Source organism: Notamacropus eugenii, chromosome 2 (genome assembly GCF_028372415.1).
Source record: "Notamacropus eugenii isolate mMacEug1 chromosome 2, mMacEug1.pri_v2, whole genome shotgun sequence".
Taxonomy (NCBI): domain Eukaryota; kingdom Metazoa; phylum Chordata; class Mammalia; order Diprotodontia; family Macropodidae; genus Notamacropus; species Notamacropus eugenii.
In genome coordinates, this window is record NC_092873.1 from 432,249,860 (window position 1) to 432,321,617 (window position 71,758).

General features: G+C 42.1%; 2 protein-coding genes and 1 pseudogene across 5 annotated transcripts in view; all 3 read left to right on the plus strand.

The window, feature by feature from the left end:
* The first annotated feature begins 2,675 nt into the window (after positions 1-2,675).
* On the plus strand, positions 2,676-43,915 carry PIGR (polymeric immunoglobulin receptor). Of its 3 annotated transcripts, none has more exons than XM_072648006.1 (11): positions 2,676-2,742; positions 28,706-28,783; positions 29,976-30,320; positions 32,543-33,196; positions 34,202-34,528; positions 36,763-37,080; positions 39,126-39,228; positions 39,901-40,022; positions 41,502-41,630; positions 41,966-42,024; positions 43,331-43,915. In XM_072648006.1, exons 1-11 carry the CDS (start codon positions 2,691-2,693, stop codon positions 43,427-43,429), a joined length of 2,286 nt encoding a protein of 761 aa, XP_072504107.1. In that variant the 5' UTR covers positions 2,676-2,690; the 3' UTR covers positions 43,430-43,915. The 3 variants fall into 3 exon arrangements, with proteins under 3 accessions (XP_072504107.1, XP_072504108.1, XP_072504109.1); XM_072648007.1 differs by lacking the exon at positions 2,676-2,742 and adding an exon at positions 13,230-13,378; XM_072648008.1 differs by lacking the exon at positions 2,676-2,742 and adding an exon at positions 26,493-26,619.
* Positions 7,470-7,750, plus strand: LOC140524140 (HIG1 domain family member 1A, mitochondrial pseudogene; annotated as a pseudogene).
* A 12,079-nt stretch (positions 43,916-55,994) lies between the features above and the next one.
* FCMR (Fc mu receptor) overlaps positions 55,995-71,758 on the plus strand; it is a 21,738-nt gene continuing 5,974 nt past the window's right edge. The window contains exons 1-9 of one of the 2 annotated variants that reach the window (XM_072648009.1): positions 55,995-56,168; positions 61,428-61,757; positions 63,216-63,311; positions 63,663-63,995; positions 65,455-65,550; positions 66,324-66,543; positions 68,110-68,237; positions 69,872-70,057; positions 71,580-71,635. In XM_072648009.1, the coding sequence (XP_072504110.1) occupies positions 56,132-56,168; positions 61,428-61,757; positions 63,216-63,311; positions 63,663-63,995; positions 65,455-65,550; positions 66,324-66,543; positions 68,110-68,237; positions 69,872-70,057; positions 71,580-71,635 (1,482 nt within the window). In that variant the 5' untranslated portion in view covers positions 55,995-56,131. The remainder of the gene's footprint in view (positions 56,169-61,427; positions 61,758-63,215; positions 63,312-63,662; positions 63,996-65,454; positions 65,551-66,323; positions 66,544-68,109; positions 68,238-69,871; positions 70,058-71,579; positions 71,636-71,758) is intronic. The other variant, XM_072648010.1, reaches the window with a different exon arrangement.

Here is a 71,758-nt window from a genome sequence, read left to right on the forward strand (position 1 = left end):
GAGTCAGGAAGACTCACTGACCTGAGTTCAAGTGTAGCTTCAGACACTTATGAGCTATGTGACCGTAGGCAAGTCACTTCACCCAGTTTGCCTCAGTTTCTTCATCTGTACACTGAGCTGGAGAAGAAAATGGCAAACCATTTCAGTATCTTTGCCAAGAAAATCCCAAAATAGGGTCATGAAGAGTCAGACATGACAGAGCAACAGAATTAAAGATGGAAACAATAAGTGAATTTACACAGTACAGCCCTTTTCAATAGCCCCTGATGGTGCTTACCAAGCACACACACTTAACATAGTTGGTACCTGAGGTTCAACAAGGTTAAATGACTTCATGAATGTCAGTGGCAGATCTGAACCTAGGTCTTTCCTGGTGTTGGATCTAGCATTCTCATCACTATACCACAGTTCTCATAATAAATAATAATTATTATAGTAATCAGCACTTTTATATCCCTTTAAGGTTTGCAAAGCATTTCCAAGTATGATTTCATTTTATCCTCACAATAACCCTAGGAGGAGGTAGGTGCTATTAGTAACCCCATTTTACAGATGAGAAAACTGAGGCAGGCACTAGCTAAGTGACGCACACAGGTACTAAATGTCAGAGACCGGATTTGAACTCTGGTCTTACTGACTCCATACCCTGCACTCTATTCACTATACCACTTAGTTGCAAAGGGGTGTTGCTAGGGGTTGAGGACATAATAGGCAATAGTTTGAAAAAAAGCTAGCTCTCTAGGGAAAGGATTTTGAGCAGCTAGGTGATGCAGTCAACATAACTAACACCAGGCCTGGAGTCAGAAAGATCTGAGTTCAAATCTAGCCTTAGCTACTTACTAGCTGTGTGGCCCTGGGCAATTCACTGAACCTCCATTTGTCAAAGTTCCTTATCAATAAAATGGGGACACACTGGAGAAAGAAATGGCAAACCACTCTCTTGCCAAGAGAATTCCATGGACAAAGTTCATGGGCTCATGTAAGGTTGGACACAACTGAATGATTCCACAACAACAAAGGGAAAGGACTGGACCATGAAGAATATAGACAGAAGGTGTTTTGTTCTCATTTCTGCATGTGTCCCAGATCATGGGAAAAGGGGAAGGAAATTATCCAGTCCCCAGAATATCAGATCAAATTTGGAGATTCCCAGAGAGCCCTCTCTAACCTAAATCAACTAAGTTAATAAGAGCCAGGTGGGCCCTGTCTTTCTGACTAGGAAACGGTGGCAGAATGGAGAGAGCACTAGTAAGGAAGATCTGAATTCGAATTTGGCCTCAGACACTTACTAGCTGCATGACCTTGGGCAGGTCACTTTACCTCTGCCTCAGTTTCCTGATTTGTAAAATAGAGATAATAATAGCATCTCCATCTGAAGATTGTTGTAAGGATACAATGAGATAATATTTAGAAAGCGCCTTGCAAACTTTGAAGCGCTATGGAATGCTAGTTATAGCTAACATTTTTATTATTACTAGCTGAATTTCCAAATAAAGTCCACATACTTGGATATGGGAGGAGGACAAGCCCCTTGAAAGCTGTTGTTTCCTGTACCCTTGCCCTTGCCCAAATGAACCAAGGACATTTGCTAGATAAATTCTCTGTACTCATTTATGGGGAAAAAAACCAACATGATGGCCCCCACAAGCAACATCAGTCAGGGAATCCAAAGATCTAGGTTCTAATCTCAACTCTTTCACTAACTTGCTATTTCTTCAACAAGTCCCCAAGTCTCAAATTGCTGTAAAATAAGGCATTTGATTAGATACAAGGTCCCTTCTAATCCCATGACTGATGACTTTACAATAGGAGCCTTCTAGTCATTTATGGTATTTTATTTATATATACATGTGTGTGTACATATGCATATATACATATAGGTATATATACATATATATGTGCACACACATATACACACATGTGTATATATGTGCGTATTACGTATATATTGCTTGTTGTCCTTCGCCTGCAAAGAGGACCAAAATGACATCACCATGATAAAATGAAGTTTCAGTGTGTCTGACTGTGGCTGATCAGACCAATACAAGCTCAGAATGCTCTACCATAGGTTGGGTATAGATAGTCCACATGAATTTTTGGGGTGGATGCTCCAAATTTGCGCATCCTACATTTACTTTGTGCTGTCTCAATTCTGCTTTGCTCAAAGAGCACAGCACCTTTTCTTATGTGGGCATGCCATGCTGAGCAGCCCTGTGCCAGTGTCTCCTATATTGCACAATCAAATCCAAAGTTCTTGAGAGAGACTTGAGAGTGTTCTTGTATTGCTTCTTCTGGCTACCATGTGATTGCCTACCCCATATGAGTTCTCCACAAAATAGCCTTTTTGGCAAGCATACATTTTGCGTTCAAACAACCTGGCCAGCCCATTGGAGTTGTGTTCTCTGAAGCATAGTTTGAATGCTTGGCAGTTCAACTTGAGCAAGGACTTTAGTGTCTGGTACCTTATCCTGCCAGGTGATCCTCAGAATCTTCCTAAGACAGTTCAAATGGAAGTGATTCAGTTTCCTGGCATGCATTGGTAGACTGTCCATGTTTTCCAGGCATACAACAACGAGGTCAACACAACACTTCTGTAGACCTTCAGTTTGGTAATCAGTCTAATACCTCTTCTCTCCCAAACCTTTGTTCGGAGACTCCTAAACACTGAGCTAGCTCTGGCATCAACCTGCATGCATCAACCTCATTGTCAGTGTGGACATCCCTGGAAAGTATACTACCAAGGTAAGTGAACTTATCTACAGCATTCAAAACTTCTCCATTTGTTGTAATTGATAGTTCCATGTATGGATGGTGTGGTGGTAACTGATGGAGCACCTGTGTTTCCTTGGTGTTATTTATTAGGCCAAAATTAGCACAGGCAGCAGAGAATTGATCCATACTTTGTTGCATCTCAGCTTCAGAGGCTGCATTGAGTGCACAATCATCTGCAAACAGAAAATCATGCACCAACACTCCCTCCAGTTTGGTCTTGGCTTGTAGCCTTTTCAAATCAAAAAACTTACCATTAGTATGGTAGTTGACCTTGATGCTGTGTTCATCCTCATTGAAAGCATTTGAAAACATCATGCTAGAAAGCATGGGAATAAGCTGTTTCACTGCATTGGTGACTGGGAAGGCATGAGAGCATTGTCCACTATCCAAAACCCGGGCAAACACACCATCATGAAATTGATGTACAATACTGATGAACTTCTCCAGGCAGTCAAATTTTGACATAATTTTCCTAAGTTCTCACGACTTACTGTGTCAAAGGCCTTGATCAGGTCTACAAACATGTGTACAGACCTCTGTTCTGCTCCTGGCATTTCTCCTGGAGCTGTCAGGCAGAAAACACCATATTGATGTTCCTCAGCCCTTTCTGAGGTCACACTGGCTCTCAGGTATATGACCATTTTCCAGGTGAAGGATCAGCTTATTAAGGAGGACTCTAGCAAGAATTTTGCCAGCAATGACTAAAAGAGAGACCCCCTTGTTATTGTCGCAGTACAATCTATTCCCTTTACCTTTATAGAGATGGACAATGGAGGCATCCTTGAATTCCTGGAGGATAATTTCCACTTGCCATATAACCTGGAGAATTTCAGTCAGCTTTTGTATGAGCAATAGTGCCCCTAAAAAAAATGCTGATTGAAATAATTCCCAAACACTGGTAGGACTAGGAGCCTTCTAGTCATTTATGGCATTTTATTTATATATACGTGTGTGTGTACATGTATGCATGTGTATATATGTGTATTCTGTATATATGCACATAGTATATGTATATGTATGCATGTATGTATGTATGTATGTGGGCATCTAGGTAACATAATGGGTAGAGTATTGGGTCTGCAGTCCGGAAGACCTGTGTTCAAATCCAACCTCAGACACGAACTAGCTGTGTGACCCTGGACACATCACTTAACCCTTTTTGCCTTGATTTCCTCATCTATAAAATGAGCTGGAGAAGGAAATGACAAACCACTCCAGTATCTTTGCCAAAAAAAAAACCAAAATGGGGTCACAAAGACTTAGACAAGACTGAAAAATGACTGAACAAAAAAAGAACACATACACATGTATGTGTATGTATGTATGTATATGTATGTATATGTATGTATGTATATGTACATATAGTTGTTTCTACAAACACACACACACATACATACACATGTCCACTATGATTATTAACAACCCAAACCATGGGCTCCTTGCTATCTATGTCCAATCAATCAGCGTTTATTTTTTATTGTAGGTCAGGCCCTAGGCTAAGGTGAGAGCTTACATTATTTTGAAGAGGCAACATTTACACCTAAAATACAATAAAATATAAAGTCAATATGAAGTGATTTTGAGGGGTGGGGAGGAAGGAGGTGCAGGGTACCAGCAGCTGGGGAAGCCAGGAGAGGCTTCTGTTTTAAATGAAGTGATCACTTCTCAAAGGTGGAGGTGAAGCTCCTTGGGCTTCTGACTGTAAGTCCAGAAGGGAAAGAGAATTCCAGACAGGCCAAACAGCCAGTGCAAGAGTACCAGAAGGTAGCAGGGGATGTTTTGTGGCAACCAATGATTCTCTGCATATTCAGTGTGAAAATGCTAAACAGCCAGCTTTCCATAATCTGCATGATAGAAGGTTGATGATGGCAGTGAATAAAACAACCAATATTGATCTTATTGGCTTTGGAACACACTGTTAGGAACAGTTTAGACCTTGGAGGTTGTTCAGTCAACCCTCTTATGTTATAGTTCAGGAAAAGAGGCCCAGAGAGGTTAACTGACTTTTCCATAGTCACACAGGAATAACCAACAGAACTGAGCTTCTCTGATTCTAATTTCTCACTCTCTAAAAATGGCCTCCCATTCCTTTAGCATATAAGATTTACAAAGCACTCTACGTACATTCAGCTCTGTAGATTCTGCAAGTTTTTATTAATTATGCTTATCTGACAGAAAGGTAAAGAAAGGCTCAGAGAGGTTTAATGAATCCCTCATAGACATACAGCTAATTGATGTCCGAGTCATACCATGTGGTTGCTTTGCACTGGTATCATCCACCCTTGGTTTTTTTTTTTCCTCATGGTTGATTTTAAAATGAGTTGGCATGATTCAGCTGACAACAGTTCATGGGTCCTGGGAAAGTGCTGAATGGGAAAGGAAAACCAGCCTGGGCTTAAACATTGAGGAGAACTCACTGGGGAAATGTACTGCAAATAGATTATTGAGAATTAGTTACATGTAGAGGTGAAAAAGCCATTCCTCCAGTCAGTGGAGTTCCATGGTCTTAGCCGGGGTGGGGAACCTGTGGCCTCAAGGCCACATGTAGTCTTCTAGGTTCTCAGGTGAGGTCTTTTGATTGAGTCCAAGTTTTACAGAACAAATCCTTTTATTAAGGGAATTTCTTCTGTGAAGTTTGGATTCAGTCAAAGGGCTGAACTTGAGGACCTAGAGGGCCCCATGTTACCCACCCCTGGAGCGGTTTCCATGCCTATGGGTGCCCTTCCATACACATGCAGGCATGATGGATAGTAGGTGACTGTGGATTTTGAAGTCTCTGGTTTTTCTTCTTTGCTGGTAACTAGGTTATACCAGCTGCAAGAACATCATGCCCAAGTAGATGGGTTAATTTCTCATCTATGACATAGAGCTAGGAAAGATCTTTGAGTTCTATCTAGTTCAACCCCTTCCTATCTCAATCAAGCAGCCTGAAGTCCAGAGAAATTAAGAAACCTGCCAAGGTCACATAAGGCGTAAAGGCATTTATTCATTTGCCATTCAGTCATTCGTTTCATTTGTGTCTGACTCTTTGTGACCCGTTTGTGTTTTTCTTGGCCAAGATACTGGAGTAGTTTGCCATTTCCTTCTCCAACTCATTTTACAGATGAGAGAACCGAAATAAACAGGATGAAGAGACTTGCTCAGGATCACACAGCTAGATAAGTGTCTATGGCTGGATTTGAATTCAGGGAGATGAGTCTTCCTAACTCCAGATCTAGTGCTCTATGCACTATGTCACCTAGCTGTCCCTTCATTCATTTAACAAACATTTAATAAGCTCCCCCTTTATGCTAGGCATTGGGGATACAAAGGCAAAATGAAAGTCCCTGCTCTCAAGGGGTTTGTAATTCTATGCTAGACCCAAGATCTGAACAAACCCAGGTCCTCTGAATCCATATCTAGGGTTTCCTCTGACACCTCCTAGCTGTGTGACCCTGGTAAGTCACTTAATTTTTCAATGGCCCAGATAACTCTCTAAGACTGTAAGTTGCAGAGCGTGTGCTAGTTTGCATTAGTAGAGAGAGTTTCCTTATCATGAGCTCCCCCCATTAATGAAATTGCAGGTATAAGTAAACTGATGATGATAAAGATAATGGCAATTTCTACTGGCATAGTACTCTACAGTTTGCAGAGCATTTTAGCATTCACTGGAAAAGTAGCTCAGCATAAGAAAAAGATCACACAGCTAGTAAGGAGCAAAGCCTGGACTTGAATGCAGGAACGTTGATTCCTCAGTCAGTCCTCTGTCCACTACACTGTGCTATCTCAGCCCAGAGGGCATTTTAGGAGAATGAGTATAGGGGGAGCCTTACTAGACTTTAATATAACTGGTAAGAAAAAAAAGGAAAGTGAATGCTTTGTAGCTAGATAGAGCATTGTCCTTGAAGTCAGGAAGACCAAGTTTCTAGTCCCATCTCTGACACATCGTAGCTGTGTGACCACAGATAAGTCACTTCATCTCTCAGTGCTCCAAGTGTCTCTCTGAATCTAGAAGTTATTGAGTAGGAATTGATGGAGGGAGTTTTTATGTTGGAAGCTCCTTTCACTGATAAAATCATAGGCCTGGACCAGAAAAAAAAAATAACCCAGCATGAAAGGTTGTTGTGAGGATCAGTTGAGATTATACAATCAAAGTACCTTGTGAACTTGAAAGTCTTACATCATGTCAGTTAAGACAAGTATTCTCACACCACAGGGTACTTTCAGTATATTACAATTATAGATATAGAACTAGAAAAATCCTGAAAAGCCAACTAGTCCAACTCCCTTGTTCTATGAGGAAGGGAACTGAGCTCCAGGGACGATAAGTAATTTGTTCAAGGTCATGCAGTGACCAAGGTGTCCAAGGTGAGATTTGAACCCAGGTCCTCTGACTCCAGAATCAATACTGTGACACTTATGAGTTCTAGTTAGAAAACACTTGAATTTGGGAGTCAAGAGACTTGGTTTCTGAAGCGACTTCTGCCACTCACCAGTCGTGTAACCTTAGACAAATCACTTAACTTTTCCATGGATCAGTTTCCTTATCTGTCAAATGGGATACTGTCAGATAGGATCCAGAATCTTATGTTCCTTTCCTGAATTTGGATAGAACTTATTTGCAAAACTTTAAAGATCTGGGGTGTTGAGAAGAGGGTGGCTGCTTGTGGAAGGTGGCTTTGCTTCCTCTCATTCTGAAGACTCTTGAACCAACTACAATGTCAACAGACAATGACGTTTCCCTTTCCACTTATGATGAGAGTTCGGGATCAAAATTTGCCCAAAAAGCTAAAGAGGCACCATTTGTCCCAGTTGGAATAGCAGCCTTTGCAGCTATTGCTGCAATGGATTATATAAACTGAAAAGCAGAGGGAACACTAAAATGTCTGTCCACCTGATTCACATGCATGTGGGAGCCCAAGGCTTGGTAGTAGGAGCAATGAGGGTTGGTATGTTGTACTCCGTGTATCAGGAATACTGGGCAAAACCCAAACCTTAGGAGGAAAGATGTTGTCTTCCTGTTGATGTTTTAGAGATAGATACCTCAAATTGAGGTAATTTGCTTATGTTTTAAAATAAATCGTTTAGGGATATGTGATTCTAAAAAGCAGCACAGACAATCGATGTCAGACAGCCAATCATGATGTTTTAAAGATTGGCTTTTTTTTCCTGGAAGCTTTAGTTTCCTGGGTGATTCAAGGTACACCGTTTGGTTTCCAAGAGTTAGTTAGGGTAGCTAAGTTTAGTACAAAAGGAACTGGTCATTGAAGCTTACTTGGGTAATAAATTATATTCATATTCCTCAAATCTCAAAAGCGACTAAAAAAATGAGAGGGCCAAGACTCACATAGCTCCTATTGCTTTAAGATGGGGCATATTTGGGGATATAATATGGAAAGCTGCTTTAACACAATTCAGGAAGTACTTCCTTATTTTGTAGAATGGCGAAAACTTCAGCATCTAGGGCTGCCTGACTTTGACTAGGGCCAAAAGAACATCTGTAAGAAAAGCATGAAATAAAATATTACAGCATGGTTTTTGTTCCCTACCCTCACCATAGACAACTTGCTTGTATTTAAGATGAGTCTCGAACAGTTGTTAACCAGGCTACTTAACACAGTAGTATTTATTATAAAGTTAGTAAAAGATGAGAATAACATAAAGGGTATGGCTTAGTGATATTTTTTACTGCTACCATATTGAAATTTTTTAAAATGCCATCTCTTTAATATATATTTGAAGTGCTTATTCAGCAGTAAAGATAGAGAACTTTGAAAAAAAATGAAGATCTGTGGGGTATCTTTGTGAATACTAGTGAAGGGGAATTTATAATGGAAAATTGTCCTTGATACTCCTGCTACGGTATGCATATTTTTCTCTTGGGGTGGAGGGGCAGGAAAGATGGAAACGAAGGAGTGCATGGATAAGCAGTCAATGATTATTGAGGAATTTGTGGGTGGAGTACCAAGGCCCAACTGGCTACTGGTAGTCATTTCTAATTTATCCAGGGTGTTTCGTGGATTTTTGAAGAGATCAATAGGGCAAAGTCCAGGGAACTGGCCCAGCATGAAAATGGGGGGAGGAGGAGAAGACAGAGTGATTCCTAGGTAGGGGGGTGGATAGGATAGGAATATGAGTCTGAAGGTCAGGACAGAAGTATTTTGAACCAGACTTTGGGAGAAAAACCAGGGTCTTCTCAGGATAGAATAAATTTTAGAATTTTACAAGACACCCTGGTATTAGTCTAGGCATTCAATGATTTTCACTGGCATCCTAAGATTCCTTGTTCTACATTGTATTGTTTAGAGATCATTTTTTCTTACTGAATAAATTTCCAGTAGTAAGAGGGCAAGACACCCTTTGCTCAGGGCAGGTAGACATGGGGTTCAGAATTCGGTACTTCAGGGAAGTTGAGTGTTTTGGCTTGGTCCTGGGGCTCTTGTCTTCTTAATCACTAATTTAACAACTAGCATATGTTTCCTAGGACTGTTAGCTAACTGATTCTTGTCTTTTCAGATAGATTGCCACTCCCAGAAGGCAGAATTCATGTCTTAGTTTGCTTTGGGATCTCTCCCAGCATCTGGCAAAGGGCCAGGCACATAGTAGGTGCTGAATGTTGCTGCTGTTTTTGATGTTGATGTTTGCCCTTCATCCTCAAAGAGGATCATGATATCAGGAAAATAATGCTATCCAGGACTTGAAAGTGAATTGGATTTAAGTGAGGGAGAGCTGTGCAAGGTTACCAGCCTCACTTTCTCCTCCAGAGCCGTCTGGGTCCGGTGGCCTGATATTCACCAGAATGACAGGAGATGCTGTCATTATATCTACATATATATATATATATACACATACATACATACATGCTGAAGGAATCCCTCCTTGACATACCTCAAGGAGATATAGTGAGACCAGAAGCATCATTCCTCTATCCTCTCCTGTTCCAATCAACTCTAGTGAGTATTATATCGCTAGATACACATCTAGTGAGTATTCCAGGAGCCAGTATTATAGGTAAACACTGGTTTACTGTTACTTCCCATAAGCAAGTCATTACACCTCTCCACTTTTCAATATCTGCTTCTGTAAAATGTAGGGATTGGAGTAGATGATCTCTGGAAGCCTCTTCTAACTCTGAATTTATTATCTTATGATTTCTTATTGCTCTGGATTTCATGGCTGAACTTAGCCTGCATGGTTCCAGAGAGCAGAATTAGAACTGATAAATTGCAGAAGTCAGCTACTGACCCATTATATGAATAAACTTTCTAGCAAGTAGGGGTATCTAACCACAGAACTAGTTAATTCATAAGGTTTCCTATCACTGGAGGGTACAGAAGAGTCTTCTCCAAGCCTTAGGTCTTGCTGACTGGGGATCAGCTTCCCCTTGGGATCCTTGTGAATGACACAAGATTGCTTCCTTCTACCACCTTCACAAGCACCATTGGTCTTCTAACTCCAACTGGTGGTTTGGGGTCTCCAGTTGGCTTTATCTCTGAGCCTGTTGATGTCTTGGGTTGGAGAACTGACAACTAATCCTGAATCACAGTTTCTTTTCTTTCTGGCTGCTCTTGCTGTCTATAATCTCTTTCTCTTACTCCTATCATCCTACTCTCTAGATGACAAGAGTGTTCACTACGGTTACTTAAAAGGCAAAAGAAGAGTATGCAGAAAGATCAAGAAAGGGATTGAAAAGTTATCGAGAGTCTTTCCTTGAGGGCTGAAATGTGAAGAAAGCTTTTGAAGTGTGAAGTATAGAAGTATATAAATAATACAAATGTATAAACTAGATATACACACACGTATGTATATATACATATGTACACACATACACTGTATCTATATGTATTTATATATAAATACATAAATATATAAAGCATATACCTATTCATCCGTCCGTCTATCTGTCTAATCTATCTATCTACCTAATCTCCTCAGAAAAGTGGCCCTGCGATGAAAAAGTTCCATTCCTACACTATCACCAACATTTTGGCATTCACCGTGGATATCAAACCCAACAGACATTAGATCGGGCAAACTGGAACACTATCTGGGCATCCGTGTGGCCAAGGTCAGCAAGGATAGTGGAGAAATGAAGGGCTAAATCTAACTTGCTAACATTTATAGAGTGTTTACTGTGTGCCCGGCATTGTGCTAAGTACTTTATAATTATCATCTAATTTGATCCTCACAATAACCCAACAAAGTTAGAGCTATTATTTTAGCCATTTTACAGATTAGGAAACTGAGGCAAACAGAGGTTAAGTGACTTGCCCAGAATCATCTATCTATCCATCTATCTGTCTACCTATCTGTCCATCTATGTATCGACCTACATATTTATCTATCTGTGTATGTATACACACATGTCTATACATAGCACTACATACATACACACATACACACAAAGTTTACAAAGTATTATCTACCTAAATATACACATACGCTATGTATATGCAGCTTTGGCACTAGATTACATGCAAAAATATAAAATGATGCTTTAGGAGACATTTACATGGCACTTAAAAGTTATATTATAAATATAGCTATGTATTATAAGTACTGCATAAAATATAATACTTTATATATAATCTTGTACTGTGTAAACTTTAAAATACTCTATAGTATATGATATTTTATATATAACACAGTGCTTTGTAATATATAATATTGTTTGTATAATATAATATATGCTTTATAAACTTTAAAGTGCTGTATATGATATATTAAATATAGTGCTTTCAAACTTTAAAGCGCTGCATAAGGGTCATCTGTTGTAGACCCTCCTTTTACAGATGACAAAACTGAGGCCCGGAGAGGGGAGCTAACCTGTCTCAGGCAGTAAACAGCGAAATTTGGGCTCTCTGACTTTTATTGTGGTGTGGGTTCTGCTAAGCTGTTATACCTTCCCTCTACATAAAGAGACTAAGCTCCTGAGAGGGGAAGCTGCACGGTTCCAGGTACACCACTAGCTGTGGCTGGGCCCAAAATAGGATCCAGGACTCTGACGGCCTGCTTATTCCCTCCAGCTTCACTTCTCCTTTCTTTCTTCCCCATCAGGGGCTAAGTTTCTGGGTCAGTGTTGGGGTAGGGAGAGTCTTGAATCAACCTTGCATGCGTAGACTGGGTGAACTTCAGGGAGTGAAGAATGCATGTGTGTGTGTGTATGTGTGTGTGTGTGTGTGTGTGTGTGTGTGTGGTACTGGATGTACAGAAGTGTGCCTACCTGTGTGGGGTGGGGGAAAGGTGAACAGTTTGGAGTCGCTTGCATACGGACAATTTCAATGTGGAAAAATTCCTAGAAGAACATAGTTATGAGGTAAGCAGGAGAGCTGGGGGATAATACCATCTCTAGGCCTATCCGTTGGCCTTAGCTTAGCTGTGGGGAGGGTCCCAGAGCCCAGCAAAGACGCTAGAGTCAGCTGTGTATAGAGAGGAACTTGAACCCTTTATACTTCAAGGGTGTAGGGTGGGGTGCAGCTAGGAACTGACCTCCTGGAAGTCGTGCCTGGTGACCTGACAGAGACGAAGGAGTAATATAAAGCTAAAAGGAACCTCAGAGGTCATCTTTTCCATCCTTCTTCCCCCCTCCCCCCCCAATTTTACCGATGATGAAACTGGAACTCAGAGACGTCAAGTGATTTGACTAAGGTTACACAGGTAATAAATATCAGAGATGGAATTCGAACCTAGGTCCCGTGACTTGAGTCAGTATTCTTCCATTAACTGGAGGTCTGGATCCTTCAGGATCAGATCTCAGGACCCTTATTGTTGCTGATGAGGTGGGGGTGGGGACCTTGCTGGAGCTGGGTAGGTGGAGGCTAAGAAATCCAGTCCTAGCAGAACACCTGGATACAGTAGAAAGAACTTTACATAGGGAGCTGGGACTCTGTGCTCAAGTCCTTGTTCTCTTGTGATCTTGCACAAGCCATTTCCTTTTCGTGTGCTTTACATTCATTATCTGTAAAAAGAGGGTGTCACAGCAGATGCACTCAGAGGTCTCTTCCGGGTCTACTTGCAATGCCTCCTCATAGTGTGGTTGTGACTTTGCACTTTGCAAAATACAGTGGAAATGTGAGTTACCATCAAGTATTATTACTAGCTAGGTGATCTTGGGCAAGTCACGTAACAGAAGCCCCTGTAAAATAGAGATAATAACATTTCTCTTATCCACCTTTCAGGATTCTTATGGGAAAAGTGCTTTACAAGGATACTCATTATTATTAGCCTTTTCATTTTTAGCATCCAAGCGGTTAGCCTGGTCCTTTGCATTTGTGTGGACAACCCTGTTGATATAACTCACAGTCAATCTGATTCCGATCAATAGGGCTTCCCCAAAGCTAAGAGGAAGTGAACAGATGGGACCAGTTGGCGAAGCCAAAAGGAAAAAGACCCAGGGAATTGGGAGTCACGTGCTTTCAGCTGGCCAGTGTGCCCATTGGAGGGTGTCTCTTTAAGAGCCCAAGACAGGTGTGGGTCCAGACTTCATACGGTTTCAGTTTTGGCAGCATCCAGTGCCCCGCTGGCAGCCTCCAGGGGAGGCAGGGACAATACCTTCGGAGTTCAGGGAGCTGGAATGGTAACGGGGCAGTGCCCCTGAAGGTGAAAACAGAGAAAAGAAGAGACAAGAGTGAGTTCAACTTCTCTGGGATCTCCTAGAACAGGGCATTAGCTATACCAGGACTCTTAGGAATAGGGGGCTGAGAGATGAACAGGTCTGGTGGAAGGAGTGGGCAGTTTCAACCCCCAAAGAGTGGGAGTAGGCTTGGGAGGCATGTATGAGGGTAGCCCAGGTGATGAAGATCTGTGAGGGGGGTTCAGTGAGGACAATGTCCAGTCCCCTCCACCCCCTGCCCCAATCATTTGTCCCTTAATAGAGGTAGCAGAGGGAAATGGGTGCTCAGGACTTCTCTACTATGTTAGAAGATTCTATGTTCGGTTTCGGTGGTTTTCAGGGTACACTTGTGACATACTTACGTTCCCTCCCCAAGACCCCAGTATAGCGTAGACTTCCCCCCACCTTTTCTGCGTCTATGACATTCCACTCAATTAGAAATCCCCAACCTTGTTCTATCATTCCTTATAGATACCAGGAGCCAAGCATCCTGATGTAATGAAAAGGATCCGTAATAGTAGTCTTGAAATCAAAAGACTTGGGTTCGAGTCTCCATGCTGCAATTTACCAGTTGTGTAACATGGGACAAGTTATTTTATTCCTCTGAGGCTTGGTTTCTTTATGTGTAATATGGGAATAATATTTCACTACCCCTTAGTATTGTGATGATCCGACAGTATGAGGTTAGCTGAGTGCTTTGTTAACCGTAAAGCACAATGCGAACACAAACTACCATCACATGGAGATAGAGTGCAGTGGGATGAACACTCAATTTGTAGTCTAAAGATCTGAGTTCAAATCCCAGCTTGGCTTTACTGTTGTTCTTGTTCACTCATTTTTCAGTTATGTCCAACTCTTGGTGACCGTACTTGGGGTTTTCTTAGCCAAGATACTGGAGTGGTTTGCCATTTGCTTCTCCAGCTCATTTTATAGATGAGGAAAGTGAAGCCAACAGGGTTAAGTGACTTGCCCAGGGTCACATAGCTCAAACTTACTAGTTATGTGATACTGGGAAAATATCTTAACCCATCTGAGCTTCTTTCATCATTTGCAAAATGGAGAGAATGATACCCGCATTCTCAACCTCATACAAGTGGGAGGGTCGAATGAGACAATAGCGTAATATCTGTAATGTTTTGAATCACTTAGGCAAGCTCTTACAGAGTGGTCCAGCGGAATGAGCACCAACAGGTCAGAGGACATGGCTTCACACCTGGCCTCTGATGCTTGGTACCTGAATAACTTTGGCTACATTCTTTAACCTTCTTTTCTTTCTTTGTACATGAACAGCTTGTGCTAGTTGACCTCTAAGGCCCCTTCCAACTGGGATCTTTGACTGTGGCAGTATTCTCTGCCACCTCCCTATGGATGGAGAAATTCAGGTCTGGAGAGCGACTGGCCTCAGGTCCTACTGCAAGGACAAACAGTACTATTTTCTAATTGGCCGTTGGCATTTCTAGACCATTTGAGGACCTACTGGGTCTCTGGGCTTTACAACTTAGGAGTTAATTGTTTTGGTTTTTTGGGAGTTAATTGTTTTGTTTTGTAAATTTTCCTGAGGGTAGAGGAAGGCAGTATTTGATTTGCTGCGTGCTTCCCAGAGAGGGTAAGATCCTTGAGGACAGACACTGTTTTGTTTTGATCTTTGCGTCCTTACTGACCAGCACCGTGCTTGGCACATAGTAAATTCTTTTAAAAACAAAGTGTGTTGAGTTGAATTAAATGGAAATGATTGACTGCATCATGCCCTTCCCCACTAAGAGGCATAGATGGCAAATTCCATATCACATATGGTTTTCCTTGGGGTCCCAGGGAGGATGAAGGAAGAGCCACATTCAAGCCCATTGCTGCCACTACATGTGAAGGAGCAAGACACTAAGCAGGAGGGGGATGGGCAGGAGCTGGCCCACCCTGGGGCTTTGGATCTCTTGGTCTGTTTCATTGGGAGCCAGGGACAAAGAAGAGGGAAGAAAGAGGCCTCAATCTCCAGGTCAGATTGGATCTGGCCAGTCTCCTTTGCTGCCAGATGTCTTGTTTGTTTGGGGTTTATTTTTTTCAGAGCCATAACTGTTGCTAGTCTGGCTCAAGTTGCTCGGAACTCAGTTTGCACAAACCCTTTACAGGTCACTTTCTCCCTTGACAAGGGAAGTTTTGGGTTCCCCCAACCCTGTAGGGGGACTTCTCACAAGCATGCCTAGAGGCACGTATCAGGGAAGGAGGGAGGAATGGGGGAAGTCTAGGTCAAATATAACTTAAAGTTCTACCTTTCATTCTATAACTCTTCCTCTTTCTCCCTGGAAATAAAGTACAGTGAAAAGAGCAGTGGCCAAAGATCTAAGATCTAATATTTGCCCCCTGAACAGTCCCTTCCTCCTCAACCAGCTGTATGTGAACTGGGTTGCATCACTTAATATCCATCTGTAAAGTGGCAATGATAATGCCCTATCTGCTTTAATTAAAGAGCTGAACTAGCTGTTCACTTTAGCACTTTGAACTATTTAGTGGTAGAGCTGCTCTTTCCATTCTTCCATAAGTGCTTCTAAAGGGTAGAGGGAAGCTGAATCTCTGCATTACTGCCACTGAGGAAAGGTTGCTCTGGTAGGGTCTACCATCAGCAAAACCAAAACTAAGGTGGGGTAATTGGGGATTGTTTTAGGGCATCAATATTTGATGCTCCCTCTTGCTGGTCCTCTGGTCAGTTGTTCGTATGCTTTTGTGGTTGCTCCTGTTGCTGTCTCAAAACTTCCAAGGCTTGCCTTTTTCTACAACTGTAGCCTCTGCCATGTCCACTTCCTCCTACAATTTGGAGGGGTCAAGAGTTAGGAGTCAGAGGTTGTTAGCTGTGTCATGGTCATCTGAGTCCTCCTTTCTGGGGGAATGGGCTGCCCCCACTTCTGTCACAAGAACACCTGACCAGAGACAGATCATGTAGCTTCTGGACCTGGGAACCTCTACTGCGCCTTTGTAATAGTGACACAGGAATGTTTTAGCTAAGGTGGGCTCCCTCAGCCTTCTGAACTTTAAGTGACCACCTTCCAACCCACATTTAAGTGAAATTGTACCACGTGTCCAGAATTCCTAGTTATACCTCTGTCCATCGGGCAGCTTATGAATGCTTAAGTAGGTGGTAAATCAAATCAAATTATCATAGCAGCAACTCCCTAATGTTCTTCCTCTACCTGGGCTGCTGCTCTGAGGCGGCCAGATGCAGAGTCTCTCTAGCTTCTCAAATGAGATTTTCTCCAAATCAGAAGTATGAAATTTGAGAGATGGAAATGACTTCACCCTCTACCTAGTCCAATCCACATAGAAAAGGGAGCTCCATCGTGACATATCCAACAGGTGGCCCACCATCCAATGTCTGCTTGAGGATTTCCAAGTAGAGGAATCTACCCCCTCTAGACATAGCCCATAGCTCTAATTACCTGGGAGTTTTTCCAAATGTCATGCCTAAATCTGCACCTTTGCCATTTCCATGGATTGTTCCACTCTGGAACCAAATAAAATAAAGCTAATTCCTTTTCCATATGCCAACCATTTAGGTATGTTGACAACTATTATGTCTCCCATGAATATTCTCTTTTGAGCTAAGAACCACCAATTCCTTCAACTCGTTATCATAAGATATAGACTCAGGGCCCTTCAATCTGGTTAGAACCTTCTGGATTTCCTCCAGTTTATCAATACAGCACTCGAAGCTGAACTAATATTACAGATAGCATCTGATAAATAAAACATAGGCAACATGGCAGTCTACCTATTGCTGAAAGTGATGACTCTCTTAATTCAGCCCAAGAACACATTAGCTGTCACTGATTCCTATTGAGCTTGCAATCCACTAAAATCCCCAGATCTTTTTCAGAAGAACTGCTGCCTAATCAGGTCTCCCCTATCCTGGATGTGTGAAGTTAATTTTTGTTTTTAAACTCAAATATAACACTTTACATTTGTCCCTTTTGAATTTCATCTTACTCAACTCAGCCCAGTCTCTAGCCTGTCAATATCTTTTTCGAACCTGACTTGGTCATGCAGTGTGTTAACTATCCCTCCTAGCTTTGAGTCACTTGCATGTCAGATAAATGCACCATCCATACCTTTATCTAAGTCACTGGTTACACTTTATTGCCCTTAAGAAGCAACTGGGGTAGAATGGAGTGAGCTTCAGACTAACAAACAAGAAGCCTGGCTTCTAGTCCTAGCTTTGCTACTCAAATTTAAATATTAGAGCTAGAGAAGACCTTGGAGGTTGTCTAGGTTTTACAGAAACTGAGGTCCAGAGGGGTTAAATGAGTTATCAAGTCAGGTCTTCCAACTCTAAATATGGCACACTTTCTTTTTTTTTAACTGTATTAATTCATTTTTAGATTTTGACATTCATTTCCAGAAAATTTTGAGTTCCAATTTTTCTCTCCATCTCTCCCCTCTCCCCACACCATAACACCTTGCATTCTGATTATGCCTTCCCTAAATGTACCCTCTCTTCTATCACACCCCATCCTTCCCTTATTCCCATCTTCTCTCTTTTCTTGTAGGGCAAGATAAATTTCTGTACCCCATTACTTGTGTTTCTTATTTCCCAGTTATATGCAATAATAATTCCCAACATTCGTTTCTAATACTTTGAATTCCAACTTCTCTCCCTCCTCCCTCCCTACCCATCCCCACTGAGAAGGCAAGCAATTCAATACAGGCTATATATGTGTCATTTTGCAAAAGACTTCCATAGTAATCATGTTGTGTAATACTAACTCTATTGCCCTCTATCCTACCCTATCCCCCCCTTTTTTTATTCTCTCATTTGACCTTGTCCCTTTCCAAAAGTGTGTACTTCTAGTTACTCCCTTCTCCCATTTGCCCTCCCTTCTATCATCCCCCTCATCCCACTTGTCCCCTCCTCCCCTACTTTCCTGTAGTGTAAGATACATTTTCATACCAAATTTAGTGAGCATGTTATTCCCTCCTTAAGCCATATGTGAAGAAGGAAAGCTTCACTTTTCCCCTCTCACCTCCTCCCTTTTCTCCTCCATTGAAAAAGAGTTTTCTTATCTCTTTTATGAGTTATAGCCTGTCCTATTCCATTTCTCCCTTTCTCCTCCTAGTATTTTCCTCCCTCACCCCTTAATTTTTATTTTATTTTTTGTATGAATATCATCTCTTCTGATTCAACTCAACCTGTACTCTCTGTCTATATGTGTGTGTGTGTGTGTGTGTGTGTGTGTGTGTGTGTGTGTGTGTGTATAATCCCTCCACCTACCCAAATACTGAGAAAAATCTCAAGAGTTACAAATATTATCTTTCCATGTAGGAATGTAAACAGTTCAGCTTTAGAAAGTCTTTTCTGATTTCTCTTTCCTGTTTACCTTTTCATGCTTCTCTTGATTCTTGTGTTTGAAAGTCAAATTTTCTATTCAGTTCTGGTCTTTTCATCATGAATACTTGAAAGTCCTTTATTTCCTTGAATGACCATTTATTCCCTTGAACTATTATACTCAGTTCTGCTGGGTAGGTGATTCTTGGTTTTAATCCCAGTTCCTTTGACTTCTGGAATATCCTATTCCAAGCCCTTTGATGCCTTAATGTAGAAGCTGCCAGATCCTGTGTTTTCCTGATTGTATTTCCACAACACTCCAATTATTTCTTTCTAGCTGCTTGCAATATTTTCTCCTTGACCTGGAAACTCTGAAATTTGGCCACAATATTCCTAGGAGTTTCTCTTTTTGGGTGTCTTTCAGGAGATGATCAGTGAATTCTTTCAATATTTATTTTGCCCTCTGGTTCTAGAATATCAGGGCAATTTTCCTTGATAATTTCATGGAAGATAATGTCTAGGCTCTTTTTTTGATCATGGCTTTCAGGTAGTCCCACAATTTTTAAGTTGTCTCTCCTGGATCTATTTTTCAGGTCAGATGTTTTTCCAATGAGATGTTTCACATTATCTTCTATTTTTTTCAAACTTTTGGTTTTACTTTCTAACTTCCTGGTTTATCTCATAGTCATTAGCTTCCCTGAACTTGATTCTCTCTTTTAAAGAACCATTTTGTTCAGTGAACTTTTGAACCTTATTTTCCATTTGGCTAATTCTGTGTTTTAAAGCCTCCTCCTCCTCATTGGCTTTTTGGACCTCTTTTTCCAATTGAGTTAGCCTCTTTTTAAAGGTGTTATTTTCCTCAGCATTTTTTTGTTCTCCTTTAGCAGCTGACACACTTTTCAAGCTCTTCTATGGCTTGAACCCATTTCATATTCATTTTGGAGGAACTAGAGGCAGAGGCTTTGACTTCCTCTGACAGTATGCCTTGTTCTTCCTCATTTAAAAGTATGGAAAGAGATAACCTGTTCACCAAGAAAGTAACCTTCTATGGTCTTATTTTTTTTCCTTTTTTGGGCATTTTCCCAGCCAGTTACTTGACTTCTGAATCCTTTGTCAAGAGGAGGGTCCTAGTGCTCCTCCTTTCCCCAGTACCATGCTCAAGGCTGAGATTCAGATTAGCTACTCAACTCCCCCAGGGGCTTTGGGTGTGGGTGGGGCACCACTGAGGGCTGAGGTTCAAATCAGCTGCTCAATTCCACCAGAGACTTTAAGCTGAGCTTCCTGGACAATGGACCCAGGCTGCTTCAGTGTAGCCATTGCTGCCTGCCGCTGCTGCTCCCTGGGACCTGTGCTGGGGGAACCCTGTTCACCTCTCTCCCAGCTGGGAAAGCCTTCCCACACTGACCTTTGGAGCTTTCTTTGTCACTTGTGGGTTGAGGGATCTGGGACCCTCCTTGCTAGGAATTCTGCCCAGGAGGTCTGTTCAGATCCTGTTCCTCCCAGTGCTGGGTGGCCAGGGCTGGGCTCTACTCTGCTCAGCATCCCATGGGATAGACCTTTCCTGTTGGCCTTCCAGGTTACCTTTGGCTGAAAACCTCTTTCACTCTATTATTTTGTGGCTTCTGCTGCTCTGGAATTTGTTGAGAGTCATTTTTTACAGTATTTTGTGGGCTATGGGGGAAGTGCTAAATTATATGTATCATCTTGGCTCTGCCCATAGCAAACTTTCCTTTGAACCATATCGCTACTTGAAAGACCTTGAGCAAGTCATTTAACTTTTGTGGACTTCAACCTCTTCATCTGTATAAACCAAAGAGCCAATAAGTATTTATTAAGCTTCTAAATGGCACATTGGATAAAATACTGAGCTTTGAACCAGGAAGAGCTGTGTTCAAATCCAGCTGGAGACACTTAATAGGTGTGTGACCCTGGGCAAGTCATCTAACCTCTGTCTGCCTCAGCTTCCTCAACTATAAAATGGTATAATAATAGCACCTATATCCCAAGATTGTTATGAGATGATATTTGTAAAGCACTTAGTATGGTGTCTGGCAAATAGTAGGTGCAACATAATTGCTTATTTCCTTCCCTCCTCCTGTGCTAGGCACTGAGGATATAAGTACAACCAACAATAATAAACATTTTAGAAATTAAAGGTAATATCTCCATGATGCCTCACCTCCCTGAGCTCTGATTTTCCTCCTAACCTTCCCCCAAAACATATAATTCTTGCCTTCTTCATCACTTCATCCTGGTCAAAGCCAAGACTGGCAAAGTAGAGACCCTTACTCAATCTTTGTGGAGTGAGAAGTATAGGGGGAGTGGAAGAGAGAGGAAATTGCTCCCCAAAACCTTCTGTTGCCCTTTCAGTATCTAACAGGGAAGAGGCAAAGTTGGGCGTCTACTTTGGAGGCCAATATTCATGAGAAAGTCTATGAGCCTTGAAACTGCAAACATCCTCCTGACTGCTTAATATGCTGGTAAGCCAGGAGGAGGACCCACTTGGACCCTGGTTCTGCCACTAAACTACTGCACAACTCTAGGTAAACTGTTTTCCCTTCCTGAGAAAACAGTTTAACTACCTGAAAAATGAGGCCACTGGGCAACCGTCTCCAAGGTCTCTTCTGCTATTCTCTGCTGGTTTTCTAAGCACTTTCATGTAGAAAAGGACCAGGAGGGGCTGATTCTTCCCCTGGGGCTTAGACTCAAAGAGGTAAAATTCCTTAAGTCAGCATGGGACAGTGAAAAGATGACTGAGTCAGAATTTGAGCCTGATCCTCAGGTTCTCAATCTTTTTTCTCCTGTCCCCTCCTGGGAAGAATTGTGCAAATAGAATGAGTCAAAGTGTGTAAAACATTTTGTAATCATAAAATACTCTCTATATAATTGATTCATTTGATTTTCTTGGCAGAGATACTGAAATGGTTTGACATTTCCTTCTCCAGCTCATTTTACAAATGAGGAAACTGAGGCACAGTAAAGTGACTTGCCCAGTGTCACACAACTAGTTAATTGTCCAAGGCCTGATTTAAATTCAGGAAAATGAGTCTTCCTAACTCTAGGCCCAACACTCTATCCAATGTATGATCCAGCTGCTCTTATATACATACACACACATATGTATATACATACATACACATATATAAACACATATATATGCATGTAACTATATAAATATATCTGTATAATGTATATATAATAATATAGTGCAAGTAATTTTACATACTAAAGGCTGCTGCTGGCACAGTAGTAGATAGAGGTCCAGCCCTAGAGTCAGGAAGACCTGAGTTCAAGTCCAGTCTCAGATACTTACTAACTGTGTGACCTTGGGCAAGTCACTTAACCTGTTTGTCTCAGTTTCCTCAAATTCTGTAAAATGGGGCTGGTATAATGGCACCCACCTTGCAGTAACACATGAGATAATATTTGTAAAATACTTCGCACAGTGCCTGGTATATAGTTAGAGTTATATAAATGCTGATTACCTTCCCTTTCTTCCTCTTTTCCCAGGAGATATGAAAAGGAGATCAGACCTAAGGGTAGAAACTCTCACTTAGCAATGAAAATCACAAATTAAATCGTAACTTAAACTTTATAGCATTATATATATCCAAGAAGTCAAGGGAGTCTCCCAGGGTCACACCACAGGTATAGTAGAAAAGTGCTACTGGGCTATTTTTTCATCAAAAGACCTGAGTTTGAATCCAAGCTTGACCACATTCAAGGGGTATGCTCTTGGGCCTCTGTATTAAAAAAAAATGTTTATATGCATTATCCAAGGGGTTCTTTTTGCTCCCCTGAAGGAGAAGTTTCCTATGACAGTAGCGGCAGACTGCTTCTGGCTCACTGAAGAGCTGTTCTCGCCTCACTTCACTTCACCTCACCCCTCTGTTGTGGAGAACCTCCTCCCCATACTCTATTTCCCGGAATCCTGTTGAGATTCCAGAAATAGGTAAACTCTTACAGAAATTTTCTTAATCTTTCTCAAGTCATTTATAGATTCAGGGATTACTGGTCTCAGGTTACAGGTCACTCCTGATTTTAAACCATCCTCCCTATTCATAAATGAATAAGAAAGCCTTTGTTGGACCATATGTACTGGTATGGAACCTAGATAATGATTTCGTAACCTCACAGAGTCTGAGACTTCTGGTCACAGAACCTAGCCTGTTTTCCCTCCTCTAACTAAATTTCAAGTCCCTAAACTAGTTAGAGCAAGAAGGATAATCAATCTAGTGCTGGAAGAGTTTTCAGGTATAATCCTTGCCTCCTAAACTCTGAAGTCAACCCACTGCTACAACTTCTGTTCCTTCCGCCTTCCTCACCTCTAATTTCTGGACCCTCCTGGCTTTAGAGTGATTATCAGTAGTAACTGTTACTGTTTCCCTCCCAGTCTGATGACTTTCTTTTTCTTGGTCTCATTAAAGGGGTCATGCCCTGGCTACCTCTTAAACAGGCATATTCAATGAATGGGTGTTACTTTACCCTAAGTGAGTACCTGTAAAGGGCCCAAGGTCTCCCATTGCATCCTGGGCCATCTCCAGTCATCCTGATGAATATCAGGTCACTGGATTCAGATGACTCTGGAGGAGAAGTGGGGTTGGTGACCTGCACAGTCCTCCCTCACTCAAAACAAAGTCAAGTGCAAGTCATGTCATCATTTCTCTGATGGCATGGTCTGTTTTGGCATTGAAGGACAAACACAATCCAGCCCCATGATTTTACATATGAGGAACTTACCCAAGGTCACAAATGGGACTGGAACCCAGGCCCTGTAACTCCTAAGCCAGGGCTATTTCTACTGCAGCCCAATGACTCAACAATTCTAAGAAATTAGCTAGCCCAGGGGTTCTTAGCCTTTTTTTTTTTTTTTTTGCAGGAATCCCGTTAGCAGGTTAGTAAAACCTATAAACCCCTTCTCAAGATAATGTTTTAAATGCATAAAATGAGATACATGGGGTTATGAAGGAAATCAATTATACTGAAATAATTATCAACATATTTATTTGTGTGTTTTTTTCTTTGCTTATTTATTTATCTTTTGCAGAGTGGATATCCCCAACTCATCCCTGGCCTACTCATGGCCCTGATTCCACTTTTGATTGGCAGAAAAGCTTCGACCTGCTCCATTTTTAACCTGGGCCAGTTTGACCCTCTTTAGGCAGCTTGGTGCCCTCTTCTCCCCTCACGTTACTGGAGGCTCACATACTGGTGGCAGACAATTTGGGCACCTTACTCATTTTAGCCTTATCCACATGGCCAAAGTAACAAGTAACAAGAGATTGTTGTTGCTAAATAATTTCAGTTGTATCCAACTTTTTGTGATCCCATTTGGGATTTTCTTGGCAAAGATACTGGAGTGGTTTGCCATTTCCTCCTCTAGCTCATTTTACAGATGAGAAGCTAAGGCAAACAGTGTTAAGTGACTTGGTGTGGGATACACAGTTATTAAGTGTCTGAGGTAGAATCTGAACTCAGGTCTTCATGCCTTCAGGCCTGGTACTCTATCCACTGTGCCACTCAGTGACCCCAGCAAGGGATTAAAGGTATGCAACATGATAACCTGTGCAAAATATTTTTCAAAATAAATTCATATGCCCTAGCTTAATAACCTCTGATATTTGTTTATATGTGAATATACATTTATTTTTATATTTCAATATTTTTTAATATATTATTTATTTCTATACTTAATATATTATATAAAATTTATTATTATAAATATATTTATTTATATATTTGAGTTTTATATTTATATAATATATTGACATAATAATATATAAAAGAATATATTTTTATATATTTGAATTTTTCAGATTGCCATCATATTCATAATCTCTCAAAATGGGATGGATACAGATTTGGGTAAATTGGAGGGTAGGAAGTTTGATCCCCATTTGGCAGATGAAGAAACTGAGTGTCCAGTAACTTGCCCCAAGTCACATAGTTAGTGGCAAGGGTAAAGCAGGCATCCTGATTCCCCATTCTAAGTGTTTTCTTGTCAGACATTTCCCCATCCTCCCCTTACTGAAGTAAATTAGAAGCATACCTCCTCATATGACAGTACACTACCCCTAGGGGCCCTAAGCTTCGTAACATGGACAGACAGTGTGGTATAATGGAAGATGTGGTAGATTTGGAGTTAGAGGTCCTAGGTTCTTACCTGTATGACCTTGGGCAAATCATTTAACCTTCTTGGAACTCCATTTCCTTATCTATAAAATGAGGGGCTTGGTTGGACTAGATAACCACTAAGGACCCTTTCAGTTCTAAATCTACAATCTGCTAAAATGTCATAGACATTCTAGTGGCACAAAGGAAAATAGGGAGTAGTGTGTGTGTGTGTGTGTGTGTGTGTGTATGTGTGTGTGTGTGTGTGTGTGTGTGTGTGTGTGTGTGATAATTCAGAGTCCAGGACAGATTAACCACCCTCCCTCCTCCAACTCTTCCTACTCCTTGTCCTCAGTTTCCCCAAGTTTTTATCCCCAGATGTCTCTCAGCTTGCAGATTCTTGTGGTCTGGGGGAACTCTGAGTGAAGATGGAGAATACTTCCTGGGACTTAGTGTCCTAATACGGAAGGTCCCACCTGGACACAAGTGGGGAATGGAATCATCGTCTGAACGATGACTTCGTATATTTTGGGGGTTTTGACAAGGAGGTCTCTGCAGGAGTGAAGTTAGGACGTTTTCTGGCTGGGGCTGAGTGCCTTTTCTCCTAAGACTAGGGTAATGTGGCTCCTGCTGATGGGTCATTCCAGCTGCCTTGCCCTTCCAGCTGTGCATGGTCAGATCAGTTAATATGCAAGTATTTATTAGGTGTCTCCAAGGTGCCAGGCACTGTGCTAGGGGCCAAGTGTTCAAAGACAAAAGCTAAAATAATCCCTGTCCTTAAGGATCGTATATTCTATCACGGGAGACCTGATGCTTGCACCAAGGCTCCCGTCCTCAGCAAAACATAATGTGTAAGCCCCAAAGCGCACAGAATTACCTCGATGCTTTGTGCAAGAAGTCTGCTTCTAATCACAATGCCTGGTACCTTGTCAGCACTTAATAAATGCTTGCTGATTTGATGGATCCTGACTGTGCAAGCCCAAGAGAACCTACGGAACCTCTGTGCCTCAGTCCTCCCTTCTCCTATCCTACAATAATTGCTCAGTACGCCAGTTCCTGCTTGGCTGGAATATTAGGAGGATAATTTAAGAGGTGGAGGGCATGGGAAAATCATATCAGATTTGCAGTCTATTAAGTTATATAGTGTAAAGTTCACCCTTCAACTGTACATCTTTAACGGGCTGTTCCTTGGTTACTGTATAATCAGATCTTCCTCCCTCAATTCTACACCAAAACTACAGACCTATTTTTCCAGCTCCCTTGGTAGATGTCCCTTCTCCAAACTGGGTAGGGAAAAGTAATAAACACCATGGGTTTCCACCTTGTAGGAAAGGGGAATCAGCAAGACCTGCCCCAGCTGTTCTATATAGAACAGAATCCCCAGGATTAGTTAAATCTCACCCCACCCGCCTCTCCCTTGCTATGCAGGTATATTTTCTTAGCCCTCCAAGTCAAGGAGTTAATCATTGCCCTAGTGCAAAGAGTTTGGGATCAATTAACTGGTACAATTAGTGTCCAAAAGAGCCACTCCACTCCCCATTTGTTCTTCCCTCTCTCCTTCTCAAGAAAAAGGTCTTTATCTCAACAAGGAAATAAAATGTTTCCTTGATGGGAAATCCCCAAAGGGAAAAAAAACCAAGATGAGAAACAATTCTATTTGCCGATGGCCAACCTTAGCCCTCAGGAGGGCTGGGAAAGGCTCCTTATATTAAAGCGGGAGCCAGTAGACAATGCCAAGGGGACTATTTACTTCTGTCCGGTTTGGGGCCCTCCCTTCTCCCCTTGTTACCAATACCTTGGCAATCTCTTTATCTTTGTAGGACACCCAATACTAAAGGTAAGCCTGATCTCCTTCCTCTTTCATAACACTCACTTTTTTCCCCAACATTTTTCCCTTAACAAGCTAGTTCCCAATGCTGAGTTCAGGCAAAGTCCATAGGAATACCTGCTTCCTTTCTTCTTTGGATTGGGATCTGAAGGTTAAAGGAGGGGAGGGACTTGAGAGGGGCTTGAGTTCTGAATCTCTTCCTGGTGTAGTAATGGGTGTCCAGCCCCATGTGCCTCCACCCTTGAACCAACCATGGAAGAGAAGCTCATAGACGTAGAACAAGAAGGGACCTTAGAGGTCATGTAGGTTAATCTGATCATTTTACAGATGAGGAAACTGAGGCTCAGAGATGTAAAATTATTTTAGAGCTGGGATTCGAATACAGGTCCTCTAATTCAAAATCCCGAAGAGTTTCCATTATATGCCATGGATGGAAGAAATAGCTCAGTGGCAAAAGTACTGAACCTGGAGTCAAGATGACATGAGTTTACATCTGTCCTCAGGCGGTAGCTAGCTGTATAACCTTAGACAAGTCACTTAACCTCTGTCTGCCTCAGTTACCTCAACTGTAACATGGGGAAGATGAGAGCACCTACTTCCCAGGGATAGTGTGAGGATTAAATGAATTAATAAGGCAAGAAAGGGCATAGAGTTTATACAGCCCCTACTATGTGTCAGACACCGTTATTCCCTTCACTTCATGCTGCCTCTATAGATCTAGCCTGTGGCAATATCCACATTATATTCCATCTTATCCTGAGACCTGCTTTGTTTTCCTAGCTTCAGGCTGGCTCTGCAGCCTTTGGTGAATTACTGAACCCCTCTGGGCTTCACCATTGTGTGTAAAATGGGTCAACAGCCACCCAGATAGGAACCTACACTTCCTAGTGGTGTGATCCTAAGCAAGTCATTTAATCTCTCTGAGTCTCAATTTTCTTATCTGTAAAATGGGGATGAAGGATTAATAAGGATTCCCTTATTAAGCTCCTTTTCTCTTCCCCTTGTACCATAAATGACAATAATGTATACAAGGTACGTAAGTGACGAAGGTGAGATATGAACCCAGTTCCCTTGCGTCCAGAACCTACACTCTTTTGATTGTACCACGATACCTCCAGAGTTAGGAAGAGAGAAAACATATAAAGAGATACTTCATTGCTTCCGAAGGTCTGAGATTTCATCAATGTGCGTGCATCCTCTACCAACACAAGTAGCACCTGTCCCAGCTTTGGTCAGCAGTCTTCACGAGTTGCTGTGAACAAAATGATTTATCCCCTTGGTTGCCAGTCTGTTGGTGATGAGTTTCTGTTCTTTTAGCTAGATTGGTTCTCTGCTAATGAATACATAGCCTATCCCTGACCTACTTGTGGCCCCAAACTCTGCCTGGAAAAGCCCAGGTCAGTTTCATTCCCAAAGCATGTATTAAATGCATACTATGTGCTAGCCAGGACAACTAGATAGTGTAGTGGATGGGACACCAGAACTCTTCAAATCTGGCCTCAGACACTTACTAGCTGTGTGACCCTGGGCAAGTCACTTCACCCTGCTTGCCTCTGTTTCTTCTGTAAAATGAGCTGGAAAAAGAAATGGCAAACCACTCCAGTAATCTTGTCAGGAAAACACCAAATGGGGTCACAAAGAGTTGGACATGACTGAACAACAAAAATCTGGATAGTTAAGTATTAACCCAACATGTTATGTAAAGTGATTCGAGACTTCTACAAAGAAAAAGTGCTACAGAAATCTGATGGATTATTTGTAGTAATCAACAAACATTCATTAAGCACCTACTGTGTGCCAGGCCCTGTGCTAAGTAATGGGGATACAAATAAGAAAAAGAAAGTTAGTTCCTGCTCTCAAAGAGCTCACAAGCTAGTGAGGGGAGACAATATACAACAAAAAAAGAAGCAGGAAGGGAGAGAGGCAGGGAATGAGGAGATGACTGCTCTGACAGCCTTCCTTAAGTGCAGGTTCTGGGAGGAAATAACTATGTCACCACAGAAATACTCCTGACCTCTACTCAAACCCTCATTCCCTCTAGCAAAGATCTCTAAAATCAAGGGCATTTCCCAGTCTTGGAACAATTGTCTTCCAGGTTCTCCGATCAGAAGTGAAATCTTCGTAGCAGCTGCAATGGCTTTCTTCCTTGTCTGTCTGCTTGCTGTCCTCCCTGGTGAGTATGGAGAGACCTCTTTTCACCCCTGTGTCCTGGACACACTTTCCTTCCAATCTTGAAAGTATATATCACTGATTGGACATACTGGAGACACAAAGAGAAGCCCCTTTTCTCCTCCCCTTGTACCATAAATGGCATACCTGGAATGAACATTGCATACAGAAGAATTAATGGAGGACACAAAGATTTTCTCGGAGGGTGGGGATGGGGTAGTATGAAGAGGGTGGTTATGGTGGTAGGGTTTCAGAGCAGGTGGAGAACAGGGACTAGAAACGCCCAGTTCCAAAGCCACTGGGTCTAGTGAAGAGTCCTAGCTGGGAGTCAAGAGACTCAGCTTTCTGGTAGTCAATCAATCAACTAACAATGATCTATTAAGCACTTACTCTGTGCCAAGTCCTGTGCTAACTACTGGCAACACAAAGACAGAAAATGAAACCACCCCAGCTCTCAAGAAAGTTAAATTCTATTAGAGAGAAGTTTGCATGTAGATACATAAGTATGGATGGAATAAGCACAAAATAGCTAACTCAAGGTGGTTGAGGAGAGAGGGAAGGAGTGCTTGTCGAAGGCAAGAAAGGTTTGCCATAGACTAGTGTGGAAATATGTCTTGTATAACTTCATATGTATGATGAGTTATCATATTTTTTGCCTTCTCAATGGGTAGAAGAGAGGGTGCAGGGAGCGAGAGGATTTGGAACTGAAAATAAAAATTAGACAAAATTTAAAAAGCAAAGAAAGGTTTCATGTAGATGGTGGTGCTTAAGCTGAGCCTTAAAGAAAATGAGGAATTTTGAGGCAAAGGTCCCAGTTCTACCATCTTTAAGTTATTTATTTTCTGTGGTTCTCAGTTTTCTCATCTATGAAATGAGGATAACTTGCCTTAGCTAGCGGACAATGATTTTTAAGGATGAAATGAAATAATAAAGAATCGAGTGCTGTGAAAGTGAAAACATGACACATCCAACGGGTATGGGTACAATTTTTGTCAATTGTGTGTTAGTGAATTAGTGAATGATTTCACATGGGCACAGGCTGGTAGAAGAAGTGAATTATATAACTGTGACAAATTAGAGCTGGCTTCTTATTCACCTGGAAAAAAAGCTGGTTTCACTCTTGGGGGGGGGGGCCATCACACTTAGACTTCACTTTCCACAGTCCTCACTGTATTCCTCTTCCTTTTTCCCCACAGTGGTTTCTATGAAGAGTCCCATATTTGGGCCCAAGGAAGTAATAGGCGTGCCAGGTGGATCTGTCTCCATCCAGTGCTTCTACCCATCCACCTCTGTCAATAGACATGACCGCAAATACTTTTGTCTTCGGAATCAAAGGGGATCCTGTGACACCATAGTCTCTTCAAATGGTTTCGTCTCAGACAGATTTCATGGGAGAGCCAGCCTCACCAATTTCCCAGGAAATTCCTCCTTTTTAATACAGATTTCACAGCTGGAAAAGGCAGACAGTGGGCTCTACAAGTGTGGTGTGGGCATAAGTAGTCGGGGTCTGTCCTTTGACATCACCTTGCAGGTGGGACAGGGTAAGCACCAAGGATTCTTTTGCCTCTGGGGCATAGGACTGGGGAGCTAATTTAAGCTGCAGTAGGACAGATTTAGGTAAAAACAAGTAAAAACTTCCAGAGAACAAGGTTTGTAAGGCACTGTCATGGATGTTGTCCCCAGGACAGCTTTGAAATCTCCTTCTAAGAGATCTCTAAAAAGAAGAGATGGGGGTGAGTCAGGTGTGATCCTGCCTGGACACAAAGGGATGGACAAGATAGCCCTCTAATTTCCTTTCAAGCTTATGAGAATACCAGCCTAAAATAATTTGGCATAATATACCTCTCCTTCTTGCTTCCTCTTCATTGGATTTCCCAAGGCCTCTGTGGCCAACAACATCAGAGATACACAGGTCTTGTTCTTGTCTTAGGGAAGCATCATGGAATAATGGGAAAACACATGTCACTTGGGTCAAAGGATTTGGCTCTCATACTATGTGGGGTTTAACTTCTTGGAGCCTCAGTGACTTCTATAAAGAGGGGATGAGAATATTTACAACATCCACTTCACAAGAGTGTAGTGAACTAAGAACTTTATATATCTATGTAAAAGCACAGTAAAGATGTGACTTTCCATTCTAGTTGTCTGTGGAACTTTGAGGAAGGCACTAATACTTTTGCCACTTCCATTTTCCTTTGGTTTAAGATCTTGTGTGCCCAGAAGGCCCCTGTAGATTTCACATGTCATGTATGTCACACTGTCACTCATTAGTATGTATTGGATCCCTAGTAGTGATCAAGAAGGTGAAAGATAAGGAAAAAAGAAAAGGAAAGTTTGGATTGGAAGAGTGGGAGGGAAGACTGAAAAGTAGTCTCTCTGGAGCTTGGAGCATTGCTACAGAGGGCAGGACAAACTGGAATGCTCAAATGAAGGGTCTGGGACAGGCTGAGGATATTATAAGGTGTCTGAGGAGGTGAGAGACCTAGAAGAAGGTTTACAGGTGCCTCAAAGACAAACTTTATCTATTTGGGAATCTGGCTTGGGACCTACCCTTTCTGCAAACAATTATCTAGGCTGCTCTTTGTGACAGTATGATCCAGAGTAGGTTATGTTATCTTTTCCAGCTATATATTAACTGGATTTATGGGTAACATGAAAGCTGAGAGGGACGGTTAATAATAATTGATTGAAAGGAGGGTTCCTCATCCCCCCCGCCTCCAATCTCTACAAACTAGAATAGTGGTTGAAGCTAATAAGATGAAATTGAATACTCGTAAATATAAATATCCTCCTCATGGGTTCAAAGTTCAATTGTACAAGTATTTGAAGAAAATGAAAAGAATATTGGGATTCAATATCTACATATAGATATTCTATATATAAAATATTGGGTTAGAATTTCAATTCTACCACTTAGTAAATAGTAGGGTGACTTAACAAATAACTTTGGCTTTAGAACCCTTAGGCTCTTTATCTGTAAAATGAGGGGGGTCAAGCTATTTGACCTCTTAGGACCCTTCTGCTCTCAATCTTAGGACTCTATATAGCAGTGGTGAGATTCTGGGTAACCTTTGAAATAGCATTTTCTATAGTGGGATCAGAGGCCAGACTCCTAGAGATGGAGGGGTGAATGAGTGGGGAGAAAGGTCAATTTTGTAAGAAATATATGAAACAGTGGTTTGAGGTGATGGAAAGATTAGGTGAAAGCTTTTTGAGGATAGATAAACACTCAGTATGGGCAGCTAGGTGGTGCAGCAGAGAGGGTGCTGGGCCTGGAGTCAGAGAGATTCATCTTCCTGAGTTCAAATCTAGCCTCAGACACTTATGAGCTGTGTGACCTTGGGCAAGTCACTTAACCCTGTTTGCCTCAGTTTTCTCATCTGTAAAATGAGCTGGAGAAGGAAATGGTCAGCCAATCCAGTCTTTGCCAGGAAAATCCCAAATGGGGTCACAAAGAATTGGACGTGACAGAAAAAACCATTGAACTGAAACCCTCACTATGTTTGATTTTTTTGAGGGAGCAAGAGAGAGAAAGAGTCAGCAGATAGGGAGGGACTGGAGATCCCACTGGAGGTTTTAGGGGAATGGAGGAGAGAGGAGGAGTGCTTTGGGCAAGAGTTAGATTAGATGACCTCTGAAGTTCTTTCCAACTCTCAAATTATATGATTCTTTGGAGAGGGGGAAAGGGTCAGGGTCAGGATTTTATTGGGAGCTAGGCTCTTCTCTTATTCTTTCCTGCACTCCTACCCATTCTATCTTGCAGATTCCAATCTCCCTGACAGTGAGGTCATCATTACTGAAGTGGGTAAAACAGTGTCCATCAACTGCCCTTTCAAGGAAGAGAATGTACAGGACAGGAAATTCTTATGCAAGAAAGATGATAAGAGCTGTGCACTGGTTATTGATTCTCAGAACAACGTGGGCTCCGACTACACAGAAAGAGTCCGCTTCAGAATCAGTGGCACCAGCAGTAAGGTCTTCGTGGTCATCATCAGCCAGTTCAAGAGGCAAGATGTTGGGACATATATCTGTGCGGTTGGGGAGGACAGTGCCCCTAAAATCCAGAAGACTGTTGACATAAAGTTGCTGGACCCTGAAACTGAACTGGTCTATGCTGAGCAAGGGGGATCAGTGACCTTGAATTGTGCCCTGGGAAGCACAGCGGAAAACATGCCTATGTATCTATGCCGGATAAAGGCAGACATGACTTGTGACTTGGTCATCAACAGCAAGGGATTTACAAATAATTCCACTCATGGAAGGATCCTCTTTACCCCAACTGAGCCTGGATCCTTTAGCATCATGATCACACAAGTGAGGAAAGAGGATGCGGGTCTGTACCACTGTGGTGCCCAGGAAAATGGTGAACCATCTGAAAAAGGGCCAATTCAAGCTCTACAGCTCTTTGTCTCTGAAGGTGAGACATGGGGGAATTGAGGCAGAGAAGGAAGAAGCCAGACAAGTAACAGTTCTCCTCAACCTTCTGTGTACCAATGTCTAGAATTTCCAGACATAGAAAGCTTGATTATGTCTGGTCTTCAGAGAACTTTCAGTCAAGGGTGTCTCTCTCTTTTTGACCACTATCTCTGCTTAGTTTCCTCTCCAGAAATAGCTGGAAAAGAGAGAGGCCAAAAGAGTTCAGTTTTGTTCCCTATTTTGTTCCCCCTTTGCAGTTGTGGTAAGAGATTTGGTAACAAAGGAAGAAAGTCATTGGCTAAAAGAGACCTTGTAGATTACATATGATTTCAGTGGTCTGGGTTCTCCCTGTTCCCAATGGCAGAAAACATCAAAAGGGTAAATCTGAGAATTCTAAAGCCATAGCAGAATCCAATAGAGCCCATCCTGTCTCTCACCCTACTTCCTCAATTAGACTGTATCTTCTCTCTCTTGTACACTTGTGTGTAGTATGGGAGAGATGGGGAAGAGTAAGAATGTGGGTGGAGGTGAAGAAAGTAGATTTATCTTACTTCTATACTTCTCCTGGGAAGCTGACTGTCTTTCTGGATTAGGTTTAATATCTCTCATGCCTCTCAGTCAAGGTTCTTCTTTCTTAATAATAATATTTTTTCAGAAGTCAGAGGATAAAGATTTCTATCTTCTTTTGATGTGACTTTTACCTGCCTCTAAATCTGGTGATGGGGTGAAGGAGAGGAAGGAAAAAGCCCCAGGTGTTTGTTAAGATGGTGGATGCTGGCTTCTCCAAACATTTTGGGAAACTTCAGTTTTATCCTCTGCTAAGCGGGGCTAGGAGGGGTTGTTTCAATTCTCATTCTGCTTGAAGGATGGTGAGGGGCAAATGATGCAAACAGAGGGAGAACACTAGCAATAAGTCAGCTGAGATCATGGGAAGAAAAACTCTAGGACTATGCAAGATTCTGACTATGTTGAGATCTCTCTGGCCAACCTCTGTTTGTGCTTTCAGAGACCACTGTCCCCAAGAGTCCTTTGGTGGTGAAAGGTCCATCTGGTGGCTCTGTGTCAGTAACCTGCCACTATGACCCTAAAAAGAACAACACCCTGAAGTACTGGTGCAAGTGGAAGGGCAACAACCACTGTACTAATCTGGTAGACAGTTCGGGAAATGTGGATGAGTCCTATGAGGGAAGAGTGGCTCTGTTGGACCAGCCGGAGAATGGCATCTTCACAGTTATACTTAACCAGCTGACCCCTCGGGATGTAGGCTATTACTGGTGTCTCAGCAATGGAGAGCACAACAGGAAGACTACTGTGAAGATTGATATCACTGATGGTAAGACCTGGGTCAAAGACAAGGGGAGAGGTAATATGGAGTTTGTGAACAGGCCCTATCCAGGGACCATCCCACAGGTCCAGACACTAATGCTCAAAATCACACCACACTGGCTATTTCTCCTTCCACATGTATTTTGACAATCTCCCTACCCTTCCACCCCAATCAAAATTCCAGATTAAGGTTTCTTCCCTTCAATTCCATGGCAGATAATAATTCTAGGTAGGGGAAGTGGGTAGGACAATCAAAGTTTCTAAGAAATGTCATTGTATAAGATACAGTCTTCTTTCACACTATGAGGCTCAACACTCAAGTATTCCCCTAACCCAGTAGTGAACTTCCTTCCTCATTCCTTCTATAAGAATCTTTTCCCCAAATTCTGTGAATGCCAGTGTCTTCCTCCTGTGGATAATCTCCATTATATCCTCTATATGTCTTGTCTGTACATGGTTGTTTGTGTACTGTCTCCCCTGTTAAACTCTGAGCTCTGTGAGAGCAAGGTCTGGGTGTGTTTTTATCCCCTTTCTATATATCTCTACTGCTCAACATAGTGCTTGGTATATAGAAGGTGCTTAATAAGTGTTTGTTGATTGGATGACTAATTGAAGTCATAATTTTACTCAAACAGACCAACCAGTCTTCTGTACTAACTAAAGGTATCCGAAAGGGAGCAAAAGCACATTGATGTCAATGCATCTATCCCATCTGATCTGGTCCTAATGGATGTCCAGGCAGTCAATGTTAGTGGTGATAAATACTTGAATATCATTATTATTTATATATTGTCTACAGTGTAGTGAGAAGAAGTACAATGTAGTGCCAGGATTGTTAAGCCTGGTGAAGGACCTTGTGTCTGCCCTTAGAGGACCAGCCTTGTTAAGTACAGAGAAGCTCACCTCTAGGAAGTTGACCACTAGATAAAATTTATGTGAGGGTGTACGTGGGGTTGGCCATAGGAATTAATGAAAAACATTTATTAAGATTTGGGGGGGGTCCTATTTTATTATTAGCTAAGAAAGCACTCATACTGATGCAATATCCTTAAATTATCAGTCATTTTATCTGAACATGTATTATATGTTATATAATTTCTCCCCTAACTCCACAACTCATTATGGCTTAGAGATGACCCTGGAGTTCATTTCATAGTTTGTTCCAGGAGAGTACCTTCCAATACCCCAATCATGACCAGGTTCAGGAAGGTTGCACACATGACTTGGTTCAATTCTTTTAGTGCCCACTGGAGGTTCTCATAATAGGATTGGAGTAAGGAACAATCACTCGGCCAATGAGAATTTATCAAGCATCTATTATGTGTCATGCACTCTGCTAGACACTGGGGTAATCTGCCCCCAGAGCAGATCAAATACGTTTCCTATTCCTCATTGGTAAAAGCAAGAGTCTGAGTTCTTATTGGGTCGATCTCCAAAAAACACAAAAATAAAACAGTTTCAAGCTCTTGAGGAGTTCACATTTTATTGAAATGAAATAACGAATATGAAAACATTTCCTAACCTGAAAGTATACTAATAAATCTATGCAATCATTAATATAATAACTAGCCTAGCTCAGTAAATCAGTCAACAAGTATTCATTAAAGAAGTTATGTTAGTCAATGTGCTAAATGCTAGAGATACAAAGAAAGGCAAAAACACAGTCCCTACCCAGAGGGAGCTTACATCCTAACAGAAGAGACAATATGCAAATAAATGTATATCTAGGATATTTCCAATATAAGTGGACAATATTCACAGAGAGAAGATATTAGCAGTAAGGGGAAGAGGAAGGAGGCTGGGAAATGTCTCCTGCTGAGTGTAAGATTTGAAGGAAGTCAATAAAAACTAAGAGAAAGCCATGAGGGGGCAGGTCACTCCAGGTATGGATAACTAGTGAAAAGGCAAGCACTCTGGAGATGGAGTGTTGTGTTTCAGGAACAGCAAAAAAGGCCACGTCATAGGATTACAGAATATGTGGAGGGTAGTAAGACTAAGAAGACTGGAAAGATGGAAAGGGCCAGGTTGAGAAAGACTTTAAAAGCCAAGCAGAGATATTTCTCTTTGATCTTGAAGAGCCATTGAAATTTATTGAGTGGGAGGGTGCAATGATCAGACCACTCTTTAGTTCATCACTGTCATGAGCAGTAGGGGCTTTAGGTACTTCCTCTGCATGGACCTCCCATGGACTCTTCTTCTCACTTCCCCATCATCAACTTGGGCCTTCTCCTTTGTTCCCAGGTCAGTCACTCTTAAAAACACCAAAGACTGTCACGGCCCAGTTGGGACAGTCTCTCACCGTCTCCTGCCACTTTGCCTGCAAGCTTTATTCCTATGAGAAATACTGGTGCAAATGGAGCAACCAGGGATGTGAGAACCTGCCAACCCAGGAGGAGGGGAGTAGCCAAGCCTTTGTGGACTGCAATCAAGACAGCAGGATTGTTTCTCTTACCCTGAACCCTGTCACGAGAGCCCATGAAGGGTGGTACTGGTGTGGTGCGAAGAAGGGTCAGAACTACGGACAGACAACTGCAGTCTTTGTATCTGTGGAAGAAAAGGGTAAGCCTTGTGTGGACAGTAGAACCCAGGTTTCCATACAATGTCCTGAGTTCTAGTCTGGGCCAACTCCTTAGGTCCATTGGACTCCCCTTCCTCCCTCTCTCTCTGTCACTGTCTCTCTGTCTCTCTGTCTCTCTCTCTCTCTCTGTGTCTCTGTCTCTGTCTCTGTCTTTGTGTCTCTGTCTTTCCCTCTCTGTGTCTCTCTTTCATGCTGGGTCCTACACGGTCTCTCATTCATTTGCTCATTCCTGCATCCATTCATTCAGCACTTATGATGCACCAATTACATTCAAGGTACTTTGACAATTGCTTGACTATCAGTGTAATGAGAAGAGTACTGGATATGGAGTCAGAAGCCATAGGTTCAAATCCTACTCTTGGAACATATTACCTGGGTGACACTGGACAAGTCACTTTTCCTATCTAGATTTCTATCTTCTCATCTGTAGAATGAGGAGGCTGGAACAGAGGACTTTTAAGGAGGCTTCCAGCCCTTAATTTATGACCCCTGCAAAAACTTTTTGTCAACAATGTGAGATGAAAATGAAAGTTTCCCATGGGAGCATGGGGGTGGAGGTGGAATGTGCCCTTTAAAGTCTGATGTCTCAGGTGTGTCAGCTGGGAGACAGTCCTGAAATCACACCATGGAGAGGAAAGTTGAACCTGGCTGACCCAGTCCCCTGCTCTTTAACCATCTCTGAGGTGCTCCTTGGGAGCTGTTCTAAGTATGTGCTTATTGCCAAACTACCACCAGAGGGCAACATTTCCAGACCTATTCACCCCTTCTAGAACCACCCTGGTTCTAGAACTGTAGTTTGGAAAGGATCTTTTGATTCTTTGAAGGAATTGACCTCAGTGCACACATAGAAAAATGCTTAAAAGGGGGCGTTGAGGAAGATAATGAAATAAGCCTTAATAGGGAGTGACAGTTTCAAAGAAGCTGGAGGAGGCTTTTTATTTCTCTTTGGCTAGACCCCTCCCTTCTCTACCATGATAATACTCTGTGGAAAGAGTGAAGGATTTGGGGTCACAGGTCCTGGGTTCGAATCCTGCATCTATCACTTACTCTAGCTGAGAGCTACCTGTGCAACTTCTGGGCAAATTGCTGAATCCCTTTGAGTCCTAGCTTCCTTATCATCTTCGAGATGAGTGGGACTGAACTAGTAGACTCAGGTCCCTTTGAAGCCTAGAGCTATGATCCCACAATCCCTCTGCTCTAACCTTCACTGTTAACCCCTCAGAGCACTGACTGAAGTACCCCAAGGACCCCGAATAGGTTTCCTGATCCCTGAGACCCAGATGCAATCTCTTCCCAAACTTTAATGTAAATCCTACCAGGGCTACCTACAAAGGTGGTAGATTAAGAAGACAGCACTGCTGGTTATGTGACCTTCAGTTCAATGACCACCCAGCAAACATTTCTTAAGCACCTGCTCCCGTGTGTCAGGTGCTGTGCTAGGCACTCTGGGTATACAAAGATGAACATTGCTCCTTCAAGAAACTCAAGCTACCTACATGAACCCAAATAAGCATGGTCCAAGGTAGAATGTGATGAAGGGCAAAAGTGGGATCTCCAGGATCCAGGAGCTCTGAGAAAATTAGAGAAGGAGGAGATTTCTTTTAGCCAGAGGGAAATCAGGGAGGGCTTCCAAGGGGAGGGGACACCTAAGTTGGACTCTGAAAATGACTAGCTGGAATAAGCTGAGATGCCAGGAGTGTATGGACAGATGGTGTTGGTTAGCAATCTAGTTTGCCTGGAGCATAGTAGAGTGCTAAAAGATAAGGAACATGGAATTTAACTTGGAGGATCTTAAATGCCAGGCTGAGGAATTTGTGTTTTATTCTGTAGACAATTAGGAGCCACTAAAGGTGGCCCTAACTTCTGTTAGCCTTGCTCCTCATCAGTAAAATGAAGAGATTGGATCCTAAATGATCTCTCAGGTGTCTGTCAGCTCTGATCTTCCCGCTGGTTTTTTTTTAAAGCTGAGAGTATTGATTTTTCTTTTCCTTCTGTATAACCTATGGCCAACTCTGCTCTGCCTCAGTTTCCAGGAAAGATGTCAAGCCAGCCAATTCTGTGTTAAATGAAGATTCTGTGGAGCCTAAAGTCAGAGCCAAAGAGCCTGAAGTCCCTACAGACTTGGCAAGGTCAGCAAGTTCCTTTTTTTTTTTTTTTTTTTTTTACTAGGGGCAGGTTACTCTGGAGCAGGTCCCAGGCAGAGTAACAGGAAGGCACCCTGCCCTCTTAAGGGATTCCTCAGCTTCTTGACTTGAATATGCAAAAGGTTAAAGCTATACCTATAGTCTTGTTCCATGCTTTAAAGGATCTTTTTCTGAAAGCCCAGAAACTCTAATTATGTCCCACTTGGTACTCTACCTCTAATTAGGAATTTTTAAAAATAATTTGAACCATTTCAATTCTCAAGTGAAGGCAGGAATTCAGAATGTAGAGATGGTACAACCCCTAATCAAGCCAAGCCATCAGAGGAAGTGGACACCAGAGGGCTCTGGAGTATTGGCTGCAGGGATAAGGAAAGAGCACTCATTTTGGAGTCTAGAGATCTGGCTTTGATTTCCAGCTATGCCACACCTCTCTGGGCTTCAGTATTCTCTGGAATCCCTAGGAGCCTATTTGGCTCTGATAACCTATTTAATATGCTCTCAAAGTCTCAACAGGCATTGGGAGATAGAAGAAGTCTGACCTCCAACCTGTCTTCCAGTCACCTTGGAGCACTCCCAATTTTCACTGTTCCTTTCTCCCCATTGCCAGCCCTCCCCCACCCCACCCTCCTACTTGTCTCTCTGCTTTTCTCATTCCAGCAAGGAGGAACAGGGAGGAGGCTCTAGTCTTCTGGTCTCTACCGTGGTGCCTGTGGCATTAGTGTTAACCGTGGGTGCTGTGGCCCTAGGAGTCATCAAAGCCCGACGAGGGAGGTTCAGCGGTGAGTTCACTCATTTCAGTTCCCAATATCCTAACACACAGACTTTTCTGTACTAATGGATAGAAAGGATTGAGGAAAGAGAAAAAGATGGACAGATTTCACTTTCTCTCTTCAGTTCAGTCTGAACAAGCACAGCTGTCTACCATGGACAGTTCAGATAACTGAAATAGAAAGGTCTGAGGCAGGGGTAAGGAACCACATGTGACCTTAAGCCCACAGGTTCCCCACCCCTGCTATGGGGGTAAAAAGAGACTTGGGAGTCTAGGTTCTGCTACTAACTGCATAACTTAACTAGTTATGCCCTTAGTTTGTTCCCATATGCCAAATGAATATAAAAATACCTGTCCTCAAAGAGTTGTTCTAAGGACCAAAGTACATAATAGATGTGAATATACTTTTAAAAGTTGTGAAGAACTCTAAGTTCCAAGCATTATTGAATTTATTTAATTGAAATTATCAGTTACCTGAAAGAGGGCACCCAGTCTAGGAATCAACAAGATCTGGGGTCAAGCCTTCCCTCAGAACATACATTCTAACTGTGTGATCCTTGGCAAATCCTGTAACCACTAAGTACCTGAGCTTAGTCTCAAATACTGAAGAGTCTGCCAGCACATACAGGCAAAGAGTGCTTACACTCAGATTTCTGTCTTCTTAATCATCAACAATGATTTAAACCCTGTGCCATGCATGTTACTAGGTGCTGGGCTTACAGATATAAAACTGAAAACAGTTTTTGCCCTCTGGGATCTTCTATTCTGCCAGAAGAAAAAACACATCCATCTGTAAATATTTAGCAATAAATATAAAGTTGCATTTGGAGGAGGAGGGGCTACGATCTAGGAGGTTAGGAGATTCTTCCCATAGAAGGTGGCATGTCAAGTGGGATTTGAAGGAAGCTAGGTATTCTAAGGCGGATGTGAAGAAGGAGGGCCTTTCAAGTGGGGACACAGCCAGGAAGAGGGCCAAAGGTGAGAGATAGGAGCAAAAAGGTCAGTTTAGCTGGATCCTAGATACTCAAGATCACAGGTCAGGACCAGCTCCTAAAAAAAAGAAATCCCTGCTTATAGAGGAGAAAGAGGTATAATCATCATGCAAAGATCATTTGTGTTCAGCTTTGGAATGCAGCCAGACCCTCACCCCATCCTAGTTCTGGCTGTGGCATAGAATTCCCACTGTTTAATCTTATTTTCAGTCTCTAAGTGTTTTTGAAGCAGCTAGGTGACCCAGTGGATAGAGTGCTGGACACAGAGTCAGGAAGATCTGACCTCAGACACTTATTAGCTGTGTGACATTGGGCAAGTAACTTAATCTCTCTTTGCCTCATTGTATCCAACTGTAAAATAGGGATAATAATAACACTTACAACCCCCCTCCCCCCGGGTGATTGTGAGGATATTTGTTAAGTGCTTAGGAAACCTTATCTGTTATTATTCCCATTCTCTTCTGCCTCCTCATGTGTAATTCTTCTTCCTTGGACAGATCGAGTTTCGATTGGAAGCTACAGAACTGACATCAGCATGTCAGAGTTAGAGAGGAACCCCAGGCAGTTTGGAGCCAATGACAACATGGGGTCTTCTATTCAGGAGTCTACTCTAGAAGGGGAAATTGGTATGACCTTTCATCCAAGGGAGCCTTCAGCAATGTGCGGGGAGGGCAGGGCTGGGAGGGGATTGTGGATTCTGAATCAGAGGACCTGAGTTTGGAATACCAGTTCTGCCACTGAGTACTTGTGTGATGGTGGACACATTTAACCTCACTGGACTACACCCTGTTCCAGATCTTAGATGGGATGCTCCCAGTTATAAAATGAACTAGGTGATCTTTAAGCTAATTATTTCTGCTCTAAAATATGGCAAGAATATTAGGCTTGGAAAGGGAGCCATTGAGTGGGAGATGGGCTCTCTCCCTGGGAATTCCTAATTGGTCCTCTACCCTTCTCACAGAATTCATCACTCAGACTGAGAACCCTGAGGAGATCCAAGAACCTAAGCAAGTCAAAAGGGTAAGGAGAGAGACTGGCAGCTTCACCCCAAGAGGATGATGAGGGAGTTGTAGTTAGGCATCGGCTACCATTTCGAGTCCTACCTTCAGGGGCTATGAGACACCAGTACAGGGTGAAAACCTCTTCACAGAATATTACAGCCTTATCTTGTGTCTGAGGATGATGGAGTGATGTCGTGTGTGCATGAGAGGGGAGAGGAAGGAAAGGGAGGGGTACCAGGTGGGCTCCATTTACAGTTAGCTCTTCCCTTTTGAGTAGGAGGTAGGAAAAGGCTGTGAACATGCAGTCCAAGAATAGAAATCAAGTGATCAGGTGGTGTATTTTCCCCTGGGTGTTGGACCGGATTAGCTATACCATTTAAGGGTGCTGCTCAACACATCTTAAGTGCAGGTAGGTGAGGCTGTTGCCAGTGAAGTGTGATTTGAGGGGCACAGGGAACCCAGTCAGGTGACACAATGCCTGAAATCATGGATGACTCTAAAAGCTTTGATTAGGCAGTTACTAAGATCCAGACTCAGGATAAGCGCTGGGGGTACAAATAGGAAAGGGAGATAGCTCTTGCCCTTAAGGAACTTAGATTCTACTAAGAGAGATAATATATAGTCTTATCAATAATGTTGCATTCTCTTGGGTTAGGTATTTCCCATTCTTGGGTTTTGTATGCAAGAAAAGTACTCTCTCTCTTTCTCTCCCTCCCTCCTTCTCCCTCTCTATCCCTCTTCCTCTTTCTTCTCCTCCTTCTCCTTTTCCTCCTTCTTCTCTTTCCCCTTCTCTTTTCCTCTCTCTCTGTCCCTCTCTCTCTCTTCCTCTCTCTCTCCCTCTCTCTCCTCTTTCTCTCTTTCTCTCTCTCTCTCTCCCCCTCCTTTTCCCACTCTTTCCTTCTCTCTCTCTCTCTCTCTTTCTGTCACATTCTATCGTCCATACCTATACAGTCTGGTTAGTACTGAATTTTTTTTTCTTACCCCCATTCCCTCTTAGGGGAAGATAAGGGCTAACAGGGACATGGATCAAAAGAGGGCAGTGAGAGCAGGGCAGGTATTTTTAGGAGTTTCTGTGTTCTGATCATCAGGACAGGCCAGTCTCTGTTCCTTCCCCCATTCCCTCTCCTACCTGCAAGGTTAGGGTAGAATGCAACTGCATTGGGCCTAACATGGAGGTCAGGGCTCTCCTAGGCAGTGAATGGTTGTGTTGCTGTGTACTTTGGAAGCATAGGCAATGACTTCAGTCCTCTTCACTCTGCTCTCCCCTTCATTCTCCCCTACCCACTGAAACAAAAAGTGCTGAAACCTGTTTTTTTCTCCCATAGTCTTCCAAGGAAGAGGCAGATATGGCCTACACCGCCTTCTTGCTGCAGGCTAACAACATGGCCAGTGAAATTCCCCTGGATGGTCATAGTGATGCCTAACCAGTGGATCCCTCCATCTGCATCCTGTCTCCCACTACCCTCTCTCTATGACTCAATCATATGCATGACCACCAGGATCACCTTTTCTGAGATCCTGTCTCTATCCCAGCACTCCCTCTGTTCCATGTGATCTGTACATCTGCCCTCCTTGCCTTCCCCTGACTGCCTGCTTCCTACCTGGGGTTTGTGGCTTAGTGACTCCAGCCTGGATGTAACTTTCCCTTCTCATCTTTCTCTCTGAGAAGATAGGGGATCCAAAAATTCATCAGCTTAATTTCCATTGAGTCCCCCTCCCACACACACACACACACTTACCCCTTCCATGGCAGTGTAGGGAAGAGGGAATTAAGGAACTTCTCTGCTTTTAGAGGGACTGAGAGTTAAATCATTTCTCTGAATCTCTGTTCTGAAGAAGTCAGTGGGATCTAAGATCTTTCTGTCACACTATCATTGTACACTCAGCTGATTAAAGTGACTTTTTCCTGCCTTCTGTGGAGACTTCAATCTATTTCCTAGAAGGAGGTTACTCGTCACATGTCAAATCCTAACACCTTTTTTGGACCCCCCTATTCACTTAATCTTCCTGTTGGGATTCAGGGAAATCTTAAATATTAGAGCTAGAAAGGACAGGGATAGTGCAGCCCACCCACCACATTTCACAGAAAAGGAAACTGAGGTCCAGTGGGGGAAATTCCTTTCCTAAGGGACACAAAGCTGAGCTGGGACTAGAAGCTCTAATTCTTTCCACTCTATCATTGTGGGAAAGGAGAAGGTGAAGGGAGAGAGGCAGATTTCATTTTAGAAAGACTGAAGGAGAAAGTAAGAGGAGGGGTTCTGGACATGCTATAGGGCCTTCCAACAGGATCATATCTCCCCTGGGTATGGGACAAAGGAAAGACTCACACTTCACTCTATAGATTAACAGGGTGGGGAAGGGCCAATGATTAGGGCGGGGAATAGGATGATTTTCTTTTCTTTTTTTTTTTATTATTTATGTGGAAGTGTTCTATAATCACTTCCATATAACTTAGATTTTTTCCCCTCCCTCCCCCACCTCCCTACTCCCTCTCTGAGACAGCATACAATTTTATCTTGGTTCTACACATACATTCCTATTAAATACATTTTCACCTTAGTCATGTTGCATAGAAGAATTAAAATGAATGGAAGAAATCATAACACAAATCAAAACGTATTACAAAAGAAAATGATCTGTTTCATTCTGCAATCGAATTCCATAGTTCTTTCTCTGGATGTGGAAGGCATTTTGCCTTAAGAGACCAGTGGGAATTTTTTAAGTCCTTGCATTGCAATGAAGTACTAAGTCTACCAGAAAAATTCCTCACACACTGTGGTTGTTGCTGTGTACAGAGTTCTCCTGGTTCTGCTCCTTTTACTCAGCATCAGTTCATATAAGTCTTTCCAGGACTCTCTGAAGTCTTCCTGTTCATCATTTCTTGTAGCACAATAGTTTTCCATTACATTCATATACCACAATTTATTTAATCATTCCCCATTTGATGGACATCCCCTTGATTTCCAGTTTTTGGCCACCACAAAGATAGCTGCAAATATACAAATATTTTTGTACATGTGGCACCCTTTCCCATTTTTATGATCTCTTGGGAATATAGTCCTAGAAGTGATATTGCTGGGTCAAAGGGTATGCACATTTTTGTTGCCCTTTGGGCATAGTTCCAAATTGCTCTCCAGAATGGTTGGATCAGCTCACAGCTACACCAACAATGAATTAGTGTTCCAACCCTCTCACATCTTCTCCAACATTTATCATCTTCCTGTTTTGTCATGTTAGCCAATCTGATAGGTGTGATGTGGTATCCAGAGTTGCTTTCATTTGCATCTCTCTAATCAATAGTGATTTAGAGCATTTTTTCATATGACTATAGATATCTTTAATTTCTTCCGAAGAGGATATTTTTCAATAAATGGCTTTGGGACTTTGAGCTCTCTAATCTAAGTCTGGAGAAGGAAATGGCAACCCCAGTATCTTTGCCAATAAAACACGAAATGGCGTCACAAAGAGTTGGAAGAGTCAGATATGATTAAATCCTTGAACAATAACCATCATCCAAACAGCACCCATGGGTGGAAAGCTGATGCTTCACTAATTCAAGCTACAAACTGATTAAATGTCATGGTTGTCATTGTTCCAACTGCACTTAAGTTGAATTCCTCCTCAAGACACTTCCTCAGGAAAGAGGCCTATTCACTGAATGGGCATTACCTCCCTCTAAATGAGTACCTGAAAACACCTTAGACTAAAAGGTCAAGGTCTCCCATTGCATCCTTTGCCATCTCCAGTCATCCTGATGAATATCTGGTCACTGGACCCAGATGGCTCAGGAGGAAAAAGTGAGGCTGGTGACCTTGCACAGCCTTCCCTCACTCAAAACAAAGTCAGGTGCAAGTCATGTCATCATTTCTCTGATGTCATGGTCTTCTTCAAAAAGGAAGGACAAACACAACAACAATAACACCTTCCTCAGTCAATTAATAAAAAGGCATTTGGACAGCTAAGTGGTGCAGTAGATAGAGCACTGGGCTTGGAATCAGAAAGATTCATCTTCAGATGGGCTCTCTTCTCCCCATAGCACTTTGTGTCAACACTGGGATCCATCCAGCCCAGATCCCTTGTATGGACTCCATTTGTCTTGTAAAACCTGTCAAGCCTCACCTTCCTCTTTGTGGTTGGCCCCTGGAGTTCTTCTATCCCTTTATCCCTACTTTCTCTTGACTCATTAGGTCATCTTTAAGTAGAAGAGAAACAGGAAGATGATTAGTCTTTTAGTTTTATAATATGTTTATTTTCTAATATATCTTTCCCTTTACCCCAACCTCAGAGTCATCCCTTATAACAAAAAAAAAGCAACATTTTAGGGCAAAGTTTATCAATGCATTAACCAAGTTCATGAGTATGTACAGTGGGATGGGAGTTTTTTTAAGTATACAATCTTCCCCTCATTCAAAAAGAATAATTCCCTCCAAAATACATGAAGATACACTCCATTCATTAGACCCTCTGAGGTAGCTCCACCCTGGAACTCTCACACACATCCCTTGCCCTCTAGGGACACCCTCAACCCCATGACAAGCTCAGCTAGACTTTCCATTGATGAGCTAAAAGTAGCTAATGGAAATCCCCCCCCCCTCCCCCAAAGCTTCTTTGTAGCTCAAGGCCTTTTGTCTTTCCATCTGGGTAAGTTCTGGAATTAAACTGCTCATCTTACAATGGTACATCAGGGTCAAAGGTCAAGAGAGCACTCTCCCCTTTGACTACCTTTTGTTCTCCACAGAGTAGGCTTAACCCTACAAGTAAGGCTAATTAAGTTGTCTCTGTAGTGTGGTTTTATCTGATAGTAACAATAATAGTAACTACTCCTATTTTTAAAGGTCTTTAAGGTTTACAAAGCTCCTTACTCAGAACAACCCTGTAATATAATAAATGCCCATCAGATTGGATTGGATTGATAGGTAGATTAAGGACCATTCTCCCTGTTTAATAAGACTAAGAGAACAGAATTGACTTTCTCAGTTACACATAGCAAATAAATATGAGGGCGATGACACTGGAGATGGGGCACTTAGGTGCCCCCCCTTTCCCCATAGTGAATCCCATGAAAGCTACTTCCAGATTTATGACATGCTAGGGTCAACATCCACTTAAAACCAATAGTTCCAAGGTACCTTCCTTGTATTTCTTTTTTAGGTCCTTAAGTAGTAAATAGAATTTTAGTGAGAACAGCCACAATTTGCATAAAATAGATAGTTTTGTGGATACCAAAAAGAATACCAGATAGTACCTGTTTTATGCCAAATTCTGGCTTAAGCAATGGAGATACAGAGAAAAACAGTGCCATGCTCCTCACTCCCAAGGAGCTCATATTCTTATGGGGAAGACCATTTGTAAGCAAGTTATACATGTGTGTGCTCGTCCTTTGTTGCCAAAGAAGACCATGCCATCAGTGAAATAATGACATGACTTGCACTTGACTTTGTTTTGAGTGAGGGAGGGCTGTGCAGGTCACCAGCCTCACTTCTCCTCCAGAGCCATCTGAATCCAGTGACCAGATATTCATCAGGGTGACTAGAGATGACCCAGGATGAAGCAATGGGGGTTAAGTGACTTGCCCAAGGTCACACAACTAGTGAGTGTCAAGTGTCTGAGGTGAGATTTGAACTCAGGTCCTCTTGACTCCTGCATTGGTGTTCTATCCACTGCACCACCTAGCTGCCCTTATATATGGAGTACACAGAAAATAATATCAAAGGAAAGTCATTAATGGAAGGTGGATGGCAGTAGAGGAAGACTAGAGAAGGCCTTTTGCAGAAGGCACCATCTGATTTTTGTCTTGAAGGCAGGCAGTAGGTAGCAGTAGGAAGAGCATTTCGAGAATAGGGGGCAGCCAGTGGAAAGGAATGGGATGATGGAATATTATGTCCAAGGGACAGAAAAAAGACAGTCGTGGCTATCTCATAAAAGTATATGGAGGTCAGTCAAATGTAAAGACTGGAAAAGTAGGCAGAGGTCAGGTTGTAAAGTGCTTTAAATTTCAACCAGAATATTTTATATGTGATGACAGAGTGATAAGGAGCCATTGGAGTTCATTGAGTGAGGGAGAGTGACGTGATCAGACCTGAGATTTAGAAAGATCACTTTGGCAGCTGAGTGGAGGATAGACTGGATAGGGAAGAGGCTTAAGGTGGGGTGTCCAACTAGAAAGTTAATGCTAATGGTCATCAAACATGAGTAGGTTGGTGAGTGAAAAGAGTGAAATTACAAAATTCTACAACCTTTGTGACTCTGAACAAATCACTTCATTTCTCTGGTCCTCCATTTCCTTATCTGTAAAATAAGAGTTCTACAGTTCAGGTACAGTAGATAGATCACCAGGCCTGGAGTCAGGAAGACTCATTATTCTTCGTTCAAATCTGGCCTCAGATGTTATCAGCTGTGTGACCCTGGGCAAGTCACGTCACCCTATTTGCCTCAGTTTCCTCATCTGTAAAATGAGCTGGAGAAGGAAATGGCAAGCTATTCCAGTATCTCAGCAAAAAACCCCCCAAAACAACAAAAAACAAAACAACAACAAACAACAATCCAAATGAGGTTATAAAGAGTTAGACACAACTGAAAAATGACTTGACAAAAATGAGAGTGTTGAACTCGATAACTTCTAAGATCCTTTCCAGGGCTGAAGTGATGACCCTATACTACTTCCTCTGATGCTCCTTAATTCATCTCTTGGATGACTTAAGCTATATAACCTGGGTTTTCAGTTGAGTAATTCCCAATCCATGGTGACAGGGAATAAGGATGTTAAGGTCTTACCACAGATTAATGCAAAAAGAATTGTTTCCCAATGACTAATGTTGCCCTCACTTATTGCCACCAGGACATCAAGAGACTGGGAATCTGTAGCCTGCTGCCCTATGGGTAAGCTTGAGTGGGGATGGTAAGAGCTCAACCCAATTAAGTACCAAGTCAGGCAGTAGCAGGATTGAGGAAACATCCCAAATGACTGTTTCAATCCACAATATACTACTGTGACAGAAAGGAAAGATCAAAAACCCCCGTAACGTGCAGGTGGGCATGCGGGACACAACACAGTATTTTTTCTATCAGTGGTATCTTTACCCAAAGCTATCTTTCAGAAATACACATGCACACAGGTATGTATTTATGTATATATATGTATATGTGTAAGTACATGTATATGTCTACACACATACATGAGTGTATGTGTGTGTATATTCACACAGCTCTCTGGGTCCTGGTGGACCTCTGAGAAACTCCAATAATAAACACAGTTCTCCTAGCTTCAAGGCTGATTACGTTTCAGTGATACCACGCTACCCATTCTCATAGCACATAGCTTAAAATATGTCCTCTGCCTGCTTGTCACTAATGCCTAAAATCTTACCATTGATGAGTCATTCTTTGGGGCTAAAGCTTTGCCCTCTCCCTAAGGATCAATCCATCAATCAACTAACCTTTATTAGCAGCTTGGTGGCACAGTAGGCAATTAGGTGGCTCGATGGATAGAGTTCTGGATCTGGATTTAGGAAGACCTAACTTCCCATCCAGCCTCAGATACTTACTATCTGGGCAAGTTACTTTACCTCTGTCTGCCTCAGTTTCCTTAACTGTAAAATGGGGTTAATAACAGCACCCACCTAATTATGAAGTTCTCTGCAAATCTTAAAGAGCTCTATAAATGTTAGATGTTATTAATATTACTAGTAGTAGTAGTAGTACAATGATATGCCAGGTACTGTGCTATGTATTGAAGATACAAAGATTTAGGTGAAATAGTCCCAGCCCTCAATGTTACATTCTCTAGGGGGAGCCATCATGAGTAGCACCTACACATGCACATTTCAGACTAGGTGTCCCATTGATATCTTAAATTCAAGGTGCCTAAAACAGAATTCAACTCCTTAGTGTGAAGGAGTTTAAAAGGCATTATTTTTCTTCAATAGACGTTAACGAGAAAGCATAGGAAAGCCTGGGTGAAAGGAGAGAAGATAAGGGGACTGGGGCTCGGAGCTGCTAAAAAGATAGAGAAAGGAACAGAAAGAGAAGGGAAGAGTTTTGGGGACAAACTTCACCTGCTTTCCAACTTTGGGAAGGGCTACCCTTAAGCCACAGTGATCCTGTACCCAGCTCCTGAGATGCTGGGGTCAGGGGATGTAAGATAGAGATGTCACTGAAAGTGGACTGACCCTGAGCCCTGGCTTCATATTCTGGCTCTGCTACTTATGTTCTGGGCGAGCCTGGACAAAACACTTTATGAGACTGCACTAGATGATTACCATGTGACCTTCTTTCTCTGTCTGTAGAGGATAGCAGGGTCAGAGCTTTAAGTTAGAGAGGACCTTAGAAGTGACGTAGGTCAATCCACTCATCTTAATTGATTGTAGCATCTTAAGGCTAGAGTTGGAAGCTGGAATTGGGACCCCAGAAGCCATCTAGTCCAAACCCTTCATTTTACAGATGAGGAAACTGAGCTCAGGCAGGCTAAATGTCTTGCATTGACAAGGTCAAGGTTACCTAGCTTATACAACGGCAGAACTAGGGTTCTGACCCAGGTTTTCTGACTCCAGACATAACCATTTTAACCCCTTGGGGACAGAGCAATGCCTAGGTCTGATATGGACCTCATCTCTAGTCTTTGAATCTCTACTTCTCCATTCAGAGCCAAGATAACTGAGGCTTAGGTCATGACTGGGAAAAGATTAAGCATGTCTTACATGTAGCTCCCACTTTCACTCTCACTCAGACTGGGTTCTGGTGACCCAGAGGAAAATAGCTTTAGAGAGTGGGGCCTAAGGGTGCTGCTTCCTCTTCTGCAGTGAAGGGCAATGGGGCGGTCGAGGGGAGGCTGAAGCAGGCACTTCCTTTGCACCTGCTCTGGCCTCTTCTCCTACTCTAGAAAATCATTGATTGATTTATGCTAAGGCAGTGGGTGGGAGTAAACAGCTGACACACACCCAGCAGCAGCATGGCAGTGGAGAAAGCCTGGCTTTGGGAAATTGGATAAGAAGTCACTTCCTTGCAGTCACAGAACTAGAAAGATTCTCTTCCTGTAACCTTGAACAGGTCTCCATAACTCCCTGGACCTTTGTCTCTCCTTCTATAGAAGGAGGCCTAGAACAAGATGGTTATTAAAGTCCTTTCTTAGGTAGCTAGGTGGTGTCATAGTGTACAGAGTGACAGGCCTGAAGTTTAAATCTAGCCTCAGACACTTACCAGACATATGACCCTGGGCAAGTCACTTCACCCTGTTTGCCTCAGTCTCCTCATCTGTAAAATGAGCTGGAGAAGGAAATGACAAACCACTTCAGTATCTCTACCAAGAAAATCCACCAAAATGAGTCATAAAAAGTCAGATGCGACTGAACACCAATAACAACCAAAATATTTTTTGTAGCTTTAGCATTCTCTGAGCTTGGGTCATTCATCCTTTAATCAAAATAATGGTGCCTGCATTTTCACAGAATTTCTACATCAGAGATAGCGTGGCACAATGGCAACAGATTTGGAGTTTGGGAATTTAGTCTAGGACTTAGAGGTAAAAAGCTGGATTCAAATCCTCCTAACTGAGATCACTGAGTTCACTGAACCTCCTTAGAGCCTGTTTCTTCATTTGTAAATGATAATGCTAATTACTTACACTACTTCCCTCCAAGGGCCACTTAATCACCAGACTTTTGTTAAGAGCTTACAGTGCGCCAGGCTCTCTGCCAAGCACTAGGGGGCTGGAGGCCCAAAATCAGATAGAGCAACAGGCGTATTCAAATCCAGCCTCAGAAACTGTGTGACCCTGGACAAGTCACTAATCTGTTTGCCTCAGTTTCTTCAACTGTAAAATGGGAATAATAACAGCTCCTACTGCTTAGGGTAGTAAAAATCAAATGAAATAACATTTTATTAAAAAAAAACCAAACGAACACTTAGCACAGCGCCCAGCCTATAATGTGGGAATAATGCATCGCAGGAGCTGTGCAAATGCTTATTCCCTTATTATCTTCTCTGGGGGTATAAAAAAGGGCAAAAGCAAGATCCCTGTCCTCAAGTAGCTTACAGTCTAATTGTGGAGAAAACATGAAAACCACTATGTACAAACAAGCAAAATACAGGATAACTGGAGATAGTTTTGTGGGGAAGGCATTAAAAGGAAGGAGAACTGGAAAATGCTTCTTGCAGAAGGTGGGATTTTAGTGGAGATTTAGAGGACGCCGGGGGAGCCAGAAGACCAAAATGAGGATGGAGAGAGTTCTCCCACAGAGCCGTGGTGAAGAAAGTACTTTGTATAATTAAAGTGCTACGTAAATGGGAGCTATTATTATCGTAGAGACAAGTCTGTGCCAGCTCGGGGTAGCTATTATTACTCTGATTTTATGCTTGAGCAAACTGGGCCCCAAGGAGGCTAAATGATTTACCTTGAAGTCACCAGAATGCTGGTGCAGAGGCATGGTTAGAACATGGAAGTCTATGTAAAAACTCCAGCTGAAACTATTGAGAAATACATATTTTTCTAAAATCCTTTCCAGACTTTGTCATTCAGTGAAGTATAGGAAAGGTCAAGAATGAGAAAATGGATGAAGGGAGATTACACAATTTAGAACAAGAAATGTCTCTTGTCCCATTGAGGTAATCCATTTCCCCATTCCCTGAAGGAATAAGACTTCCAGGAGTAGGCTGGACCCATTTCTTACTGTTTGGGAGAACTGGTTGTTAAAATCACATTGTGACCGATTACACCCCAGAAATTGGCAAATACTCCAAATCATGGTCTGATTTATTGTTTTGTCAGTTGTCCGCACTTAAGAAAGTGATGGGAAAATGTCAATAATACAGATTAAATTTAAAGGCACATCTTGAACACACTTTTTTGGGGGGATGAGGACAGCCAATTGTTAAATATTTACAGCAGACTCAGGCAATCTCCTCTTTGTCCATTCTGAAGGGATTTGTGTATAGGACCCTGGGATGAGGTTCTTTAATTACTCTGGGAGAGTCCTTGAGAAAAGTGGTCAAAGAAGGAATTAAGTAATTTTAGGAAATCAATCTATTATCATTCTGGTATGCAGAATAGAACATTAACCCCAAATTGCATTTTAATCATATTGTGGCCTTTTCCCTGTTTGAGGCTCCTAGCAATAATATTTCTTATCATCTTGTGTTAGAGAAATATCTGAGGGAATGGGGTGGAACTTTGCTGACTTGGATATTTCTCTCTAAGCTGGAATGCCTTGGATTTCAAATAATGGTAAATTAATACAAATTATTTCTGGTGATGCAGAATACAATGTCCATATTTTTCTTTGACAGATTTCAAGTCTCTTCACTCCCCTTCCAAGATATAGTCATTTCTTCCTGCACCCCCACTCCAACATTGTTCATTAATTGTTTGTCCCCTAGCCCTCCATGTGGCACCTTCTTATGCTTTGAACCATTTCTTTCAGAGATGCTTCTAACCCAAAAGAGAGTACGACCATCTGACTGGTGCCAACAGTCAAATCCTGAGATAGAGATCAATGCTGGACAGCAGCCATACTCTTTGCCAGATGTGTGGGTAGGTTGTGGGGAAGAATAATTGTGAGAAGAGGTTTTTGAGAATCCATAACACATTAGAGCTGAGAGGAGCCTCAAAGATCACAGAATTCAGCTCTGTATCATTTTATAGTAGAAGTGACTTGCTGAAGGTCACACAAGTTAGTAACAGAGCCAAGCAAACATTCATTAAGGGCCAACTATGTGCCAGGCATTGTGTGTGGTGTTGGGGATACAAAGAGAAGAATGAGACAGCCCTTGCCCTCAAGGTGTTTACATTCTATCAGGTGAGACAATATGTACATACGTGAGTACATATCAAAGATATGATCAAGACAAGTCAATGAGTTTTACTATATTCTAGGCTTACTATGTTATTCCATTTCCTTGGAAAAGGAAATGGCAAACCACTCCAGAGTCTTTGCCAACAGAATCCACTCTTACTTATCTCAATATGTTTTTTGGCTCACTCCCTACTGACCACAAACACGTCCACATCTCCTCCATCCTGGAAAAAAACAAACACCTCTCACAGTATCTCTTTTGTCCTTTGTAGATAAGCTTGAAAAGACATCTACAATAGGTGCCTCCACTTTCTCTTTTCCCACCCTCTTCTTAACCCTTTACAATCTGTCTTCCAACCTTATCATTCTACCCAAACTGCTCTCTCCAACCTTATCATGATCTCTTAGTTGCCCAACTCAATGGCTTTTCCTCAGTCTTCTTGCTGAAGTCTTTGACACTAATTGATCACTCCTTCCTCCTTAATAATCTCCTCTCTAGGGTTTTTGGGAAACCATTTTCTCCTGTTTCCTGTGCTACTATGCTACTATTCCTTCTCTCTTCTTTGCTGGTTCCTCCTCCAGATCATACCCTCTGACCATAAGTGTCCCTCAGGGTTCTGTCCAGGGCCCTCTACTCTTTTTCGTCTATACTATTTCACTTGGCCATCTCGTCAGCTCCCATGGATTTAATCACGGTCTCTGTGCTGATGATTCTCAAGTCCACCTATTCTGCCCCAATCCCTCTGCTGATCTGCAGTCTCTCATCTCCACCTGCCTTTCAGACATCTTGAACTAGATGCCCAACAGATATTGTAGACTCAACATCCAAAATGGAACTCATTATTTTCTCCTCTAATCCTTCCCCACTCCTACCTCCTCTATTACTGTCAAGACCTTCCTCTCAATCTCCCAGGCTGACCTAGGGGTCATCCTGGATTCTTCATTGTCTCTCCTCTCCCCCTCTCCCCCTGCCATGTCCAAGCTGTTGCCAAGGCCTGTTGATTTCATCTTTGTAACATCTCTTGAACATGTCCCTTTCACTTCTCTGACACTGACACCACCCTGGTGCAGGCCCCCGTCACCTCATGTCTATAGTAGTATAATACTACCATAATCTACCCTCCGTTCAGCCTTTCCTAAAAGGCAGGTCTGATCATGGCACCTTTCTCCCCTCTCAGTAAACTCCAGTGGCTCCCTGTTGCCTCTAGGATCAAATAAAAAATACTCTGTTTGGCTTTCAAAGTCCTTCATAACCTAACCCCCTCCTACTTTTCCAATCTTCTCACATTTTACTCTTGTTAGGCTTTTTGACCCAGTGATACTGGACTCCTGTCCATTCCATAGATAAGACACTCCGTCTCTCAGCTCCAGGCATTTTCTCTGGTTCTCTCCTATGTCTGGAATGTTCTCCTACCTCATCTCTGGCTTCCTTTAAGTCCCAACTAAAATCCCATCTTTTACTGGTAGCCTTCTTTATCCCTTCTTAATTTTAGAGCCTTCCTGATTATTTCCTATTTATCTTGTATATACCTGCTTTTTATATTTTTTTGCATGTTATGTCTCCCATTAGATTATAAAATCCATGAGAATACAGACAATCTTGCCTCTTTTTGTATTGCTGTCACTTAGCACACAGTAGGCACTTAATAAATGCTGATTGATTAATTGAAGAAAATCCTTTCTCTCCAAGAGCTCACATTCCGATTAGGGGCAACATCACATAAAGGATGGAAAGGCCAGGGAGCAATGGTACCTTCCAATGGTAGCCAAGAGGATAGTGGGTCCAAGAGTCAGAGTGGAGGGGGCTTTGGGGTAACTCTAGCAGAGATAGGGTTAGAGACATTAGCATTCAGCTGGATGTGGGTAGCCTGTGCCTAGCAGGAACTGGGCTTTGAGGTAATGAGTATAGGTTGAGAGACAGAAGATATGCCTAGAATAGAGGCCAGGTGTGGAACAGATGACCCCTAACTGGCCAAGTCTCTGGATATCTGTAAAGTACATTATGTTCCTCAGGGTAAATGTGCTGAAGATCAGTCAAGAAACACTATTACCAGTGGCTACCACTAGTAATGAGCTGACACTGTGCTCCTAGGCCCTGTGTTCATTCTCACCCCCATTCAACCCCATGTGTGATTTCCTCTGTGGTCAGCTGATATTTTCCTTTCAGCATGAAGGAGTTTGTAAACAAGATTGTCTACTATTTCCTGGTTTCTAACTTTTGCTCTTCACCAAAACCAGAAGCACCAATCTCAGAGGCCAAAAAGTTCCCGGTTAAGCTGTGTGTTCCCTCTTCCCCTCTGGCCCAGGTGGGGCTGGGATGGGATCTTCTGCAAGGGAGCCATGGATGTCTTCCTCTGGATTCTTTTCTTCTTACCAAGTAAGTGATTCAGGGAAGGACCAGATCTTGGCTTTCTCCAGGGGTTGATGCGCAGCACCAGAGGATGCCCTCCTACTTCACTTGCAGACAACTAGGGAGTTAGCATAACTTTGCAGATAGTGTTAGGAAGACCTGGGCCCGTGATCTGACTCAACACTTGCTAGGTTTGTGACCCTGGGTAATTCACTTAACCTCTGTCTGCCTCAGTGTTCTCATCTATGAAAGGATGGAATGGGATTTGATAATTGCTAAAAATCCCTTCAATCCTAATCTATGCCTCTGAGATACCTTTTCCTACTCTGGCCAGAACTCAACCTTCCTAATGAGATATTATTGGCTAAAAATGTATTTGACTTACTACCATTCTGATAGAGGGCTTTTAGTGACTGACAAGTATTAAGAACCTAAAGGAATTTAATGGTGGAATTCTAGGCGGTAAAGCAGGTAGATAAGGTAAAAGAAGGTATTGAGGATACAGATTTGGGAATAGGGATCTCCCGACATTCCTCAGAATAGAATAGATGATCTCTGAGGCTCCCTCTAAACCTTGTGCTTCTGTCCTATATTCTATTTCACGCGGGGAAAACCAGAGTGAGTTGGAAAGGCAAAGGACCATTTGTCCTCAGCCTCAAGGTTAAAAGGGGTTTCTAAATTTATATTTACAAGCATTTATTCTCCACCTTCCATTGTCTCACCTCAAATTAAACAATTTTTAAAACTCAAACTAACAAACAAAAAAACTCACAACAAATTGGCCAGACCAATTGCGCGACAAAACTAGTTCCAACGTTGGCCATGCCCAAAAGCATGTTTCATTCTAGATTTTAAAACATTTTCTTTTCCAGCAGGAGGTGAGTGGTATGTTTCATCTTCAGTCCTAGGGACCAATGGTTTATCATTGTATTCATTTGAGTTCTAAAGTTTTTTTAAAGATATCTTTTGTAGAAATGTTTGCTTAATTCTGCTCTCTTCTCTCTCTACAAAATCATAGAGATCTTCCCAGTTTCCTCTGAATTGTCCATTTTGTCGTTTCTTATGGAACAACATTGTGGTATTATATTAATATAGTAGAATTTGTTTATCTACAATAGATCGTCTCCTTAGTTTCCAGTTTGGGGCTACTGTAAAAAAAGAATTGCTATAAAAAATTCAGGCCAATAGCTGAGGGCTCCCTTTTCTCTTTTACATACCCTTCACATCCTTTCTGCCACTTTCTCCTTCTTCACTCCTCACATGAAGAGTTGGCCCTTTTCCTTGCCAAGTGAATTTTATTTTACACTATCTTCTCCAGATGGCATATCTATCATATCCACTCTCTCTTGTATCTGCAATCTCTGTCTACTGACTGCTTCCCTACTGCCTACAAACATCCTCATGTTTCACCTATCTTTAAAAAACCCCTCACTTTATCCATAGGGGCAGCTAGGTGGTGCAGTGGATAGAGCACCAGTGCATTAGTTAGGAGGACCTGAGTTCAAATGTCACCTCAGACACTTGACACTCACTAGTTGTGTGACCTTGGGCAAGTCACTTAACCCCCATTGCCTCATCCTGGGTCATCTCCAGTCATCCTGATGAATATCTGGTCACTGGATTCAGATGGCTCTGGAGGAGAAGTGAGGCTGGTGACCTGCACAGCCCTCACTCACTCAAAACAAAGTCAAGTGCAAGTCATGTCATTATTTCCCTGATGGCACAGTCTTCTTCTGCAACAAAGGACGAACACACACTCTTCATCCATCCATCCTTGCTAGTTAGGTATCCCATATCTCTCTTCCCTTTTTGTGGCTACACTCACTAAGAAGGCCATCTACAACAGGTGGCTCCACTTCCTTTCTTCTCACCATGTTCTTAACCTCTACAGTCTGACTTTCAACGTCATTATTCAAATGAACATAATATCACCAGAGTTTCTCTTAATCGCCAAATCTAGTGTTTAGCACAGTACCTGACACACAGTAAATGCTTAATAAATGTTTGTTGACTAAGTGATTGACAAACCTAATGGCCTTTCCTCAGTCGTCATCCTTGACCTCTCTGGAGCCTTTGAGATTGTTGATCACCCACATCTCCATGATAATCTCTCCTCTCTAGAATTTTGTGACACTACTGTCTCTCAGTTCTCTTCCTCCTTGTCTGACCGCTCCATTCAGGAGGCTTTGCTGGATCTTCATCCAGGTCATGTCTGCTAGCCTTTGATAACTCCTGAGGTGGGGCAGCCATTTCACTTGGTGATCTCATCAATATCCATGGGTTTTATTATCATCTCTATGCTGATTATACTCCAGTCTACTGATCCAGCCCTAACCTCTTGGCTGACCTCCAGTCCTGTATCTCCAACTGCCTATTTGCATTGCAACCTAAATGTCCTGTAGATGTCTTAAATTCAATACGTCCAGAACAGAACTCATTATCTTTTCCTCCCAAACCCTTCTTCCTTCCAAACTTCCCTGTTACTCTTGAGGGCACCATAATCTTCCCCATCACCTAGGTTCACAACATAAGGGTTATCCCAACTTCTTATACTCTCTCACCCCCTATATCCAATCTGTTGCCAAGGGCAGTTGATCTTACCTTTGTAACATCACTCACATAATTCCCCTTCTTTCTGACCCTACAGTCACCCTGCTGTAGATACTTCCCACCTGAATTATTGCAATAATCTGCTGCTTGGTGTCTCTGACAGATCTTTCCCCACTCCTGTCTATTTTCCATTCATCTGTCAAAGTGACCTTGCTTCAAGACACTCTAGCTCCCAACTCCAGGCATCTTCTCTGGCTGTTCCCCATACCTGAATGTTCTCCATCCTCATCATTACCTCCTGGCTTTTCTGGCTTCCTTTTAATCTGAGCTAAAACCCCATCTTCTCCAAGAAGACTTTCCTGATCCCTCTTAATTTTAGTTCTTTCTCTTTCCTGCTTTTTTCAAGTTTATTCTGTACATAGCTAATTTGTAAATAATTGTTACATATTGTCTGTTCCTCTCCCCACCCCACATTAGACTTTGAGCTCCATGAAAGTAGGGACTATCTTTTACCTTTCTTTTTATCCCCAGCCTAGCACACAGTAGGGATTTAATAAATGTTTATTAACTGTTCATAAATATTGTTGTACATATGAGGCTTTTTCCTCTTTCTTTGGGGGATAGACGTAGTAGTGGCACACAGTTTAATAACCTTTTTTGGCACAGTTCCAAATTTCTTTCTAGAATGACTAGCTTATTTCACAGCTGCACCAACAATGCAACAACGTGCCTGTTTTCCCACAACACCTTCAACTTTTGCCATATTCCTCTTTTATCAATCAATCTGATGGGTGGAGACGAAACTTTGGAACTGCTTTAATTTACATTTCTTTATTAGTGATATGGAGGATTTATTTTTAATATGGTCAATGTTAGTTTAGGTTTCTTCCTTTGAAGGAGTCCTTAACTTAGGAAATAAAGAACTATCAATACTCAACTATGATATATACGTGATGAGTGTATTTGTATATACATGCATATATATTTGCATATATACATACATATATACACATATACATATACGTACACACACATACACACATACACATATAGCATAGCCTATTGGCCTTGGAGTCAGGAAGATCCAAGTTCAAGCCTCTGCCTCTGACACGTAAAAGCTGTGTGACCCGAGATAAGTCAATTAAACTCTTGGTTTTAAATTTAAACTCTAGTTTGAACAAAATCACACTTCCACCATCAGTACACAAGTGTGCCTTCCTCCCACAATCCCCGTAACAAGAGCTATTTTCTTCTTTGCCAATCTGATGGCTGATGAGTATGAAGCAGAACCTCAGAGTTGCTTTGATTTGCATTTCTTCTATTATTAGCTATTTAGAACATTTTTCCACATGGTTGCTGATAACTTTTATTTCTTTATTTGAGAACTATCTGTTCATATATTTTGAGAATTGCTACATTGATGGCTTGTGTTCTCATATTTTTAGTCATTTCTTTATGTATCTTGGATAGTAGATCTTTGTTAGATAAATTTTCTGTCAAAATTCCCCCCCCTCAAATTAATGTTTCCCTTCTCTTTCCAAATGCATTTGCTTTTCATGTGCAAAAGCTTTCCAATTTTAGGTGGCCAAAATTATTCACCTTATCATTTATGATCATTTCTGTCCCTTTTTAGTAGAACTTTTTGCTCTGCTACAGTTGTGATATATATCTCCTTCTTTTATCAACCAATGATTTTTATGACATGACTTTGTATTTACAAGTTGAGTATCCATTCACATAGGAGTATATAGATAAAGGTGTTGCCCCAAAACTAGTTTTTGCCAGACTGCTTTTCATGACTTTTCCCAGTGATTTTTATCAAACATAAAGTCCTTATCTCAGTGGTTAGTGCTTTCAAAGATTACATTGTTAAATTCCATTGATTCTAGTTCTTATTTACCTTAGCTTTTTCACTGATCAGTTTTTCCATTTTTGGAGAAGTGCCAAGTTATTTTAAATGAATATTACTTTAAAGTATAATTTAAGATCTGTTACTGCTAGACCCTTTTCATTCACCTTTTTGTCCTTCTTTCCCCTGATGTTCTTGACCTTTTGTCCTTCCAGGTAAATTCCATTATTGTTTTTTCTAGTGCTATAAAGTGATACCTTTGTGGTTGCATTGGGACAGCATCAAATCTAGAATTTTGGTCCTGTACTCATTTCTCTTCTTTTTGCACAATGCAACCATGGACAATTAACATCTCTCAAATTACTTGCCTTCTTTTATTTCTAAAAGGAAGGAAGGAAGAAGGAAAGGAAAAAAGAGATATAAAGGAAAAAGAAAGAACAGTATTTTGTGTTTTCAGTCATATAAATCCTGGGAGTGTCTTGGTAAATGGACTCTCAGGTACTTTATTCATTCTGCAGATAATTTGAATGTTGTTTCTTTTTCTGTCTCGAACTGTTGAGTTTTATTTGCGTTATACAGAAAGGTTATTGATTTCTTTGTGGACTCATTTTGTATTCTACTACTTTATCGATTATTAATTACCTTGGTTCATTTTTAGTGGAGTCTCAAGTCCTAGAGATCATCGCACATTCATCACCATCATATCATTTTTCAAATATGAATGTAGTTATTATGCTTATATTTATTCCATGGCACTACATTGCTTCTTTGGAGTGGATTATTAAGGACTATATTCTCCCAAGATTAATATCTGGATCCCTATGAAAGCAAGGCTGAAACTGTGATGGAACTAATACTTTCTTTACACCAATTCTGTTTCCCTGAAGTTTCAGAGGCTCTAATGCCCCTCAAAGAAATAATGTTGCATGGAGAGCTGGGAGGATCCATTGACATCAGGTGTCCATTGAAGAACCCACCACAGAGGTATTATTTCTGTCGGGAAATTAAAGGACTGTGCTCCACAGTCGTGTCAAGTACATCATTTGTGGGACCGGACTATCAGAACAGAGTCTCATTGAAGTTGCTCCCTGATGAGAAGGTGTTCCTGGTAGAACTGAGGAATCTGAAAGAAGAGGACAGTGGCAGCTATGCCTGTGGGATAGGCAGGAAAACAGACAAAGGGAAGACCTGGAAAGTGATTCTCACAGTCACTCCTGGTAGGTATCCTGACTGGTTGGAGAACCTGATCCCCCAAGGAAGGGGATGGTATCTCCTTTCCCTGTTTGAAATGTGAGGGTAACCAAATACTTGGGTGAGCTCCCTCATTCTTTCAGATGAATGTTTCTGATCATCAGTTCTCCAAGCTAAAGCCAGGAGTGAATGGGGGACCTGGATAATTGGGATGCAAAGATAATCTCCCCAAATTCAATTTCATTTACCAGTTTCACTTGCCTCTAGTCTGAGATTTTCTTATCAAGATGTTGATAAGGAACAAAGTATTTTCCTTTTCTGGCTTTTACTTATTTTCTTGGGGAGGGGTGAGTAAATAAGGAGCTGGTCAAAGATTAATGAATAGAATGAGATTGAGGTGGAGAAGGAAGCTAGGGAGAAGAAAAGTAGGAGAGAAGAGAAGGAAAAAAGAAGAGTGAGAAAAGGAATTCAGAGGAGGAAGAAGTATAGAAGAGGATCTAACCCAGGGAGAAGCAGGAGAGGAAAAGATGAAAGAAGGGAAGAGTTTAAGGAAAAAAGGAAGAGAAGAAAAGGAGAGAAGAGAGAAAGAGGAAGAGAAAGAGGAGGAAAAGTAGGAGGAGAAGGGAATCCAGAAAATACTATAATCCATAATCTAGACAATTAACCCTTTACAAGTATAATTGATGGTATGAGGGAAGGGGGAAGAGGAAGGAAAGGCAGCACAACAGAAAGAAGTGTAAGATAAGGAGTGATATAAACAAGGAGAATGATATCACCTTTTAGAGTTACACCAATTGTAGATCTCAGTTGTGTCCTGTACTTCTTCTATCACTCCTTTCCCCTCCTGTCTTCCTCACTTCTGTTAAGAGGGGTTGAGCATGAGAGGGAACTTCCCCCAATTGACAGCCCTCCTTACTTCCTTCACCCCCTTGTGCTATCCACATCTAGAGAAAGAATTATGGACTCTGAATGCAGATTGAAGCAGACTGTTTGCTCTATTTTTTTGGTTGCTTTTTTCTATCTCGTGGTTCATTCCATTGGTTATAATTTTTCTTTGCACCATGGCTAATGTGAAAATATGTTTAATATGAATGTATAGGGAGAGCCTATATTAGATTGCTTGCCATTTTAGGGAGGTGAGGAGAGTGGGGGGGAAGGAGGGGGAGAAAATTTGGAACTCAATGCTTGTGAAACTGAATGTTGTAAACTAAAAATAAATAAATTTTTTAAAATGGAAAAAAGAGAGATTTCCCTTCTGGGAAGCTTCTTTCCTAATCCACTTCCTTTTCTTCTGGCCCTGTCTCTGTCCATGTCCATTTCTTTAGTTTCAGCAGGCTTTACTCCATCCCATAGAGTATCCACTAACTCTCTCTCCCCATCCCCTCCCCCACCTCCCATATTCCTTTCCCTCCCTCCAGCCAAAATATACAGACCTCATTCCCAGGTCTCCAGTACTCACTATGTCCTCCTCTATCCCACCACAGAATACAACTCAATCTGGGGGGAGCCTGACTACTCTGAACACTTTCCATTTCCCTGGTCAGAGATATCCAGTGAGGCTTCTTCAGTCACCACCCAAGGTCAGGTTTGTTATCCCAAGGGGAAAGGAGGGAGGAAGGAAAAGAATGAGGGTGGATGGAGATGGAGGAAGCAGGGGAGAAGGAGGGAGGAGGGCAAAGATAAAAAGAGGAGGCGAAGGAGACAGGGATGGGAGGGAAGGATGGCGGGAAGGAAGGATGGCGGGAGGGAGAGAAGAGGAAGAAAGGAAAAGTTATTATGTTTGTATACATTCCATGGCACTATTTTGCTTCTTTGGAGTGGATTATGAAGGACTATATTCTCCCAAGACTAATATCCAGATCCCTATGGAGGCAAGGCTGAGCCTGTGATGGAACTAATACTTTCTTTACACCAATTCTGTTTCCCTGCAGTCTCAACGACTCTGGAGCCACTTGAAGAAATAATGTTGTATGGAGAGCTGGGAGGATCCATTGACATCAGGTGTCCATTGAAGAACCCACCACAAAAGTATTATCTCTGTCGGGAAATTAGTCCCGGACAGTGCTCCACAGTTGTGTCAAGTACATCATTTGTGGGACCGGACTATCAGAACAGAGTCTCATTGAAGTTGCTCCCTGAGGAGATGGTATTCCTGGTAGAGCTGAGGAATCTGAAAGAAGAGGACAGTGGCAGTTATGCCTGTGGGATATGCAAGAAAAGAGACAAAAGGAAGACCTTGAAAGTGATTCTCACAGTCAGTCCTGGTAGGTATCCTGACTAGTTGGAGACCTTGATCCCCCAAGGAAAGGGGTAGTATCTCCTTTCCCTGTTTGAAATGTGAGGGTAACCAAATACTTGGGTGAGCTCCCTCATTCTTTCAGATGAATGTTTCTGATCATCAGTTCTCCAAGCTAAAGCCAGGAGTGAATGGGGGAACCTGGATAATTGGGATGCAAAGATAATCTCCCCAAATTCAATTTCATTTACCAGTTTCACTTGCCTCTAGTCTGAGATTTTCTTATCAAGATGTTGATAAGGAACAAAGTATTTTCCTTTTCTGGCTTTTACTTATTTTCTTGGGGAGGGGTGAGTAAATAAGGAGCTGGTCAAAGATTAATGAATAGAATGAGATTGAGGTGGAGAAGGAAGCTAGGGAGAAGAAAAGTAGGAGAGAAGAGAAGGAAAAAAGAAGAGTGAGAAAAGGAATTCAGAGGAGGAAGAAGTATAGAAGAGGATCTAACCCAGGGAGAAGCAGGAGAGGAAAAGATGAAAGAAGGGAAGAGTTTAAGGAAAAAAGGAAGAGAAGAAAAGGAGAGAAGAGAGAAAGAGGAAGAGAAAGAGGAGGAAAAGTAGGAGGAGAAGGGAATCCAGAAAATACTATAATCCATAATCTAGACAATTAACCCTTTACAAGTATAATTGATGGTATGAGGGAAGGGGGAAGAGGAAGGAAAGGCAGCACAACAGAAAGAAGTGTAAGATAAGGAGTGATATAAACAAGGAGAATGATATCACCTTTTAGAGTTACACCAATTGTAGATCTCAGTTGTGTCCTGTACTTCTTCTATCACTCCTTTCCCCTCCTGTCTTCCTCACTTCTGTTAAGAGGGGTTGAGCATGAGAGGGAACTTCCCCCAATTGACAGCCCTCCTTACTTCCTTCACCCCCTTGTGCTATCCACATCTAGAGAAAGAATTATGGACTCTGAATGCAGATTGAAGCAGACTGTTTGCTCTATTTTTTTGGTTGCTTTTTTCTATCTCGTGGTTCATTCCATTGGTTATAATTTTTCTTTGCACCATGGCTAATGTGAAAATATGTTTAATATGAATGTATAGGGAGAGCCTATATTAGATTGCTTGCCATTTTAGGGAGGTGAGGAGAGTGGGGGGGAAGGAGGGGGAGAAAATTTGGAACTCAATGCTTGTGAAACTGAATGTTGTAAACTAAAAATAAATAAATTTTTTAAAATGGAAAAAAGAGAGATTTCCCTTCTGGGAAGCTTCTTTCCTAATCCACTTCCTTTTCTTCTGGCCCTGTCTCTGTCCATGTCCATTTCTTTAGTTTCAGCAGGCTTTACTCCATCCCATAGAGTATCCACTAACTCTCTCTCCCCATCCCCTCCCCCACCTCCCATATTCCTTTCCCTCCCTCCAGCCAAAATATACAGACCTCATTCCCAGGTCTCCAGTACTCACTATGTCCTCCTCTATCCCACCACAGAATACAACCCATTCTGGGGGGAGCCTGACTACTCTGAACACCTTCCACTCCCCTGGTCAGGGATATCCAATGAGGCTTCTTCAGTCATCACCCAAGGTCAGGTTTGTTAATCCCAAGGGGAAAGGAGGGAGGAAGGAAAAGAATGAGGGTGGATGGAGATGGAGGAAGCAGGGGAGAAGGAGGGAGGAGGGCAAAGATAGAAAGAGGAGGTGGAGACAGGGATGGGAGGGAAGGATGGAAAGAGGGAGGGAATAAGGGGAGGGGAAAAGTAGGGAACAAGTACAAGGATAATTAAAAAAGAGGAAGGAAGAGGGAAAGAAGAAGAAATTAAGAAGAGGGGAGGAGGAAGAGAGAAAAGGAAAAAGTCAGGAAAGGAGGAAGTAGAAAAAGGGAATAAGAAGGATAGGCTTGCACTGTCCCTTGCTCAAGATCTTGTAGGGGCCAGGATAAGCAGTCATTATCTAATTCTGAAAGGGGCTTGTAAAAGAGAGTTGAGTCACTGATAGGCCTTCCGTTTATGGAAAGTTAGCCATCTTCCCTCACCCTCCTGTTCCATGTCCATACCACACAGATCAATCCCTGATTGCAGTGACTACATATCAACACTAGGGGGTGGTGTGGTAGGTAAATTAGCACCATTCAGAAAATGGTGTTCCTTTGAAGGAATGGTTGAGCAGGAAAGAACCAGAGGAGACATCTCCAGTCTGGAGTCTGAGTCCTTTCCTGTTTCTCCCAGTCCCCTACCAGACTCTTTTATGTGCATTGGCCACACTGGCTCTCCAGGGATCTATGATGAGCCTCTTGTGCCCTCGGGTTTGGCATGCAATTGGCATGCCACCAATTCATTGACAATTTCCTTTATCTCCCAGCAGCAAGCACTTCAGCTCCATGGACCCAGCCTGGGCAAACTCAACCACCCTTAGACCCTTCTCCCACCAGCCCTATCCTGCCTCAGAGAGCTACCTTAGCAGCAGCACCCACCTTCCAGACCTCCAGATCCTCTGTGACCTCAAAGAGTCTACACCTGAGGAGACTACTCAGGCCCTCCACTGTCAGTTATTCCCACAACACCAGGTTACGAGGTGAAAGGTAAGCTCTGGCATTGTCTCTGAAAGCAGGATCGGGGTCCTTTGTGATTTGGGACACATCATGAAAAGATCCCTTCACCCACTCTAGTGCTTAAGTCCCCTTCCATAAAGTCTGCCATGTTAGAGCTGTCTGCAGAAGGTCACTGTTGAACATCTGATTTAGGGAGTCCAATTATGATGGCCATGATGACAATGATGAGCCTTTATATAATGATTTACATTTCTTATCTCATTGGATCCTATTTCACCATTAATGAAGATTAGATCATTAGTTACCTAAAAGAGTGCTTAGAAGCGACTGAGGGAAGGACTAGTTTCTTTGGGTGAGAAAGGAGGAAATAAGCATTTTAATAATAATTTTAATATTTAATAATTAGTTTAAATTATTAAATTAAATATTTAATAATAATGTAATAATATTAAGCACCTACCATATGACAGGCATTTTATTAAATACTTTACAAATATTATCTCATTTGAACCTTGAAATACCCCTGGGAGGTAGGTGCCATTATTATAACACCTATTTCACAGTTGAAGAAACTGAGGCAGAGATCACAGGATCACACAGCCAGTAAATGTCTGAGGTCACATTTGAACTCTGGTCTTCCTGAGACCAGGTACTATGTTCTATCCATTGTGCAACCTAGCTTCCTCTAAGTAGAGAGGAGAGAGGGAGGTCAAAATTAGCAGACTGTTAGAGATAGAAAAGAACTTGGAAAACTTTCCAGAAGGAGTCTCCAAAGAAGAGAAAGGCATGGCATGACTCCCAGAGACAAAGTTTTACCCCAAGGGCCTTATGATCAACCAGTCAGTGCAGGGGAAGATGGGTCAAATTCCATCCTCTCCAGGTTCGTGCATCATGGGATCTCTCTCCAACACAACCAAGTTAATCTTCACCCATCATAACCTAGCATTTTCCTCTACTCCATCCCCTCCCTCGGCTCCATGGGTTCCCAAGCTTCTCTTTCCTGAGTTAGCCATTCAGAGCAGTTGTAACCTAACCCCAGTCTGGGCACTGACCATAGCAAGAACACAGATGCCTTTGGGAAAATCAGTCCCCCACAAGCATAGCCACCAAGAAAAAAATTGATGGGCAACAAAATCAGAAGATCTTGGAGACCACCAATCAAGGGCAAACACCTTATTTGCCAAAGATGGAAACTGAAACCCCAAAATAGGAAATGATTTTCATAGGGTCACACTAGTAGAACTTAGCAGAATTGGGGTTGGAACTCACCTGATTACAAATACACCATTACACCATTTCCATTACACCATGTCAAGAACATGGGCTGTCTGGAACTGGTGAGATACTTCAGTGGGGAACACTGGACAAAAAAGGCTATCTATGAGGATACACATGTCACAGAAGATTTCTGGCTATTGGCATGCTGACAAATTTGGATTGTGTGGGAATTGTGGGGATGGGGTGGGGAGCACAGATTCTATCCTGTCAAAACTCTTTAACAATTGTCCTTAGGTCTTAACAACATCCAATATTTCTTGTTTAAATCTATCTGTTTCTCTATACTGCCTTATCTACCAGTCTTCCTATTCCCTCCAGTGCCTCGTATTTTGGATCATCTATGAAGAAGGATGGGGGATTTCACATCCTGATCCCTGCCACCCTGGGCATTATCTTGATGATGCTTCTAGGCTTGGTGTTGGGAAGATCATTGCAGAAGAGGAGAGGTAAGAGCTTCCTGAGGAAGGCAACATTGTAGTGCCTGAAGACCCACATTAGAGTCTGTTCTGCCAAGTCAAGGAGCCCTTGATGGGCCTGGATTAGAGTTAGGGATATCATATCTACTATGTGTCAGGTTAGGTTCTAAAGATCTAAAGACAAAAATGAACCAGTCTTTGTTCTCAAGAATCTCCCCTTCTAATGGGTGAAACAACTTCCACATGTGTAGCTATACACAAAATCCCAAAAATACACAAGGTAATTTTGAGAAGAAACATAGCAGCCAAGATGGGGTAGGGAGACACCTAGAAAAGCAGGTGATGCTTGAGCTGAATCTCAGAAGGAAACTTGGGTGAAAGAGGTAAAGGGAAGCAAACACCAAAGAAATTGGTCAGGAAAAGAGAAAGAAGGAAGAAAGGTAACTTTCTGAGTCTCCCCTATTTTTCCCACCCCTTACCACACTGGAAGGGACCTCAGAGATCATTTAGAAAAGAGGTTCTTAACCTTTTGTTTCATGGGCCACTTTGGCAATCTGAGGGTGCCTATGGACTGCTTTTCACAACAGCATTTTAAAATGCATCAAATACATAGGATTCCAATGGAAATATATTAAAATAAAATTATCAGTTCACAAATCCCAAGTTAAGATGGTCCAACACTAGGCCTGCCTTCAATGACCTTCTGACTTGGTAAGATCTGACAGAGCTTGTGTTCTGCAGGCCTATCCTTTAAAGTTCTTGATCCACCTCTAGGCTACAAGGCAATGGAAGAGGATTTTGGAGGGAGAGATGACTATGATGTGCATTATTACGTGACAAGCCCCTCACAGTGGTATAAAACAAAATGGTATAGGTGAGGCCTAAGGAAATCAGGAGCCTTGATAGAGAATTTGGCCTCTGAGTTAGTCTTTGGGTCCTTGATCTTTTGTGTGTCTTGGATCCCTTTGTCAGTCTAGTGATGACATAGACCCTTTTTCAGAATAATGTTTTTAAACACATAAAACAAAATATTAAGATTTCAAAGGGAATAAATTATATTGAAGTAAAGATGTAATTTTTTCCATCCAAATTCATAGACACCCTGAAATCTATCCAGGCACCACCATGGTTCCCAGGCTAAGAACCTCTGCTCTAAAGCATGGGTGGGAATCCCCACCCACACATACTCCTACCTTGTATATTCTGACCAGATGGGCAGAGCAAGGACCAAAGGAGGAAGGACTTTGAAGAATCTGAGATTGCCTTTGTTTCTGGTTCTCCCTGTTCCTTTAGAGTCATTGGAAGACTATGGGAAAAGAGATTGGCATCTTCAACTCTTAAACATCTACCTGAGCCTTGATGCACAAGGCCTGCCATCCATTTACCTGGGATGAGGCCGATTGGTTAAGATCCTTCTTAGGAAGGAATGTCTGAAGACTTCTAAAGCTACTGATCTTTTCTTCTTTCTCCTCCAGTAAATTGCGTTCAAATCTTGGCTTTGATACTTGAGATCTTTTTGAGCATGAGTAAATCACTTAATCTCCCTGGGCTTCATTTTCCTCCTTTGTAAAGTGAAGAAGTTGGCCTAGGTGGCCAGCTTAGATCAAGGGTAAGCTCCCTTACAGCTCTAGATCTATGATCTTGTGGTCTTTTTTCCTGAGAAGTTCTTTCCAGGAGGATCAACAGACTTACTATGAGGATGAGTGCTCTGGAGGCCTCCCAGAGAACTCATTCCCACCTGCATGGGTCCCATCAGAGGCGCTTCTACCGGCCTGTCTCCAATAGACTCCGTTCTCAGTACAACATCTACAGTGCCTGCCCACGACAAGTTCAAAGACCCAACCAGAATGGTGAGAAGGGGTGGGATCGATTTTAGTGCCTGAAGAAAACACAGGGAAATTTGACTGGGAATGGAGGGTAGAGATCCTGGAACAGGAAACCCTATGGATACTGCTGAGGATGCCATTGAGGGGAGGACTTGTCCAGCAGGGCTGGACAAGAGATGAACTCACCTGGGATCATCTTTAAGGAAAGCAGAAAGGAAATGCTGGGAGCTTCCCCTTTATTTTATAGTATTTTATTCTACTTTATTTTAAATTAATAAATACAAAATAAAGAGACAGAGAGAGAGAAAGCATTTCCATATACAAAGTAGAACAGAAAAGGAAAATTACATGTAATATAATAATAGATAATATAATAATAAAATAATAATAATATATGATAATATTGACAGGGTGCTTTAAAGTTTGCTATGTGTAAATATCTTATTTGATCCTCACAACAATCCTGCATTTTAATTGTATTTCTTTCCTTCCTATCACTACACTATCACAATGTCTCCTCTAACCCCTAATCCCTTCCATCAATAAAAATGATGCTTTGTATTTTAATTAAGTTTTTTTGTTAACTAAGTGCTAAAAAGCAGTGTACTATAGTGGATAGAGAACCAGTGTCTGAACCAGGAAGACCTAACTCGGACACATCCTAGAAGTGTGACCCTGGGCAAGTCACTCTCTGTGTACTAGGCAGCTCTCTAAGACTACAAAGAAAGTGCCAATCTGCAATGGAATAAGGTCTTTCCTCCTCCAAGTCCTGTATAGGCATGAAATTGCAGGTTCAGGATGCCTTTCTGACCAGGGGCTAAGATGAGTTGTTTCTACCTTTGGTATCCTGGTTCAGTCTACCGGAATTAATCTTAGAGGAGCATCCTGCCATAAAACGGAGGTTAGTTGGCAGCAGATGAAAATGAAGAGGAGTGATGGCTTTGGGGCTCATCTAGAAGTCATGTAGATGGCTCCCAGATCAGGAGTTCAATCTCAAGGCTGCTTGGGCCTATTTTTCTTCTCTCTCTGACTCTGTTCTGTCTCTGGTGCCTTGGCTCCATTTGGTGATCAATTGACTAGAATTTAGAAAATGAGATCAATATAAAGTGCTTCCCAAAGTTAAAAAAGAACTACGTAAATGTTAGCAGTATCATCACCACCATTATCATCATCACTAATGATTTAAGTGTCTACTATATGCTGGGTACTGTGCTGGGGGCTAGACATACAAAAATAAAAGTGGAACAGTTCCTTGCCCTCAGGGAGTTTATCAGTGGGAATTTTATACATATACACACATACATATACACAGATGTATGTACACATACATGTATATACATATGTATGTGCATGTGTGTATGTATATGCATGTATATGTATTTGTGTTTGTGTGTGTGTACACATGTACAAAGCAGACCCCAAGGGACTCTTTCTGCCATCATCCATCCCATCCCCTTGTGAGCTGTCAAAGTTCCTTCCAAACACAGAGTTGGGAGGTGAGGCAAGAGGTATCAATGAGACATCTCACTTCTGTCCTATTTTCTAGGTGAGCAAATGCCCACCGGAGGCCCTGGGATTGCAGAACCTTCTCCTCCTACCCAGGTGAGCATTTTACCTCCTCTGCTAAGGCCCTGTACCTACTGGGCAAGTCACTTAACCCCAACTGCCTCATCCTGGGTCATCTCCAGTCATCCTGATGAATATCTGGTCACTGGATTCAGATGG

Coding starts and splice junctions, on each gene's coding strand:
- PIGR (XM_072648006.1), top strand. CDS start 2,691: ATGCATCAACCTCATTGTCAGTGTGGACATCCCTGGAAAGTATACTAC. Junction 28,784..29,975: donor TCTGCTTGCTGTCCTCCCTG/GTGAGTATGGAG, acceptor TTTTCCCCACAG/TGGTTTCTATGAAGAGTCCC. Junction 40,023..41,501: donor CCGACGAGGGAGGTTCAGCG/GTGAGTTCACTC, acceptor TTCCTTGGACAG/ATCGAGTTTCGATTGGAAGC.